At 35.5% G+C, this 72,089-nt stretch overlaps 6 protein-coding genes and 2 long non-coding RNA genes across 8 annotated transcripts in view; 6 read left to right on the forward strand and 2 right to left on the reverse strand.

The window, feature by feature from the left end:
* The window catches only part of LOC109146797, a 16,195-nt gene extending 6,534 nt beyond the window's left edge, over positions 1-9,661 (forward strand). The window contains exon 3 of the long non-coding RNA XR_002048511.1: positions 9,651-9,661. This is a non-coding gene — a long non-coding RNA (uncharacterized LOC109146797). The remainder of the gene's footprint in view (positions 1-9,650) is intronic.
* Positions 9,662-20,855: 11,194 nt separating this feature from the next.
* Positions 20,856-21,974, forward strand: LOC109146739. Its single transcript, XM_019294386.1, has 2 exons — positions 20,856-21,826; positions 21,947-21,974. The coding sequence occupies exons 1-2, from the start codon at positions 20,856-20,858 to the stop codon at positions 21,972-21,974; spliced, it is 999 nt and encodes a 332-aa protein (XP_019149931.1).
* Positions 21,975-30,727: 8,753 nt separating this feature from the next.
* On the forward strand, positions 30,728-34,204 carry LOC109146740 (protein FAR1-RELATED SEQUENCE 7-like). The gene is made up of 5 exons (XM_019294387.1): positions 30,728-30,806; positions 31,242-31,319; positions 31,523-32,594; positions 33,097-33,877; positions 34,010-34,204. The coding sequence occupies exons 1-5, from the start codon at positions 30,728-30,730 to the stop codon at positions 34,202-34,204; spliced, it is 2,205 nt and encodes a 734-aa protein (XP_019149932.1).
* An 870-nt stretch (positions 34,205-35,074) lies between these two features.
* LOC109146741 lies at positions 35,075-36,845 on the reverse strand. The gene is made up of 6 exons (XM_019294388.1): positions 36,716-36,845; positions 36,436-36,610; positions 36,207-36,335; positions 35,583-35,726; positions 35,285-35,494; positions 35,075-35,191 (listed from the first exon to the last, which is right to left on the reverse strand). Exons 3-6 carry the CDS (start codon positions 36,306-36,308, stop codon positions 35,075-35,077), a joined length of 573 nt encoding a protein of 190 aa, XP_019149933.1. The 5' UTR covers positions 36,309-36,335; positions 36,436-36,610; positions 36,716-36,845.
* Positions 36,846-37,235: 390 nt separating this feature from the next.
* Positions 37,236-41,040, reverse strand: LOC109146742. Its single transcript, XM_019294389.1, has 4 exons — positions 40,920-41,040; positions 38,711-39,579; positions 37,324-37,992; positions 37,236-37,265 (listed from the first exon to the last, which is right to left on the reverse strand). Exons 2-4 carry the CDS (start codon positions 39,575-39,577, stop codon positions 37,236-37,238), a joined length of 1,566 nt encoding a protein of 521 aa, XP_019149934.1. The 5' UTR covers positions 39,578-39,579; positions 40,920-41,040.
* Positions 41,041-42,446: 1,406 nt separating this feature from the next.
* LOC109146743 (TMV resistance protein N-like) lies at positions 42,447-48,380 on the forward strand. The gene is made up of 9 exons (XM_019294390.1): positions 42,447-43,055; positions 43,456-44,581; positions 44,716-44,991; positions 45,104-46,315; positions 46,438-46,838; positions 46,944-46,947; positions 47,531-47,642; positions 47,733-47,806; positions 48,354-48,380. Exons 1-9 carry the CDS (start codon positions 42,571-42,573, stop codon positions 48,378-48,380), a joined length of 3,717 nt encoding a protein of 1,238 aa, XP_019149935.1. The 5' UTR covers positions 42,447-42,570.
* Positions 48,381-48,520: 140 nt separating this feature from the next.
* LOC109146795 lies at positions 48,521-49,717 on the forward strand. The gene is made up of 3 exons (XR_002048510.1): positions 48,521-48,645; positions 48,729-48,779; positions 49,267-49,717. It is a non-coding gene; the product is annotated as an uncharacterized LOC109146795 (long non-coding RNA).
* A 7,228-nt stretch (positions 49,718-56,945) lies between these two features.
* LOC109146745 (TMV resistance protein N-like) lies at positions 56,946-61,169 on the forward strand. Its single transcript, XM_019294391.1, has 5 exons — positions 56,946-57,498; positions 57,946-59,062; positions 59,195-59,470; positions 59,576-61,090; positions 61,152-61,169. The coding sequence occupies exons 1-5, from the start codon at positions 57,011-57,013 to the stop codon at positions 61,167-61,169; spliced, it is 3,414 nt and encodes a 1,137-aa protein (XP_019149936.1). The 5' UTR covers positions 56,946-57,010.
* Positions 61,170-72,089: the final 10,920 nt, after the last annotated feature.

Below are 72,089 nucleotides of genomic sequence, written 5' to 3' on the forward strand. Positions count from 1 at the left end.
CTAGCTCAGAAGACGAAAACACTGATGAGGAGAAAGGACTGTTGTGCTTATTCAGTCAGGAGTCAGATGAACTGTGCCTCATGGCAGATGAAGACGAGGTAAACTCTCATTCATCCTCTTGTTATTCAGCTGAGTCAAGTTCTGTGGGAAGTCTTACCTCCAATGAATCTGTCACCGAAATGATGAGGAGGTTCAAAGTGATAAATAGCACTTACTCCAAACTCAAGGAGGAGAACTCTCGGCTCATGCTTAGCTACAATGAACTAAAGCAAGTTCGTGTTGAGAACAATATGCTGGTCATTGCTAAGGAGCAGCTTGAGAAAGATGTTCTCGCTCTAAAGGAGCAATGCACAGCAAAAGAAAAGAGAGAGCAAGAATTGCTTGAAGTCTTGAATAAATTCAATAATTCATCCAATATAATGGATAGAATGTTGAATGAATCTAGACTGCCCGGGGAAAAAACTGGAATTGGTTTTAACCCCAGCTCCTCTTCACAAGTCGAATTGAACAAATCCACGAATGCATATTCACACGAAAGCTTCGAGGCTGCATTTGTTCAAGGACCCACCCAGATGTCTGAGCCTATGATGGTAGTTAACAATGTCAAAACACCACAAACAACAAGCCAACCGAAAGGAACGGCTGTACAACGTGTTGTGGAATCTGGAAAGGAGAACTCCGGTAATGGCAATCCTAGACAAATATACGTCAAAAGGAATGGACCAAATGGCAATAGACAGAATCTACACCATAAAAGAGGTCAGCCTAACTGGAACACTCAATCCAAGAAAAAGACAAATGTTAACCAGAGGTAATATCGTCCGAAATTCACACGAAAGAATCCTGCTCAAGGAATCTCAAAGAACGGACAAATCAGACAACCCGAAAGATCCTTCAAAAGATCTGGTTATGGCAATGGATGGACTGGGCCATCAGAAGAAGATTGGTTTGATTACCCAGAACCTCTCCCTGGAGCTGTATTTGAAAAGGTTCATCTGCGTAAACAAACTAATCATCTCAAGCATTATGAGAATCCTCCTCAGGAAGATCAACGTAAGAAATATAATGCTAAAGTCTTTGCCAGCATCCATTATGATTATCGTACATCTAATGGATATAGAGGACCGAGGATGAGTCGTGGATACTCTAGGTTGATGTGGGTTCTAAAGTTAACTGCTAACCCCCAAGGACCCGAAACTAAATGGGTACCTAAAAACACATAATCTTTGATGCAAGAAAAATAGGTCATATGGTATATTGATAGTGGATGCTCAAGACATATGACTGGTGATAAAACAATGTTGAGCGACTTTAAGGAAGTAGATGGACCCAAAGTTATCTTTGGAGGAGAAAACAGCAGCAAAACTCGTGGAAAAGGGGACATCATCAAAAAGGGAATAACAATACAAGATGTCTCTTATGTTGAAGGACTGAAGTTCAATCTCCTAAGCACAAGTCAATTTTGTGACAAAGAATACAAAGTAGAATTCTTCAAAGACGAATGCAAAATCGTGAACACGAAGGATAACAAGACAGCTTTAACGGGTCAACGAAAGAAGAATATGTATGTATTATCTTTAAATTCTTCTAATGCTAACATTTGTCTTGTAGCTAAAAGTAATGCAGATCTCAATCAAGAATGGCACAACAAACTAAGTCATCTGAACTTGAAGACGATAAACAAGCTTGCCAAAAGAAATCTCGTAAGAGGGCTACCCGAAGTATTGTTAGGAATAAAGTGTAATGGTTTTGATATGCCAAATTTGTATTTGTAGATCCCCCAATTTTGTTTCATAGGTCTAGTAGAGTCTTAGACCATGATCGGGAAATTATTTAAATTGGAAAAGAGAAAAACAGAGGAAGATGCATGAAAATAGAAGAAGAAGATATAAAGCCTAAAATCAAGAATTTGTCTAGAGAAAATGACAAATTGAAGAAGAAGATGAATGATATGAAATCACGTCAATGCTACTCAAAGAAGATATCCCAGAAGAATTTTCGTGAAGAAAATTAATATTGGAAGAATGCATGAAATTGACTTGGAGATCAAGCATCTATGGAAAGAAAGGAGTACATCAAATGTGATTGGAGATTTAATCAAAAGTTGTATGGACGAAGTGGATGATGCTTGATATATTATGTGAAATAGTTTAGGTTTGAAACTCACCATCAACAATTTTACAAGGTAAAATTTGAGAAGTCAAATTAAATTAATCTGATGGAGTTGGGCGCTAGTTTAAGCTTTGAGCGCCAATTACAAGTGGAAATTGGGTGGCAATTGCACTTGGGAGCCGATTTCATAGCAATTGAAATTGGGAGCCAGTTTCAGAGAAAATTGAAATCAATTGAAATTGGGAGCCAGAAATTGGGGTTTCACATGGGAATCAATTCAAGATGGGAGCCAATGTAGAATTGAAATTGGGAGCCAATTGAGGTTGTAGTATGGGATGCAATTTCAAGTTGGGGACCGTTCAAAGAAGACGTGGAGATGCAATTTCAAGTTGGGGACCGATTCAAAGAAGACGTGGAGATTCAAAGAAGACGTGGAGATGCAATTTCAAGTTGGGGACCGATTCAAAGAAGACGTGGAGATCAAATTGAATTGAGATGAAATTCAATACCAGGAGAAGTCTGGGAGCCAATTTCGAAGTCAAAGTCAACAATTCAAATTGCGAAGTCAAAGTCAACAATTCAAATTGGGAAGCAATTGAAAGCACCAGGAGCAGTTTGGGAGCCAATTAATTGGGAAGCAATTGAAAGCACCAGGAGCAGTTTGAGAGCCAATTGCGCACCAGGAGCAGTTTGGGAGCCACACCAGGAGCAGTTTGGGAGCCAATTGCAAGTCAAAGTCAATTGGGAGCAGTTTGGGAGCCAATTGGGAAGCAATTGAAAGCACCAGGAGCAGTTTGGGAGCCAATTGCAAGTCAAAGTCAATTGGGAGCAGTTTGGGAGCCAATTGGGAAGCAAGCAGTTTGGGAGCCAATTGGGAAGCAATTGAAAGCACCAGGAGCAGTTTGGGAGCCAATTGCAAGTCAAAGTCAATTGGGAGCAGTTTGGGAGCCAATTGCAAGTCAAAGTCAATTGGGAGCAGTTTGGCTCCGAGATCAAATTGAATTGAGATGAAATTCAATACCAGGAGAAGTCTGGGAGCCAATTTCGAAGTCAAAGTCAACAATTCAAATTGGGAAGCAATTGAAAGCACCAGGAGCAGTTTGGGAGCCAATTGCAAGTCAAAGTCAATTGGGAGCAGTTTGAGAGCCAATTGCAAGTCAAAGTCAATTGGGAGCAGTTTGGGAGCCAATTGGGAGAAATTCAAATTCGGTGGAAGTTCACAACCAATTTGAAGTCTGAGAACACCCAGACGTGAGAATGAAGAAGATGAAGATTAACTTACAGTGAAAATATTCTCACAAGGAAAAATACTAGTTTAACTAGTATGGGATTAAATTGAAGAATATTTTTTAAATCCCAAAGATACAAGGACCACTTCAGAGCTGATCAGAGAAGCCATTCTACACCAAAACAGAGACCCAGATATTCCCACTCAATGTTAAACCAGAGGAATATCATATGAAGTTTGGGAGCTCATTTACATGGAGATGAAGATCCATCAAACGGCTAGCTTATCCTTTCTGACATCTTTGCAGAAGATAAGATAAGATCTCTGACAAAAAGATACAAGATTTCAAAAATGAGAGCGTCTCTTTCCAACGGACAGATTCTCATCACCAGCTATAAAATGATGAAGATATGAAGACTTGAAGAACACGAACTTGAAAAGAGATAGAGCAGTTGAGAAAATTCGAACCCATCAAAGGGGAACGAATAGAGCAATTAAGCTTGAAAGAGCATAGAGCAAAAATCTCATTTGGTACAGAGCATACCAAAAATCTTCAAGTGAGAAGTGAGAAAAGAAAAAGAACTCAGAGAGCTTCAAAAGAAAAATATTCTGAGAGTTCTTAAACAGAGCAAAGCAGAGCAAAAATATCAAGTGCTTTACTTGATATATTCAAAGAGAGAAAACACTCAGAGCTATCAAGAGAAATCATTCCAGAGTGTTTATCTTCATCAAAGAGACCTGCGCATCATTGAAGATCAACTACAGAGTCTCAGAAGTTGGAAGCAAGACAACACTTGTTTTGGAGCAAAACAAGAGAAGGGAGGAAAGTAGCACGGAACTGTGAAATCCTGGATTGTCACACGGTGCTGTGAGATCCGAAGCAGCAGTGTCGGAGGCACTGGGCGTGATTAGTGCGGGCTTTGTGATCAAAGCACTAGATCACGGGATACGTTTCTACCGGAGTGTGGAAGACGGGGGGGAAGTAACGCGGAGTCGTGAAATCCTGGGATAGTAGCGCGGCGACGTGAAACCCGAAGCAGCAGTGTGGTGTCACTGGGCGTGATTAGTGCGGGCTTTGTGATCAAAGCATTAGATCACAGAAATTCATTGTATCTTGGAACCAAGGAGTGGTAGATATAGTGAATTGCTCTTGGAGATAAGAGCAAGTGGAGTAGGAGGATTACACCACCTCGCGAACCACTATAATTGTCTTGTGTTCTTTACTGCTTTCTTTACTTACTGCTCTTTACATATTCGCTCTACACGAGATATACTGCTCACACAATCTCACAGACACTATGTTTATTTATTTCCACTGTGCACCATACTCTAACAATCTAGTTAAGAGTTTTGGTTTATCTCAGGCTTAGCAATTGTTGTGCTGTGCGAAAAAGTTTGAAAGTCTATTCACCCCCCCCCCCCCCTCTAGACTTTCACCTTACCTCTTTTGGGACCAACAAGTATCTTACACGAAAGATAAAATATGTGAGGCATGTCAAAAAGGGAAGCAATTCAAGTCATCTTTCAAGTCAAAAGATGTAGATGCAAACTCTCGATCTCTAAGCCTTCTACATATGGATCTCTTCGGACCAGTAGATCCAGTAAGTTTGAGTGGAAGAAAGTATACTCTTGTTATAGTAGATGACTACACAAGATATACATGGGTGCTTTTCTTGAAAAAGAAGAATGAAACAGAAACAGCTCTCCCAAATCTTTTGAGACAACTTCAAACAGAAAAGGAGCTCAAAATAATTCGAATAAGATTAGATCAGGGAACGGAATTTGTCAACAAAGTCATAAAGGAATTCTGTGCGCAAAATGGAATTTTTCATCAACTCTCGGCAGCACGAACTCCTCAGTAAAACGGAGTGGCCGAAAGGAGAAACAGAACCTTGAAAGAAGTTGCACGAACGATGATCTCGCACTCAGAACTACCTAAGAGATTTTGGGCCGAAGCCATAAACACGGCATGCTATACACAAAATAGATTGTTGATCAACAAATCTCACAACAAGACACCGTATGAGCTATGGAAAGGTAAAACTCCTAGTATCGGTTATTTTCATGTCATTGGTTGCAGGTGCTTCATACATAACAACGGAAAGAATCATCTAAGAGCTTTTGACAAAAGAGCTGATGAAGGGCTATTCATGGGATACTCATCAGTAAGCAAAGCATTCAGAGTTCTAAACAAACGAACAATGGTGATTGAGGAATCCATTCATGTCAAGTTTGATGAACAATCTGAGAAGAATCCATCTGTATGTAAAACATCAATCAAGTCAAGTCAAAACCCTCAGCAACCTGTTGACGAAGATATCTCAGACGAAGAAGACATACTTTCGTCCTACACGAAATATCAGCTGAAGGTTTCAGAACCCGAACCCGTGTCTCAAGAAAAGGTGGGAATTCAACAGAATGATCCTACAAGCACCACAACATCTGAACCAATGATATACATTGATCTACCATATATTCCTGAAATGGATGCTCAAAATCAACAAGATGCTTTTGAACCAGACCTTCGATGGTTAAGAGATCATCCACCAGATCAGGTTATTGGAAATGTCCAAGAAGGTGTAAGAACAAGAGCCTCTCTACACGAAAGTATGATGGCATGCTTCTTGTCTCAAATGGAACCAAAAACCATAGAAGAAGCCCTAAAAGACCCTGACTGGGTAATAGCCATGCAAGAAGAGCTTCATCAATTTGAACGAAATGAGGTATGGGAACTTGTTCCGAGACCATCTCATCAGAATGTCATTGGAACTAAATGGGTCTTTAGAAACAAAATGAGTGAAGATGGGCTCATTGTTAGGAACAAAGCTCGTCTTGTTGCTAAGGGATATTGCCAAGACGAAGGCATTGATTTTGATGAAACCTTTGCCCCTGTAGCTAGATTGGAAGCTATTCGCATACTTCTAGCTTTTGCAGCCTATAAGAACTTCAAAGTCTATCAAATGGATGTCAAGAGTGCTTTCTTAAATGGACTTCTTGAAGAAGAAGTATATGTTGAACAACCACCTGGCTTTGCAATCAATAATGAGCTTGAAAAGGTCTATCATCTCAAAAAGGCTCTCTATGGCTTAAAACAAGCTCCACGAGCCTGGTATGATACTCTTTCATACTTTCTTATCAACTGTGGCTTCACGAAAGGAGTGGTTGATAAAACACTCTTTCGTATAAAAGATAATGACCATATTCTTTTAGTTCAAATCTACGTTGATGACATTATATTCGGAAGCACGAATCCAATCTTGTGTGAAAAGTTCTCCAATCTTATGAAAGGCAAATTTGAGATGAGTATGATGGGTGAACTAAACTATTTTCTGGGTTTACAAGTCAAACAATGCCCAGATGGAATATTCATAAATCAAGCCAAATATACCAAGGACTTAATCCGAAAATTTGGCATTGATGGAAAAAGTTCGGTCAAAATTCCAATGAGCACATCCCTCATAATGGATGTTGATAATAAAGGAAAAGATGTTGATCAAACAAACTTTCGAGGCATTATTGGTTCTCTTTTATAACTAACAGCAAGCAGACCTGATATTTCGTTTGCTGTTGGTGTATGTGCACGATTTCAAGCTAAGCCGAAAGAAAGTCACCTAAGTGCAACTAAAAAGATATTAAGATATCTTAAGGGAACGCAAAGTGTCGGTTTCTGGTATCCGAAAGAAGGATCATTTGATCTAGTTGGATACTCAGATGCTGATTTCGCAGGGTGTCGAATTGATCGAAAAAGTACCTCAGGAACCTGCCAGTTCCTAGGAGGACGAATTGTGTCTTGGTTTAGCAAGAAGCAAAACTCTATTGCTACAAGTACGGCTGAAGCCGAATACATAGCAGCTGGAAGCTGCTGTGCTCAAATCTTATGGATAAGACATCAATTGAGAGATTATGGCATAAATGCACGAGAAGTGAGCATAAAATGCGATAACACGAGTGCAATCTCCATTACGCATAATCCTGTGCTACACTCTCGGACTAAGCATATTGACATTAAGTATCACTTCATTCGTGATCATGTCGAGAAGAAAGACATATCTCTTGAGTATGTTAATACTGATGATCAACTTGCAGATATACTCACGAAACCCTTGAGTGAAGCAAGATTCTCCTCTCTAAGGCATGAACTCGGAATAATTGAAATGACATAAAGCCAAGAGAATCAAATCTGCAAAGATTCTTGCTCTCGAAAATCAAAAGATTTGATCCATCCTCACACGCAAGGATCTTTATAAATGAGGTACACTACGAGGATAAAATTTCATATCTAACAAAAACTCTAGTGTGTGTTTTTGCATGTGCAGGTATGAGTACGGGAAGCGAAAGAACCATTACGGAGGCACAAGAGGGAAAGAGTGAAATTCTCAGTGAGCCACTAGTGACTGAGCAAGAGTTTAATCAGTTTCTTGAACGCGCTCAACTCATACAAAGCCTTCTCCGTGACACAACCGATAATGAGTCAAGAGAATCTTTCCACTCAGTTGGCAACCCTATAGGGTATGTCAAGGAAGACAGTGTGCTGGAACTAAGTGATAGCTTTGACTACTCACCCTCAAGCACTCCTACTAAGATAGCATCCCCTCTCAAGTCCACCGCAAGCAGCAAGAAAAAGAAAGCCTGAATAACTTTGTTAGGCCACGGTGACAAGTTGTGACGTTATCATGTTCATGATCTTTTAATTTATGACTTTATCTTTCGTTATCTTTTCAAAATGATGTCAGTATCTAAAAGATTTTGTTAAGATTCGCACGATATCTTTTGTCTATAAATTACTCTCCTATTTCATGAGCTTTACTCATTCACAAGTCCTTAGAAAAGGAAAAAGATTGCAGGAATGGACAAAGGGAAAGGAAAGATCGATGAAGTTGAGAAAAGGGCTAAACGTCTAAAACATCATATGCAAGAAGCTAGCAAGCTACCGAATGCCACCATCATTAGGCTGGAAGAAGATGGGGAAAGGGTCATCGTAACTTACTCCATGCCTAACACAACACCAAAGGAGAAGGAAACTCTTGACAAATTGGTCAATGAGTCCAGGGCTAAGAAGGCATACTGCATGGGACAAGCCACACGGCTTGCTAAAGAGAGAATTTTGATGATGAAAAGCTCTCACTGGCAACCTTCTTATGAAGTTTCTCAACCTAGTGATCAATCTTATGAAGATTTCACTATGGTTCACTCTCGGTCCTCAACTCAGTCACCCGAACCCACTCTCTCACTTGAGGAGCTGGATGAATATGCAAAGAAGGCAAATCTGACGGATGTGAACGAAGAGATGACTCGTCTGGAACTTCACGTGCCTTACCGTTTTCTCTAAATTGTTATGTACTGTACTCTCGTGACTTGGAACTCTCTGTCTCTCATCCTTATGATCCAATAAAAATGTTATCTTTACGTACTAAGAATGAATGCAATTCATGACTGTGTTTAACTTTGTCTGTTTCTTGTCAAAAGTCACAGGAAATCTCATCACTCAATTTTTAATCCGGTAAAAAAGGGGCCATAAATTATTATGAGTTACATGACTTTTAAGCTCATTGAAGTTGGAGTTTTATAAAGAAACAAGTTAACAGTCAAAGTCTTGCCTGGAATTAATTACTCCTTGAACATATTTATGAGCATTTATTGCTACGTTGAAAAATATGTGTAACAGACACATGAACAGTATGGATCTCTTGCTATAAAAAGAGAAGAATTCTTCACATTATCTCCATCATCTCTTTTCTTCACCATGGCTCCAAAGAAACCTTTTACTAGAGGTGACTCTCACAAACTGAGAGAAGGTGCTAGACGTCTCAGGGAGGAACAGGGTGACCTTTACCCTGGTAACAGTCCACAAGCACCAGTGGAAATTCTTTCTGATTCCGACTCATCTCTTCTGTATGATGATATGGCGGGTTTTATTGTTGAAAGTGAAGAGAAGCTTTCGAAAGATCCTACCAAGGTCCCAGATCGAGACTATATGGCTTTTCTGAAACAAGAGGACTTAATGGAGAAATATGATAAGGAGGAAGAACCTGAATCCTCATCTGGTTCAAACTACCCACGAACCGGAAAATGGTTTAAGCAGATGCTGGGAAATCTAAAGAAGGCAAAAGATGAGCCGTCTGGAGTCAAGAAAAACGAGAGGAAGAAAAATTGATCCTTTGTCTGTTGTATCTTATCTTATGTACTTTCTTCTCTCGGTTCTATGAATAATAAAGCTCTGTTGGCTCTAGTTTTCTTTTGAACGAGATATTACTTATCTTATTTCTCATCTGTCTAAAATCTCGAATCAAGGACAAAATTCTTGGAAAAGAATATATTCCCTAAGGCGTGCCTTGGTCAAGTCACTCGGACACATCTTTTGAGAGGCTCGATCTCTCTATTTAATGGATCCTTCTCACTCAACTATGGACTCACTTATCACTTTCTTCAAACTCATGGATAAAAGGAAGGAAAAGGCCCTCACATCCGAGAGCTTATCTGAGTCTGGAAAAATGTCTCACCGTGATCTCGGGAACTCAGTTGAGAAAGGTTCACCATCTGGGAAGGAACCTGAAATCTCAGAGTTCTACTCTCTTGTTGAACTCACTCCTCTTCTAAAGCACGAAGAAAGATATCGTGCATTGTACGCTTTTGCTAAGGCCAAAGTAATGGCTGAACTGAATGACATGGAGAGACGAGGTCTCTCTAGAGAAACCTTGGGAGTAGATCATGAGACACTCATCGCTGAAGTGTTTGCTCATGAAATCCGAAAGAGGGAATACTTTGAGTACGCACGAAAGAAGAAGGGTAGCAATGAGTAAAAGGCAAGCCTGCCTACTAATGCACGAGAGATCGTAATCGTTTGTGTTACGTACTGTACTGTGTAATAACTCTCTCGGGAAAAGCATCTCTGTTGTTGTAAAAAGGACCTGTTTGACTTTATTTGTCTCACAAGTCTTATGTTATGAAAATCTTATCTCTTTCGGGTTTGGAATCATGCCTAAAAATGCTTGATGATTTCAGTTTTTAATTCCAACCGTTTAGATGAATCTTAATGGGATCATGTGGCCGAGAAAAATGGTCCACTCCCCCACTCTGTCTGATACAGGATGTGACGTGCATTTAATCCACCCATAAGCACTCGAGTACTTTTCTCTCACCTCATTAAATGAGGGAATGATCGTTTTTGATCTGCACATGATCTTATCACTCCCCCACGTTGATCAGTTACCATTTTGGAGAAGAAGAACCGGGAGTGCTTTTGAAATTCAAACATTTCAACTCTAAATGGGTTACCCATACCCGGATACCCGGAGTTCTATAAAACCCTACTTAAACCTTCTTGCTCATTTTACCTTACCTTCTTCACACAATTCTCTCTCTCATCCCTCATAATCCTCTGTCTCTCTCAAATCCTCAACAATGGCGGAACATCCACAAGCATCACCAACTAATAAAGAACCAGAAACACCTTCCAACCTGGAAGTCCCAAGCTTTCCAACTGAAGACCTGAGGTTCATTGAATCCAGAGTACCCTTCATCGTCGGGGGTAGTATGTGGGACGCGCATGGATTCCTTGAGTATATCTTGGACAGAAGATTTGGTGAAAATATCATACATCTCCTCACAGAAACAGGATTATATGGCTTCATCACACATCTTTATACTATTTGGCACCTGGTTGACGTAACTCAGTTTTATATGAATGCTTCAATATCCTCTGATTATCTGACTATTACTTCCAGAGTCAATAATCATCATGTGGTCCTTACCTCGGAGGACGTTCGATCAACATACGGGTTTCCACAGAGAGATGAGTCCTACAAGTCTGATATTATCTATTATCATCTCGACCCAGAGGAGTTCTATGAATCCATCAAGAACAATCACGCACCATTCAAGGAAGAAATCACATGGCCGTTGAAGAAGAAGTGGTTCCGGCTAGATTATGAGTTTACTGTTGATATTTTCAATAAACTTGTTGATCACAAGACCTCGGGCACTGATGATGTGACGAAGGAGAAGTTGAAAATGCTGCATGCCTTCTTAAATGAATTTAAAGTCGACTGGTCAAAGATCATCTTCAACAATATTGTTCACACCATCACCTTTCATCGAAAGAGTCCAGGAGACATTGCAAAGAAGTTAGGATATGGTTTTGTGATAAGCCATCTTCTGGCAACGAAAGGAGTCATTCTGCGCCCAGGAATTCGGCCTGGACAGAAAGCATGTCACATGAAACAGAAACCATCAGGGTATGACAAGCAGAAGGCATTGGAGTTGGGGGTCCCTATTGAGCAGATCAAAGTCAAGAGGAAGTCGAGAACCCCTAAGGTTTTAGAGGATGATCAACCCAAGCCAAAACGACAAAAGCGAGAAAAACACTCCTCTCGGAGTAAGGCGAAAAAGGCAGAAGAAACTCCAGTTGTTCCAATTCCTCCAAAATCTCCTCAAGAGAAGAAAGATCCCACTCCATCACCAGAAACAATCATTGTAAAGGATTCATCCGAAGAAGACAATCTGGTACTCTCTCGAATCATCCAAAAGAGTCACTTTCGGTCTCCTGTCAAGCCTAAACCTTTCCCGAAGGAACCTTCTACACCGAAAGCAACAGACACGAGAGAAGCATCTCCACAGGGGGAAGTAGTCACGAAAGAAGCACTTTCTGAGGGGGAAGCTCAACCGAAAGTTGCCCTTCCTGAGAGAATTTCTGATGTTCAAGAACCCAAATCTGATCTTGGTTCTCCTCAAGACCACCATCCACAAGAACCTACTTTGGCAGATCAACTTCTTCGTGAGTTGTCACAAGAACCTGCTGATGTAGACATGGAGGCCAGTCGCTTAAGTCTTCCACAAGAACCTGGGTCACCAGAAAAGACGATAGAGGGGACTGATGCTTTGATCGATTTGCCTTGTCTGCCACAAGAACCTACCAATACAGAGTAGGTAATTTTGACACAAGAACCTGTGTTGGTAGACGAGACAGCCGTTGTGCAGGTAACATCTCCGGATATCCCAAAACCTTCAGCTCCAGCTCCTGGAGTAAAAGTTCCTCAACCTTCACCAGATCAATTGCTCAGAGAATCCATTGAAAGGGATTACAAACGAGTCCTGCAGTGGCAAAAGTGGCGCACTGCTCCCCTAAGGACGTTTCTTGAAACTTTTGAAGTCATGCAAGACGAAGAAGAATTTGCACTAAAATGGATTGGTACAGAAGATCTCCAAAGCCCTTCGAATTGAAGAAATCAATCGTGTCTTCTCATACAAGATGACAAATCGCACTCTCGGGAGAGATAAAGCCCCAATCTGCATCGAACTTAATAAGCCACCCTTGGATCCAGTCTATGAAGAAGAAATGAAGCAACTTCGATATGCTATGTTGCTATCCAAGATCAAGACCGCATTGGAGAAGGAACACCAAAATGATCCAAACTGCAATGTTAGTGGCACGAAGGATGAGCTTGGACGAGAGATTGAAGAAGACAAAAGTGATGAAGATGAAGATGTAGATGATAATGATGATGATGCTGATGACGAGAATGATGATAACGATGATGATAACAATGATGATGACGATGATGATCAGTTGGGTAATGAAGGTGCTCAAGAAGCCGACCCCGAAGACAGTCATACAATTTTGATCGGCCCAGACTATGACACCTATCCTCAAAGATCTCCCTTAAGAAAACTACCCTCTGACAGTAGTGACTCGGAAGAAGATTCAGCTAATCATCCCAAAGATCTGTCTCGTGCCATTGTTCCACATATCCAACCCATGGACGAGACTCCAATCAAGCAAGAGAAAGAAAATGTGCGTGAGGGCAAACAGGAAGCCTCACCAATTCTTCTTAGCTCAGCCAGTGGTGGAAAACGGGAAGCACCACCTCAAGATGATCACATGGACACGACGCCAACAAATATTGAGGAAGAATCTACTGCAGAGTCCCCACGGACTATCATGAACCTCATGAGAGAAACTGTCCATTCAGCCGAAACCATCCACATGCAATATCTTGCTCTACGAGAAAAGGACACGAAAGTTTTGGATGATTTGTGCAAGAAGGTCGATTTTTTGATAGCAGCACAATCTCAACCTCGGCCTCCACCTCCAGCACAGCCTCAACCGCAGCAACATAGCCAATCAGATCACAAGATCCTTGAGAGAATGGCAAAGAAGCTTCATGATCTTGAAGCTGCCCTGAACAAAGTTGCGCGGGAACAGCACGAAATCAAACATTCTCATTTTGGTCTCAAAGAGCGTGTTGATCTGGCCTGTACAAAGATTGACACATATCAAGACAATTCGTACCAACTGGGAGAATATGCACTTCAAATTCTCGGGTATGCTCAGGATATCTTGCTTGCAATCAACAAGGTTTCCTCTATTCCTCCTACCACCTGTGCTGATGATGCCAAAAAGGGGGAAAAGAGAAATGACGACAAGGATAAGGATGATGATCAGCCGAGAGATAACACGAAAGATCAAACTCCAGAAGGAAGACACTCTCCCTCTCGGACACCTAGAGACTCTGGCCGAAGGAACACGAACCCATCTCATCCACCTTCCAGGTCTCGTGGCTACCATTCCTCGAAGCAAAGATACCATGGTCGATACCAATCCAAACCAATTAAGCCTCGCCAATCCTTCGGTTCTGAAGCCAAGTATATCTTCACGGGTTTACCCAAGAGAGAGCAAACGAAACTAAGGCAGAGACTTATGAGAGACAACAAAGTAACTATGGATGGCATAGGGAACTTTGTGGACTTTGTTCCATATGAAGAAGGAAGTGGCAAACGTTTTAAGGGTTGCAATGTCCCTACCTGGCTTAAAACTAGAGACAATCATACAAGACAAGATCACATCAGCACCCAAAACGAAAGAATCAAAAGAGAAAACAGAGAGCTGTGGAAGAAACACGATGAAGAAAGAAAAAGAATAGAAGATGAAGCAATGGAAAGAGAAAGAATCAGGAATCTCATTAAAGATCTTTCAAGTATAACCAGAGACTCCCCACAGAATATCATTCATAATGCAGCTTTCAAAGTGCACAAGGAATCAGGAAAAAGTTATCAAGAAGGCATGAATTCGTTTGAGCTAATTTCGTGGTGGAAGTCTGGAATTGTTGAAGGAAGCAACATTCGTGAAGCCTATAACAACTACACAAGTCTGAATATCAAAGGAAAACATGAAGAGCTTGTCAGATCTAATCCAATTAAAGTCTTCAGAGCAAGAATCAATGAGAAAATAGACTTCAACAGGATGCTAAAGCAACAAAAGGAAAGGGATGACCAAGAACTCAAGGAAGCTGAACAACAGAAATCAAAACTCTTAGATATGTAAGTTAACTTTCGTTCTATCTTTCTCATAAAGTTTTTGTAATGATCACATCTTTATATATGAAACTCTCATTGTCACACATCTCGTGTCACTTGTCTGAGTTATTTGTCCTTGTCTTTCTTATTAACGCTTTAATCTAGAAAAAGACTTGTAAACTCTCAAGTATGGTTGTTTTTATAATAGAAAAATCCTTATGGAACTTTTTATCAGCCTTATAAGAAGAGTATAGGTTTTGGCATCATCAAAAAGGGGGAAATTGTTAGGAACATTGTATTAGGATTTTGATGATACCAATGTAATATAGAAAAGTAGACCCCTAACTATAAACTTTTTCAATCGCTGCTTTCGTCCTAGACGAGAGTTGCCATAACTCCTCTGTAATTCGTGTTAAGCTAGACAAACACACGAAAATGAGTTATGACTAGATGTTAGGATCTACAAGGCGAAAAAAGACACGAGACATGAAGAACAGCAACGAAAGTCAAGCAGGAGTTGTCAACTAGCACGAAAGAACAGTTTTGTTAAAAGACAATCTTTATCAAACATTACTTCTCTTCGACAACGAGAAGAATGTCCTACCTGTCTGATTTGACAACATCCTAGGACAATAAGGACTTCATCTTATGGGGCACACTTTTCAAGGAGCATTAAATGAAGATGTACCATCTCCTGAAGCTAAAGGACAAAACCTAATGCTTTCCATACCTTCAACGGCTACATGGTACAACCTCATTAATGGAGCATTTAATGCATGAAGCTCCCCGGTCCTTGTCCAATGGTTAAAAGGTTCGAAAATTTCATCTCCCTCCAACGGATGAATTTTCATCACCTATATAAACCCACCTTCATCAACTAAGAAGGTGCTGGTTCATTATCACTCGACTCATTTACTTGCAAAAGCTCTTGAACGCTCTCAATTTACTAAAAGCTTTTGTGAACCAGTATTGAGGTGCTAAGTTACTTGAAGAAGGTTATTGATCTCTTTCTTACACCTCAAAAGAAGTCTTGCCATTTGTTTGAAGCAATCTTATCTCAAAGTCAAGACTTCATCGTTGGAGAATTCAAGAAATCATCTTCTACCAACCTCAACTCAGGAGAAGAAGTTGATAGAGGCGGAGTAAACTCGAGGAGTTGAAAAACCTACGAAGGCTGTCCGGCTTAGTGATCAAGGAAGTCTTTGTGTAATTGTACTAAGAGTGATAGTGCAATCCTTCCATCAGTTGTGGAAGAAGAGTGGAGTAGGCAACGTTTGGCCGAACCACTATAAAATCTCGTGTCCCTTCTATCTCTTTACTTACGCATTTCTTTTCTGCATTCGCATCATTCCTTTTATCACCAATACCGAAAGTTTCCATAATTACGCAAACTCGTGCAAAGTATTTAAAACGAATCAATCTTTTCCGCTGCGCCAAAACACCGAAAGGTGACGTTTAGGGCATTTCACGAAAAGAGTCTATTCACCCCCCCCCCCCCCCCTCTAGACTCTCTTTACATTCTATCGGGACCAACACTCCCATGAAAGTTGGTCAAGACGAAGCTCGGTTAAATACCAACTCCTTAGACAGAGTAGCGTCGCAAGAGGACTAGTAGCAACAAGACTTTTAAGCCAAGGCCATAGAACTAGTATTCTCCCCAAGAAACTTCCCTAAGTCATGTGTTTTCATGTTTGAAGTAAAATCGTTTTGGAGATCTATAAAATTGTAGATTCACTTATGGATAAGGCTTTAAATCAATGAACTAAATTAACATACTAACGTGCTCAAATTCAGGTACTACCGCAACTAAAGTTTATGCATAGGTCCAACTTAATAAGGAACTAATATAATTCCATCCTAAAATATGCATTTCTAAAGGCATAATAAAATTGCATAATGTAAAAAATCAAAATATTATGCGGTAGACAAGTATGCATAAAATTAAACATTAAACTCATATATTCTAAATAAATTGCATAACTGAAAACAATTTTAATATGAGCAATAACCTCAAGTATACAATTAATATTCAAAACTAGTATGACTTCTAACCAAAAGAAATCCAAAATTTAAATAATAATATAATAGATATATACTTTGAAAGGTTAAAAAAACTATAAGCCCACGTGAAAAAGTTTTAATTGCATAAAATCAAATTTGTGAGAAACAGGCTGAATTCACAAATATCAAGCCATAGTATATGTTTTATTCATAAATAAAAATCTCACAAATCTCAACTGCATAATTAAACTTAATATTATGCACTTAATGTGATTAAAAGCATAAAACAATTTAAAGAGTATGAAAAACACTAAATGTGCATTCACTTATCATACTCAACTAAATGTGGGCACTAACATCTAAAATCATAATTCAAATACTAAATAAATTATGGGATAGATGTTCAATAATGCCTAGAAAACATGTTTTTCCAAAATTCTGAATCGATTAAAAATCACTCTCCAAAACTTTATGCCAATAAACCAAAAAAGAAATAAATAGCCACAATAATATTATTATGCTAATTTGGAGACTAAATATGGAAAACAATAGTTAAAACTGTTAACCTTTAAAACATTTTGGATATCACTTTAAAATGTAATAAAACTTAAGTCCGAAAATAAATGTCACATAAATCAATTTGGAAACAATTCATGTCTTAATGCCATAAAAAATAATGTTATCATTAATTAAAATATTAATAGTAATAAGGAACATTATAATCACTATGAACATTTTAATAATGACAAACATGGTAATACATATCTTAATGTTTCCATATTCTTAAGGATAAAATGTGACTTGGTTAACAGCTATAACAGTAGTTACCAATAATAATAAACTGTAATTAATGATTTGCATACCTTAATGATGCAAACTGCATCTATCGATAACACTAACAGCGATAGAGAAGAAAGCCTCCAAAATCTCCCATCTTCACGGAGAGTTTAGTTGAATCGCTCAATGGTACGTAACAGTTTATTGGTAACACTTAATTACCATTATTAATAATAATGAAAAATGAAGTGACATGGGTAATCTTACCAATGTACCAAATATAGTAGATTAACATGAATGAATAATTATTATGAAAGGTAATACATGATATTAGCCCATAAACTTAATAACAGTAATTAATAATGCAAATTAATGATAATTGCAATTAAATGTAAAACTGTAATTAAGGGATGCCAAATACTAATCTCAATTTACCACATAATAATTAACCATGACTATAATGAGTCCATAAAGAAACTGAAATTAAGGTATAACCAAATTACCATTTGAAAGGCAATATATCAACTATGTACATTGCTTGCCATGAAAAATACTTAAGATTATCGTTAAGACCTTGAAAACTATTAATAGATTAAAACATAATCAACTTAAATAATAGTTATAATTCTTAATGACCAAAACAATAATTATAATTCTTAATGACTTCAAATGGTAATTGTAATCCTTAAACCCTTAATGACTCAAAATCACGCAATGATAATAATTATAGCACAAAATTGCTTAAGTCAGGCCCATGAACCTTAATGACACAAGTTAATTATAACATGAATAATAAATGGTCCAGTATTGAAATAGATCCAAACTTGATGTTATTACCAACGATAAATACCGTTAATAAAATATGGTAGTTAGTAATAATTAAAACTTAATAAACATGTTATAATCAAATAAAATGCTACAATTACTATTAAAATATCAATCAAATAATAGCACGATGCCAGGGTCCATACTAACCAAGATATGTCCTAAATAGCTTGTTCAAAATAGGTTTTAAAGTCCCATGTGAAAAATAGGACTAAAGTATGCTCAAAATTAATTGAGAAACCAACAAGCTGTCTTAATAGACTATATTGTCCAAAATTAGCCTAAGGATCCAAATTGAATGATATTTAATATATAGGCTATGAGTTAATAATATGTTATATCCAACCTTAATATATGCTTTTCTAAATGTATACTTATAATAAAATAATTTAAAATATATACAAAGCATGTTTGGATTTTGCAAATTAATATATTATTAACTCATAAATACTAAATAAATTGTAATAATTCAAGCAATTTAATATGCACGTCAATATTAAATTAAGATTCAAGTAGCAAATTTAATACTTAATATTTGCTCAAAATTAAATAATAATTTAATTGTGAATATAATGCAAAAATTGAGAGAAAACTAAAAGACATTAATATAACTCTCAAAATTAAATTAAAATTCAAATAGCAAATCAAAACTTCATATTTGCTCAAAAAAATGAATAATAATTATTTAATTGTGACAAGAATTACTATAATAACAATAACAATAATTCAATCACAAATAATGTCACAATTAATCTGAACTCAAATTTGAAAATTTTAATGCCAAAATTAAAGAATAACTAAAGGGCATTATTATTTCAAAATTAAACAATTACTAATATTTACCATTTGCCAAAATAATTAAGGTCAAATTAATATGATAATATTAATTCTAATATATTACCATGCCAAAATTAATATGTATAAAACTAAATAAGGCAAATAAAATAAAATTGCTCCTTAAATAGAGGCGTACAGTAATAATCCTTCGTCTTCCTCCCTGAATCGTCGGAAAACCAGCGAAGATGGCAACTCTCTGCGCAGCTCTGTTCCGTCGATCATGCTCAGAAGACGCCGCCCGAAGCTTGAGGAGCAGCGTCCGGAACCAGCGCCATTGAAGGAGAGAAAATAGAGATGGCCAGAAAACTAGCTCCATCGCCGATAGCTACGCCGTCGCCCTCGCCCTTAGTTGCGTGGCTAGGAGTAACGGCTACCTGAAGGAAGCAGTGGCGACCATACAACATCGCTGCAACTCCAGTTTCGCCGCCGTCGTCCGCCACTCCTCGTCTCCCACCTGCGGCAAGGTCGACGGGGTGACCATGTGGCTCCTCAACGGCGTCACCACGGCGTTCTTCGCGTCGCTGGAGCGGTTCTCCTACATCCGCATCGCCACTGATCACGAGGACGACGCCAATGACCAACGCCTGACATCGCCCAGCTCGCCGTCGATGGACTGCGACCGGAGGGGAAAGCCACCTGAAAAGTGAGGCCCTCGTAATTCGGTGGGATGTTGTCCAGACTGTTCTGCTCATCTTGCATGCAAAACAATTGAAGCGGTGCCTCTCTCCAAAATCGGCAACAAGAATAAAACACATGTCAAATTTTGAAAACATAACACATACAAAAATCTATGTATATGTGGATTAATATCCATTATCGAAATAACTTTTGCAACAATACAAATAACCAGACAGAGATTGATAGGGCTTTGATACCAAATGTTAAATAATAATATTAAGGCTAACATAAACTATAGTAAACCAGTAACCTGCCTCGTTACAACGGAAGCTTACGAGTAACTATAGGATCGCCCGAATATCCCCAGCCATGGTCGTTGGTATTGCCACGAGATGGTAAACCTGCAAGAGTAAAGGTTAGTATTTTGTCTACCACTTCTCTCCCGAATCCGCAGAGGATTATTGCTACACAGAGTAGCAACAATGCTGATGCTCAGCAACGATTCTGCAGAGAGAAGCAAAGAAGCCAAAATCCAGTTCAGGCGACCTCCACAACTGTTCCGCAGCGGAAGGAAGGAGTTCGTGTGTCGATTCCGATCGTTCAATCTCCAGTTCAGGCGACCTCCACAACCGTTCCACAGCGGAAGGAAGGAGCTCGTCCGTCGATTCCGATCGCTCAATCTCCAATTTTGGCGATATCCATAGCTGTTCCGCAGTGGAACCTGTTCACGCAGAGGAACTACCATCCAGAAGATCTGGAAAAGTCCGATCTGAAGAAGATGGAGCAATCCTCCGACTCAGCCGCAGCGGCGTCGAGTGCTCGTGTAAAGAGCAAAGAGAACGAGATTGAGAAAAAGGACGTTCAAATGGAGTCGTCTCAGTGCTCGTGTGTGGAGTCCAGTTCTGGAGTTTTCGGAAGTGCAATCGAGATGAAGTTGTCTATAAACGATGAGGTTTTCGATGACTACTCGTCGGCATACTCTGAACTTCAGTCGGATATTCTCCAGGAGAGTTCCGATTTGGATTTCTCCGATTATAGTCCGTCGATGTGTGAAAAATTCTGCAGGTCAACCTATGCTCCGGAAGACTCATCATACCCTGAAGAACACAACATTTCTGATGAAATTTCATTGGAGTAGGAAGAAGGGGATGGAGAGAGCTGCCGGATGCTAAGAAGCAGAGAGAGAAGGCAAGTGTATCTACTTGACTATGTGGAGGAGTACTGCTTGGACACAGGCTTCGGTGAGCTCGTTGTTCAGCAATGCCTACAGATCCCAGTCTCTCTTGGAGTATCTCTGCTTGAGGCTACTGGCCTGTACAAAGGGTGGAGAAAGATCTCATCCAAAGGTGATTCAGCCTCCAACCTGCGAGCAAGGCGTTTCTCAATTCTCAGTCATCGATTACTCACTGTCCTCAGTTCGGCGAACGGAGAAATGGATCAAAGTGCACTGCCGGCGTTTCTTCCACGACCAATACTATTACTGCTTCTCACGATTCTTTCTGCAACAGCTGTTACTGCTTTATACGGTCCATCCTCTCCCGTCCTTCAGCTAAATCCTTCCAACTTCAAGTCTAAGGTCCTTGATTCTAATGGCATTGTTTTAGTGGAGTTGGTAGGGCAACTAATTGTAGAATGTTACCTTCTCAAGTGTTTCCCAGTTCCTTATGCTCTCTTCTTAAATGTCGTGGCAACAGTTGCTGCTTTTATTGGGCAACACATAGTGAGGAGGTTGATTGTGGTGTTAGGAAGAGCCTCATTGATCATCTTCATCCTGGCATTCATGGCATTCACAATTGACATACCAATAATTGATTATGACTTGGCAGTGCTTATCCAGCCAATGCTAATGCTTGGAATTAGTGTTGGATTTAAGATGATCATGGCTGCTGGAATTATTGATCCAACCAAGGTGGTGAGATGTTGTTTAAAGCGTACTGCACGCGATGTAAGGAGGCTTACTGGAAGAAAGTTTGAAGACAAAGAAGTGCAAAGGGACATGAAACTTGTTCCTTACAAAATTGTTAACAAGGATGAACAACCATATATACAAGTCAAGATCAAAGATGGTGAAACCAAAGTTTCTTTTTCTAGCATACTTCAAGCTACTAAGGATGCAGGCATCATTACTGGATTGAATATGGCTAGGATTATCAATGAACCAACTGCAGCTGCCTTTGCCTATGGATTGGACAAGAAAGGCAGATTGCCAATGGTCTGACCAAAGCTCTTCCAACATCTCTGTGATTCTCCACTTCTCTCTTTTGTATCTAAGCTGGGCATGTAGGATCTACACGCTCCAGCTTACGCGGGGGGTGTTGGAGGATGAAGGGCATTAGTGTAATCTACCTTTTAGTGTATACCAGTTCATGCATTGATCCTCTGTATATAAACCAATGTCTAAAGCCATGAGCTGTAATTTTGAATAATATCTTCTGCTTCAATCTGTTTCTGATCTCTCACCATTGATGTAGTCCCTTTCCGACATGCTATCTTCAAAGGTTTACCCTTCAGGCTTTTTTATCTTTCTAATTTGAAAATTATCAAATTGGATAATTGGCAAAATCACTACCTCAACTTCCTCATAGTTTGGAGGAACTCCCCACAAAATATTATCTGTCATTAGAAAAAATAGTAGATATACCAAAAATAGTAGATATACCAAGCTTATTAGTTCAAAGAGAGGAGACAGTTGTGGCCTTGGTGAAAGATTGCCTTGACCTCATCAGATGTTTCCATAGGTTTCAGGTTTCCCACATCGTAAAAGAGGGTAATCAGTGTGCATATTGGCTCGTGAATTTTGGTCAAAGTATTGATTGGGGACTAGATTCAGGCATTCAGCTCCGGTGGGCTTAATTAGTCTTATCGAAGCGGACGCATAATTTAAGAGTGAGATAATGTCCTCCTTTGAGGACTTCAAATGTACCAAAAAAAAAATATTTTAAAATTAAAGTTGTATATTTCCAATTGCATAAGTTTGGTTGACCTTATTATTATTACTAGTATTTGCACCCGTGCGTTGCACGGAATTGATTTGTTATAATATTTTAAGAATATTTAGATCAATATACAATTATATAAATTATAACATCGAATATTATAGAGTGTAATTGATGAAATTGTTTAGATCGATTATATTTTCTTATGTTATCTTTGCTTGAATTCAAGCAAATAATTGTCCAATTATCCGTGCGATGCACGGATAAATTTTTTTTATTATATATTTAGATAATAAAATTGAATATAAAATTATAAAAAAAAATCTAATATTGAACATGTACATTTATTTAATTATAAGATTATTGCAAACGTATCATTAAATTAATTGAATAATATATTACTCATTTGTCTGCAATTATCTTTAAAAGATCCATATGTAATATGATTTATGTAATTATATTATTACTAAAATTAATATGGGAAAAAATGAAAAATAATTTAATTTTAATCATTATAAAAGTAAATCAAATGATCAATGTTTAACTTAATTAGTATAATAATTATTAGGCAATTATTATTAGTCAATTATACTAATATATGTACAATTATATTTTTATACCTTAAATATATTCATTTTCACCATATCGCATTTAGTTTTTTTCTCCTCGTCCCCCATACTTAAATGAATTAATTGTAATTATTATAAAAAATCCAACAACTCATATTTAATTGTAATTATACTAATATCTGTTTAATTATTAACTTAATTAACATGATAATTATTAATCAATTATACTAATATCTGTATAATTAATTTCTTAATTATCATAATAATTATTAGGTAATTATAGTAATATTGAGCATAATTTATTAAAACTAAGAATGCATTATCATTATTTTGAGTAAAATACATTCTTTAATACAATTTTAATTATTTTATGATATTTTGAGCATAAATCATTACTATATTATGAATATAAATCATTACAATTATAAATAATTATCATTATTCTAAGTTTAAATTAATACAAATATTAATCTTTACTGTAATTTAGATATAAGATTGAAAATATATACAACTAAATTCGAATAAAATAAAATAATCTCAATTTTAAAATTTTTAACTGAAATACAAAAAAATAAATAAATAAATTTAAAGATATCTATATTATAAAGATATTAAATTAAATAGAACACTTCAATTCTATCTAATTAAAATAAATTCCACATGCCAAACACTTTGTGTGCTCATATGGCATGTAGTGACCTTTCCCATGTGGGAGGTCATGAGATCTTAGTGGATGCGTTGGTAACTCTTTGTACTTCATTAGTTTGAAAAAGTATATTTGAACAGATACTACAATATAATAGAGTCAGTAGCATTCAAAAAAATAATAATAATAAATTCCACATAACTTCAAATAATAATAATAATAAATTCCACATATCAATTGGTGAACTTGAAATTTTCATTTTCTTTTATTAGAATATATATTTTCATGTTATATGAAATTTGTTGTCATTCAAAATTTTAAATTATTTTAATAGAATATATGTTTTTCTTTTTTATGAATACTATTGTCATTTTTATTCTCAATCAAATATATTTTTAATACATATTAATTAGTTTATAATATAATTATTAATATAATTTTCGATATATATTCAGAATTTATATATTTCATGCCATTTTTAATCAAGTATTCATTATCATTTCCTTTTCCAACTACCTAATTTTCATGCCATTTTTATTTTTAGTCAATGATTCTTTATATATATATATATATATATATATATATATATATATATATATATATATATATATATATATATATTAATTTACCTATACTATTATTTGGACGGTGGGACCATTTCTTTTTTCATTTGAGTCTATATGGCATCATTTTTAATTTTTAATCAAGTATTAATAATCACATCTTTTACAATTGACCTAATTTCGATGCCATTTAATTCTTAGTAAAATATTTTTTTAACACATATAAATTAGTTTATACTATAATTATTCATATCATTTTTGATATATATTCAGAATTTATATATTTCGTGCCACTTTTAATCAAGTATTAATTATCATGTCATTTTTCAATTGGCCTAATTTGCATGTCATTTTTGATTCTCAGTCAATGATTCTTTTCTAATACATATTAATTAGTTAATTATTAATAACATATTTTTTATATATATTTTCAGTAATATATTTCCTACCATTTTCAATCAAGTATTAATTATCATTTTTTTTCCAATTAGTCTAATTTCTATTTCATTTTTATTCTCAATCAATGATTCTTTTCTAATACATATTAATTAGTTAATTATTAATAACATTTTTTAAATATTTCTAGTAATATATTTCGTGCCATTTTTAATCAAGTATTAATTATCATTTCATGTTTTCAAATATATATATATATATATATATATATATATATATATATATATATATATATCATTTACTTTTCCAACCATGCCATTTTTATTCCCATTCAATGATTCTTTTTTTATACATATTAATTAGTTAATTATTAATAACATATTTTTTTTATTTTTGATAAATTATTAATAACAGATACATTTTTCAATTTATATATACAATAGTTAATCCGTTTCCTTTTCTACATAGTTAATATGGGGATCATTTGTTTTTTCTCAAAATATTATACCATAATTTATGTATTCCGTGCATTTTTAATCTCAGTTAATTATTTTTCTAATTAACAAATACCTTTTCCAATTTACTATACTATTATTTGGGCTATCTGGCCATTTTCCTTTCTCATTTGAGTCAATTTGAAATTATTTTTAATTTTTAATTAAGTATTAATAATCATTACATTTTCCAATTGTGCTAACTTCCATGTCATTTATATTCTTAGTCAAATATTGTTTTAATACATATCAATTAGGTTATACTATAAATATTAATATAATTGTCGATATATATTTAGAATTTATATATTCCATGCCATTTTCAATCAAATATTAATTATTATTTCCTTTTCTAATTGGACTAATTTTCATTCCATTTTTATTTTCAATCAATGATTCTTTTTCATTACATATTAATTAGTTATTTATTAATAACATATTTCTTTATTTCCAGTAATATATTCTGATCCATTTTAATCAAGTATTAATTATCATTTCCTTTTTCAATTGGACTAATTTTCATATCATTTTTATTACCCGTTAATAATTTTTTTAAATACATATTAATTAGATAATTATTAATATAATATATATTTTTTTCTAATAAATTATTAATAACATATACCCTTTTCCAATTTACATATACTATTGTTAATCCGTTTCCTTTTCGACATTGTTAATTTGGAGATCTTTAAAAAAAAAAATCATTAAAAGGATTAAAGGATTGCGTGTCATTTTTAATCAAGTATTAATTATCATTTCTTTTTTCAATTGTCTTAATTTACATGTCATTTTTTATTCTCAGTCAATAAATTTTTTAGTACATATGAATTATTTAATTAATAATAATAATTTTATAATATTTCCAGTAAATTTTTAATAACAGATAGTTTTTTGAATTTACATATATACTATAGTTAATCCATTTCCTTTTCGAAATGGTTAATATGAGGATCCTTTTTTTCTTAAAATATTATACCATAATTTATACATTTCGTGCTATCATCAATCTCAGTAAATTATTTTTCCAATTAACAAATTTTTTTTCCAATTTACTTATACTATTGTTTGGACGGTCTGGCCATTTTCTTTTTCATTTGAATCAATTTGGAATCATTTTAATATTTTAATCAAGTATTAATAATCATTTTATTTTTCAATTGGTCTAATTTCCATGTCATTTTTATTCTCAGTTTAATATTTTTTGTAATACATATTAATTAATTTATACTATAATTATTGATATAATTGTCAATATATATTTAGAATTTATATATTCCATGCCATTTTTAATAAAATATTAATTATCGTTTCCTTTTTCAATTGGTCTAATTTGCATGTCATTTTTATTCTTAGTGAATGATTTTTTAATACATATTAATTAGTTAATTATTAATAACATATATATATTTTTTATTTCCAGTAATATATTCTGTGTCATTTTTAATCAAGTATTAATTATCATTTTCTTTTCAAATTGATCTACTTTTCATGACATTTTTATTCTCAATCAATGATTCTTTTTAATACATATTAATTAGTTAATTATGGATAACAATTTTTTTTAAAATATTTCTATGTTGATGTGATTATATGATACTAACAACTATTAGTGTAAATAAGTTTCATGTGTAAATACACTATGTAACCTTTATTTATTTTAAAGTTTTGTTATGTAATAACTATATAGGAAACATTGCGATATTACAATTAAAAAAACATAGTATTATTTTATTGATTTCTAAAAACATACTATCAATTCAATAAGATTTGATATTTAAAATGAGTAATTAGCTAAAATAATAAACTTTTAATATACCGTATTAAAATAAAAAAATATTACAAACATCTTAGTAAACTACATTAGTAGTTAAACTACAAAAGAAAATCTATATTCTCATTTACCAATAATTTTTATTACACCAAGACTAATTAATCTACATATTAATTGCGCAAGTTAGGTGTTGCAACATCCTTTACTAACATCCATGTTAATTTGTCCAATGTCTAAACTCATCTATATAATCTTCATCACAATAAAATTAAAAAGAATATGATAATTGTTAACTCATCCAATGTTTAAACTCATAAATACAATCTTCATCACAATAAAATTAAAAAGAATATTATGATAAAGAATTGGATATGATACATCGACACTTCAATTTTCATGCATGAAATATTTTCACAAAATAAAAATAAAGTAATTAATAAATATAATATACAAACAACTTGCTAAAGTGCTTACTTGAAATAGTTGTGAAATATTGTATTTTTTGAATAATAAAACTACAAATAAAATATACTTTATTAAATTTATATACTACTTTTTCAATATATGTAATTGCATTTATATACTACATAGGAGGATTTTATTTTTATTAATAATATAAATTATTATTATTATTATTATTATTTTATTTTAATTATTAAGTTAATTCCAGATCTTTATTATTATTAATTAGTGATTTTTGATAGGATTTTCCTTTTTTACTGGTATCCTTATTAATTATTATGGCCTTTTTTTTTTTTTTTTTTGCACAATCTTACCTTTTCTTTTCCATTTTCAATGAATTAAGGATCCTTTTTTATTTTCTTATTTTAATGATTATTATTAGTATTAATTAATCAGTGAATTCCATTTCCTTTTCTATTTTCAGTCAATGACGAATTCTTTTTTATTTTCTTCTTTTACTGCTGACGTTTTTACTGATTATTATTAGTATTAATTAATCAGTGAATTTCATTTTCTTTTCCATTTTCTGTGGATTAAGGATTTTTTTTATTTTCCTATTTTACTGCTAACTTTTTTACTGATTATTTAGTATTATTAATTAGTAACTTTTTTCCTTTTCTATTCCTTGGGTGGGGATGCAAAGAAGGAGGATTTTGTTTTAATAAGAGTATAGATAGACTATAGAAATTTTATAAATATATATCTTAATAATAAAAATTCAATTACATTATATGATTTTTACATAAAATAGAAAAACATGTTACCGTATATCGACTTTATAGTAAATAATAAGATATGCTAAAATAAAAATTACTTAATTAAAAAAATGATTTTATTTCATGCCTCAACACAATCACATATTATTTTCATCTATAATCAAATTCATATTCACCTTCATTTTTTTTTATGTTTTTTTTTTTTAATACTATCATCTTCATTTTCCTAATCATCCATTTTAATTTGTAGGAAATCAGGATACCACATCAAACTCGAAACTACATAGGAAGATTTTATTTTTATTAATAATATACATTATTATTATTATTATTATTATTATTATTTTTATTAAGTTAATTCCATATCCTTATTTAATTAGTAATTTTTTATAGGATTTTCCTTTTTACTGGTATTCTTATTATGACATTTTCTTTTTTTTTTTTTTTTGGGAAAATCTTGCCTTTCCTTTTTCATTTTCAATGAATTAAGGATCCTTTTTTTATTTTTTTATTTTATTGATTATTATTAGTATTAATTAATCAGTAAATTTCGTTTCCTTTTCTATTTTCAATGAATTACGATTTTTTTTTTATTTTTTATTTTACTGCTAACTTTTTTACTGATTATGAGGATAAACTTCTAAGAAATTGATGACTCACATACTATTTTGACACATTAAATATAGAAGCAAATTGAAGCTATAAATTAAGATGAAAGAAGCGACCAACTCAATATAATTATCATTCCCAATATACAAAATCGTCATAAGCTCCTTCCAAGCAGCTATTGGGCAACAAAAAAATTTGCAAAAAGTTTCATCATCATTCTATGTTAAGTCTTAATGTACAAAGCCAATCTTTGATCTTTTGAATGAATCAAGAAAGCTAAAAAAAAATAAGATCTGCATATGTAAAATGGCATTACAGATAGTAACAGTAATCCCAACTGTAACAAATATATACACCTTCTTAAAACAAACAAAAGGTGAAAAACAAATCAATCAGGATCATAAGATCAAGGGATAGATCATATCCTTGCGTGGAATATATAACATTCATGCATGCATGCATATATATATATATATATATATATATATATATATATATATATATATATATATATATATATAAAATATTGCAGCTTTTGCATGCAGAGCATATTCCTGGTCCCTTAGCTTTTATGGTTCGATTTGTCCGGTCGTACTGTTTTTGCATGCCGATTCCTCCATGGCGGAACAGAACACATTCTTAGAAACGTTGCATTGAAACAATCCTCGTCTTCCTCGTACGTGCAGTGGAAGAAACAAATGATCCATTAGGCAACAATACAATTCGCCAGATCCTCCTCCCTCGACGCAAAATATAGATTTAATAATGTAAGTAGGTGTCACATGGAGTAGATATATAGATTTAGTTAGTGAAATGAGCTTTCGGGTAATCTTACTGCGGAGAAGGTGGCGGAGTTGGTGCTGCTGGCGGCGATGGGAAGATGCAGGGAGGGAGAACCTACAAATGATGCGGTGAAGGAAATGATGCAGAGGTGGTCAAATGTTTGCACCCAAAGATTATGATTTCAAAAAATTAGAAATTGTATTTATAGGTGAAAAATACTAATCCAAAAGGAAAGTGTAATAATATTAGCAATTAATAAAATATTTTTTGTAGGTGAAAAATATTAATCCAAAAGGAAAGTGTAATAATATTAGCAATTGATCGTGTATATAATTTCTAACCTAATATATATTATTCACATACACGGAATATCCTTTAATTTTGTATTTTTTTTTATAGCATCCCTTAATCTTGTAAATAATTTCTAACCTAATATATATTATTCACACAGAATATCCCTTAAACTTGTATATAATTTCTTTAATTAATTAAATTTGAATATTACACAAATGCCCCTAAGTTTTGGGGGGAAAATTTGTTAGAAGAATTTTACTTTTATATATATAATATAATAATAATAATATATAGAATATAGATATAGATATAGATATAGATTATTATTATTATTAAAAGTTACTTTGACAAAAAAAAAAATACCCACCACCCGTCCTTTGTAAGATTGCACAAAATATTGTAAGATTCGCAACCTAAATAGAGGGAATAAAAAAAGGTATAGTTGGAATTTAAAAAGAAAAGAAAAGAATGAAATTCTGCGTCCTTAGGCCTTAGCAACCTTACGTGGATCCTAGAATAATTGGGTAGATGATGAGTTCGCAAATTATGCCGTGCAACCGAATGCACCTAGCAAGGTGCATACGGTTGCAAAACGGCGCCGTTTTACTAAAAAAAACGACACGGCGCGCACAAAATAAAAAAAAAAAATTGGATAGCCGTTAGCGGCGTTATTCATATCATATTTGGTAGTTTTGCGATTTTTTGGTAGTTTGGCGTTTTGATTGCAGTATACGTAAAATCGCAATCGCAATAGCGATCGCAGTCGTTTTCCTAATTTATTGTATGGATCTCATGATGGATGATGCAGTAGACCAGAGAGACGAGGCATTAGATCAGAGAGATGAAGCAGGCGATGAATTGCATACGGTTCCAGGTTATTTTGCAGTTTGATTTTTATGGATTTGTGGTCGTTTGCGATTTTTGCAGTGTGATATATTGTGTAGGTGTTTATATTTAGTGTGATGTTTATTGTGTATGTGATGTTTATGTGATTCTAGTCTGAGATCATTCGTAACTCTTGGTGTTTATGTGTTTATGGTTTTCTGAATGAACGAAATATATATCCATAATCTTTGAACTATAAAACCAGAAGTTGTGAGCTATATATCCAGAATTATAGTAGTATATATCAAGGATTTTGTGAATGGATACTCTGTTCTGGATTGTATATCCATAATTATTGAACTTTTATGTCCAGAAACTGTGAGCTTTATATCTAGAATTCTATCACTATACATCCAGAATTATAATACTATACATCCACAAATTTCTAAACTGATACTCTGTTCTGGCTTTTAACACTATGCAGTCAGTGAAGATGTTGTTGTTGATTCACCAAGTTCAGATCCAATAGAGTTAGACATTGATGGTTCTTCTTCTAATCCAGGTCTATATGTAGTTTTATATGATCATAATTCACAGTGTTCAGCATTGTTATATGTTCATTCTTTTTCCATGGAAAATGTTATTCCTTTTGTAGAGCATGGCTGGATTTATTCGGCATTCCCCGCACCCCCTCTACATAGGAATTATATTTTCAATGGAACGTGTATTATTTAGTATACTTGAGGTTATATATTGCATTTGCAGTTGATGAAGATTTGGTTGGTGTTGTTGTAAGTAACGGGGTTGAAGCGTATGAGTTGTATAACAATTATGCATATAGAGTTGGTTTTAGTGTGAGGAAGGGTAATCAACGGTGCAAGGTATATAGCAAAACAGTCCAAATGAAGATGTTTATGTGTTCTAAAGCTGGTTTTAAGGTTAAGGCAAATGCTGGTGTTAGGGCATATTCAAAAATTGACACAAGGTCAGGGTGTGGTGCATGTGTTCAGTTTGACGTCGGTGAGGATGGGTTGTGGACGGTTACAAAACATGTAAAAGTGCACAATCACGAATTATGTGCTGTAGACAAGAGTCATCTTCTGCGTTCACATAGAAATGTGGGTGATAATCAACTGTTATATTTAAAAGATTTGAAGAAGAGTGGTGTTGCAATGGCAGATGGTATTAGGTTCTTGAAACATCAAGCAGGGGGGTCTCCATTAGTTGGCTTCACTAATCGAGATGCTTATAATTCAATTGCTTCTGATACATCAAAGCGTTTGGATGGAACCGATTCGAACTCATTAATTGAAATATTTAGGAAGAGGCAGTCAACTGAGTCTGATTTTTTCTTTGATTTTGAAGTTGATTGTGATTCAAGACTATGCAGTTTTTTTTGGAGGGATGGTCGGATGAGACAAGACTATGAGTTGTTTGGGGATTTATTAGTGCACGATACAACTTATCGCACTAATAAATATGATATGATTTGTGGCCCTTTTGTAGGGATGAACCACCATTGCATGAATGTAATGTTTGGATGTGGTTTTCTGATGAATGAGAGGATAGAATCATTTGTGTGGCTGTTTAGAGCATTTTTAAGGTCTATGAATGGGAAATGTCCACAGACTATCATGACAGATCAATGTGCATCCATGGCTGCTGCTATTTGTCAGGTGTTTCCAACATCACGTCACCGTCTTTGCATATGGCATATTGGCGAGAATTCGAAGAAGCATATCAAGGCGTTAAGGAATAACAAGGATTTCTTAGATATGTTTAACTGTGTGTTGAAATACACAGAGACTGAAGCTGAGTTTGAATTTTATTGGACAAGGTATGTCCACTACTTTTTGTTTTTCCTTTTTCGATTCTAGTAATTGAATTATGGATGTTTAGTATTAGAATTATGGTCATATAGTATTAGAATTATGAATATATAGTATTAGAATTATGTGAACATGTTGTAGTATAGAATGGAACTTCTTGATTGTTCCTGAGTTACATGCATTTAATTTATGGATTTATAGTTTTGGAATTGTGAATATACAGTGTTAGAATTATGGACATATAGTATTAGTTGTCTGAACATGTATTAGTGAAGCAGTGAGCTTCCTGTTTGTCTCTAAATTATATGCATGCAATTTATGGATTTATAGTATTGGAATTGTGGATATATAATATTACAATTATGGATATATAGTATTAGTTGTCTGAACATGTAGTAGTGAAGCAGTGAGCTTTCTGTTTGTATTATATGCATTCAATTTGTGGTTTTATTATATTGGAACTGTGGATATATAGCATTAGAGTTCTGAACATATGTCTTATCATTTCAGGTTGGTGACTGACTACAAGTGCCACAAGAATAGTTGGATACAAAAGCTGTATGACTGTAGGGAGAAGTGGTGTCCAGCATTCAATAAGGACTATTTTTCAGGGGGCATTTTATCATCGCAAAGGAGTGAAACTACTAACCATTCGATTTCAAGAAGGCTGTTCAAGACTGCAGGTCTATGTGATTTTTATTCATCGTTTGTTAGTGTAACTTCTGAATGGAGGAGCAAAGAGAATGGTGAAGACTTTCGTTGTACTCAAGGGGTACCCAACATGATGATGGAGCACGTGAAACTTCTGTTACACGCTAGAGAGGTATATACGATTGAGATATATTTTTTGTTTGAGGAACAATTCATGAAAGGCAATGCCTGTCATCAAGAAATGGTGTTGAATGAAGGTTGTCAGTTCAAGTATCACGTATGGCGTCCAGATATAGATATTATAAGGCATGAAGTCAGTTTTAAGTTGTCAACCTTAGACATTTCGTGTAGTTGCAAGTTGATTTCGGAGTTAGGAATTTTATGCTGCCATTGTTTACGCATTCTTCATATACACTGTGTTTCAAGTATTCCTAACAAATATATCATGAAAAGGTGGACTAAAAAGGTTGCTGATGGTAGGGATGTGAATACTGGTTCAATGTTTTGTAGAGCTGGTGTCCCTCCTTCAATTTGGGTTGTGGAGATTTGCAGAAAGTTTCAAAGACTGATTTCATCTAGTCAAGAGAACAGTGTAACTAGGCAGTTCTGTGATGAAGCAGTTGAGGAAGCAAAGAAAAAGGTTGAAGCTGAGATTGGCTATGTGCATATTGAAGAGTGCGGTGTTTCATCTTCAAGTGGTGTCATTCAAAATCCTTCAAACCGGAGATCAAAAGGTGAGCGTAACGTAAGGAGGAGTAGTGTTATTGAAAAGAAGTACAGTGCTGCAAGGGGGAGGAGGAGTGCTGCAAATAAAGTTGCTTCGAGTACAAAGGGTGCTGTTCAGTCGTTGGTTTTGGAAAGTCTATCTGAGATTGCCGGGGATGGGTACCTTGTACATCCAAGTTCTGGGAGTTCGGAGTTTTGTCAGTATAGTAATGATGTAGATGATAATGCAGTTGTAGATTGAGAGTGGGGTTAATACCAGTTGGTAGCTAGCTGTTTTGAGGATATCAATTTACAAGTTGTTTGATCTGTGTATTCAAAATTTTAGTACTTGTTCATTTGCAGGTTTGAAGCTATATATCCATAATATTAAAGCTACATATCCATAATACTAAAGCTATATATCCATAATATTAGAGCTATACATACATATTCTGAGAACTATATGACCACAAAATATTGGAATTGTGTGTCAAATTAGTAAAAGTGTTCATAATGTTATATCATTATATCCACAATATTAAAGCTATATATCAATATGTAAACTGGTGAACTTGATGTTTACACTTATGTAAAATGTAAGTTCACAGTTGAACGAATATTCATAACTTTATATCAATATGTCCACAATCTTAAACCTATATGTCCATAATTCTGAGAACTATATGACCACAAAATATTGGAATTGTGTGTCAAATTAGTAAAAGTGTTCATAATGTTATATCATTATATCCACAATATTAAAGCTATATATCAATATGTAAACTGGTGAACTTGATGTTTACACTTATATAAAATGTAAGTTCACAGTTGAACGAATATTCATAACTTTATATCAATATGTCCACAATCTTAAACCTATATGTCCATAATTCTTGAAATATGAATATATGAATATTTGAACGGTATGTTTATACTTATGTAAGATGTTCATAATTTTATATCCATACATCCACAATCTTAAACCTACATGTCCATAATATGAGAACTATATATTCAGTGAATTTCATAGATCGAAATTTCAAAAATTGTGATAGAGTTGTTACAAAACGACCATAAGAACAGAAAATATTAAAATATTCATCCACAAAAACATTCATTGATCTTTCCAGTTTTACTTCTTCTTGTCTTCAATCTTTGCAGCTTTCATGACCTCGCCTTTGACGCTGTTCAGCTTTGACGTGATGATACAAGCAGCATACTTTGCCCTCAACTCAAAAATGAAGCTAGCCTGTAAAATAAGAAAAATAAATAACTAGTTCATTGTAATTTTTTCATCACTTGTTGATGTAGTTGGAATGTAATATATTTATGTTACTCTTACATTCGTGCGCATATGTTTCTTGAACCCAGGATCCCAGTTCTCGAAAGCTCCACCCATGTAAGTCTCCATATGCCGCATTACATATATGCCACAGTCGGTGACATTCTCTGCATTTTTCCAGTGCATGGCAAGGAACTCTACTGGCATGCTGTTCAGTTTGTGAGTCAAGGTGGATTGTCCTGCTGCCAGGTACGCCTTGAATGCTTCAATCTGGTAAAAAATTAGCTCAATGTTCATAATGTTTTAAATTCAATATATAGGTGACAATAAGGAGATTTTTTAATATAATATAAGCTACCAGTTTGTATGGACAGTCCCCATATTTATCAAGCTCTGAAACACCAGCAGGCAATTCCTTGTTGTCTATCACCTGAACCTTGGATTCCTTGACATTTATGCACACAACAAAGTAGTGTGCATGGCGATGCACTGGGAAAAATATCTAATTCCAAAACAAAAGGTTATTATTTGAAACAACTACATACCCAGGTACTGTTAACTGCATGGGTATACATTCATATTTGACAGAGTACTATATATCCATAATTATAAAACTATATATCCACAATCTTAAAACTATATATCCACAAAATTCAGAAATTTATAAAGATCCTAATAAGCCGAGTATATTCCAAGCTTCAAGCATATAAATCCACAAATTAATAACTATACATCCAAAAACTACATTACCATATATCCAGAATTCTTAACAGTCTGTTCACAGAGTAATACATTCATATATTAACAGAGTACTACATATCCATAATCACATAACTATATATCCACAATTTTAAGACTATATATCCACAAATTCAGAACTTTATAAAGGATCTTATTAAACTTTGTATATTCCAAGCTTCATGCATATATATCAATAATAAAATCTTAAATTATTAAATTAAGTGTGTGTAATAGATCTTACAAGGTCTGCATCACTGATTTCCAGGTTTCCAAAACTTGATATTTCATAATTCAATCTATCATTGAAATTTTCCATCCTTTTCTCAGCTGGGAGACTTTTCATCCAATCATCAGATGGATCAAGCTGCAGCTGTTTTTGAATACACAGAAATGCAAAAAATGAGTATTCAAAAGGCTTAGAGTACTAGATTTTTAAAAATGCGCATCTGCATGTCAAAAATAACTCTTACATGTGGCAGTGTGGTGAAGAATACGCGTTTTGGTATCCCAACAGCACGTTCTGTGTTCTTCAAAGTTAGCCGCAAAGACCAAATATTCAAGAAGTCTATATCCAACTCGCCATTGCTCAAAGTTGAGAAGTGACGCCTTGTTAGGTAGTAGTCACCATAGCTGAACAGCAACTCACTACAGCACCAAAATAACAATAATAATAATAACACCAATAGTTATAATAATATGAACTATCTAAGTAATTTAAAGGTTATTATAAATATATGTGTTCAAACATACTCTTCTGGGTGTTCGGTAGACACACTCAAGAATGCATAGTTTGAAATGATTTTTTCCCGTGGAGTTGCAGTTCGTATAAAACCTGCATTCTATGTCCAGTATGGTGACCTCAAACAAAGAGGCTTGTTCCTGAATCGTCGCTGGGGTCTCATCCTAACAGTCACGTCCTCAACATCAGACTCACTTTCTTGCATGGCACTGTTGTTTATATATCCACAGTATTAGAACTTTATATCCATAATATTAAACATATATGTACATAATCATAGAACTATATATTCACAGATTTAAAATGTTCATAATTTTATATCTATATATCCACAATTTTAAAGCTATATGTCCACAGTTGTAAAAATGTTCATAAGTTTATATTCATAATTTTAGCACTATAAATTCATAACGTTAAAGCCAAATGCAAATAACAAACTGTAAATTTACCAATCAAAGTCATCAACATCAGCATCAGTAGCAGCGGCATGACGAACATATCTCTGAAATGGGACCCTAACAAGTGGAGGAGTTACTTGTGCTCCCAAGGTCGTTGACAGTCCTGCATCCTCTCCAATTTGTTGAACCAAAGCATCCAATGGTAGGTCCTCTTCAACTACTTGCTCTGTGTGTTGCTCACATGGCTGTGGTTGCGATTCATTGCAGTGTATTCCCAAATCAAATGATGGAGCTTCAAATTCCATGGTTCTTGTTGTCTTCTGAAATGCTTCCACCAATGAATCCACTGCAGCGGTGAAGGTTTCACTCCCAAAGAATATGTCATCCAACTGAGATTCAGTTGGAATGGAAGTTGATTCAATTGCGCTTGCAGCACCTAGCATGTTTGATATCCCTGAGAACGCTTTCTTCATGACTTCAATAGGTGCGCCATGCTTTCCAATTTCAGACATAGCTTCACCAAACTCCAGGACATCTGATGCTAGCTTTTGGAGCACACGGGTCACCCGATCAACACTTGAGAGTGGCTCACTTGTAGTTGGTGTCGGTGTTGCAGTAGCAGGAGTAGAAGAAGTAGTAGCAGCAGCAGTAAATGCAGGTTGTGGTAGTGAGGTTGTAGCAGCAGCAGTGCTTGCAGGTTGTTGCAGTGAGGTGGTAGCATCAGTCCTTGGCTTCTTAACTCTAGGGATAACCCTTCCTTTTCCAAACCCACCAGCCCTTTTTTCAGCCTTGACTCTCTTTCTTACAAGCGTGGTTGTCCAAGCAAGTATGCTACGGTATGTTCTGTTGATCTTCATTCCTTTGAATTCTACTCGATCAAAGTAGAACAGCTACAAATTACAGAAGATTATGTTAAAGATGAATTTAGAACAATTTATCCATGTATTCTTAATTGCATGGTCACAGTGTAATGCATAACTATATGTCCATAATCACATAACTATATATCCATAACTTTAAAACTATATATCCACAAAATTCAGAAATAAAAAATGATATTAATAAAATGAGTATATTCCAAGTTTCATGCATATATGTCCATAAACCCATAAATATACATCTAAAAACACATTAATATATATCCAGAATTATTACTAGTATGTCCACAGAGTAATACATACATATATTCACAGAGTACTACACATCCATAATCACATAACTATATATCCACAATTTTAAAATTATATATCCACAAATTAAACTGCATAAAGGACCTCATTAAACTGAGTGTATTCCAAGTGTCATGCATATATATCCATAAACCCATAACTATACATCCAAAAACACATTAATATATATCCAGAATTATTAACAGTATGTCCACAGAGTAATACATTCATATATTCACAGAGTACTATATATCCATAATCACATAACTATATATCCACAATTTTAAAACTATATATCCACAAATTAAACTACATAAAGGATCTTATTAAACTGAGTATATTCCAAGTTTCATGCATATATATCCATAATAAATTGTTAGTTATACACCTACAACTACATAAAATTCATGCAACTAGATTAAAGACAATAAGAACTGACCAATATCAATGTCATTGGCCCCCAAAAGCTTCTCTTTCTATCTTCATTGTAACTATCTATCGAGTCAATGAGAGATTGGTATGTGTAGGCGCACCAATTGTACTCTTTAATCATATCAACATCAATCAATGAGTTTAAGATCCTGTACTTGGAGTAGCGTGTTGTGTTTCCTCGAAGCATGGAGGAAACGGCAAAGACTACGAAATCCCTCTTGAACTCATCACCATGATCAGCTCTCCTAACAATCTCATCTGGCATCTGTGTAGTTATTGGCGAGCCTGCTGTAATACCCCACCTCCTTCTCCATGAAGTCAGCAGCAGTTTGTATTCACGGGTTGAGGTGTCTTCCATCTTTGTCCCCTCATTGACCTTCAGAGGCCCTCGCGGGATTCCCAACGTGTATTCGACATCTTCCTCTTCAATATGGAGACTATCATCCTCTAATACAAAATCACACCTGCAAACATTAAAGTTGTCCAGCAGGTATTGCACCAACTTTGATTCATTGGTGCAGAGTTGGAGATGAAGAAGTCCACCAAATCCAGTTTCTACGACAGCTTGTTTCTGTCGTGGTGAGAGCCTCTGGACAAGATCAAACATCAGCTTTGGCCCCATCCTCGTATTGAAGTAATCTCTCCTGTGTTCTCTAGTTCGTCGGCGCCGTCTCGTTGAAGTCTCTGCAACAGTTGTTTCCTTAGCAGGGCGTGAGCGCTGAGCTGCTTGTGAATTTAGGGCTGCTGCTGGTTGTTCACTAGTTGGATTAGAGCTCTGAGCTGCTTGTGAATCTAGAATTGCTGCTGTCCGGTACTCTCTTCTTCTTCTTTTTGTTTCTCTAAGATCCTCAGCCAGTGTAGGTTCACGAGCCATTTCTGTAAATAAGAATTATTAAACTATACATCCATAATATCACAACTATTTGTCCACAAACATTTCAGAAACACACTAATTGAAGACAGGAATGATATTTTCATACATGCATAAGTATTAAACTATAAAACCACAATTATAAAGATATATATCCACAATATCACAACTATTTGTCCACAAACATTTCAGAAAACACACTAATTGAAGACAGGAATGATATTTTCATACATGCATAAGTATTAAACTATAAAACCACAATTATAAAGCTATATATCCACAATATCACAACTATTTGTCCACAAACATTTCAGAAAACACACTAATTGAAGACAGGAATGATATTTTCATACATGCATAAGTATTAAACTATAAAACCACAATTATAAAGATATATATCCACAATATCACAACTATTTGTCCACAAACATTTCAGAAAACACACTAATTGAAGACATGAATGATATTTTCATACATGCATAAGTATTAAACTATAAAACCACAATTATAAAGCTATATATCCACAATATCACAACTATTTGTCCACAAACATTTCAGAAAACACACTAATTGAAGACAGGACTGATATTTTCATACATGCATAAGTATTAAACTATAAAACCACAATTATAAAGCTATATATCCACAATATCACAACTATTTGTCCACAAACATTTCAGAAAACACACTAATTGAAGACAGGAATGATATTTTCATACATACATAAGTATTAAACTATAAAACCACAATTATAAAGCTATATATCCACAATATCACAACTATTTGTCCACAAACATTTCAGAAAACACACTAATTGAAGACAGGAATGATATTTTCATACATGCATAAGTATTAAACTATAAAACCACAATTATAAAGTTATATATCCACAATATCACAATTATTTGTCCACAAACATTTCAGAAACACACTAATTGAAGACAGGAATGATATTTTCGAACATGCATAAGTATTAAACTATAAAACCACAAGTATAAAGCTATATATCCACAATATCACAACTATTTGTCCACAAACATTTCAGAAACACAATAATTGAAGAGAGGAATGATATTTTCAGACATGCATAAGTATTAAACTATAAAACCACAAGTATAAAGCTATATATCCACAATATCACAACTATTTGTCCAAAAACATTTTAGAAAACACCAAAAAACAATCAAAGAAACAGAAAAAAAACAGAGTATTGATCTGTTTGAGAAAAATGCAAAATCGTGTTGCAAAACCCTAGTAAAAAATAACAAGAATATACAGCGAATATGAATGTTAACAGTCAAAAAACACAACGTTAACAGTAAAAAATCACAAAAATACATTATACCTGATGGAGAATGCGATGATAACGGGCGACAATGCTAGAATGAAAATGGCGAAAATGGCGACAATGGTGAACAAAACACGCTCCGGCGACAATGAGATGAAGACGGCGAAAATCGCGACTCCGAGTAGACAGAGAGAGAGATGAAGACTGCTACAGTGCGAAGGAAGTGTGTAGCTTGTTGGAGACGAAATGTTGAAAATGGCGGAAAAAGGAGTGTAGTGGCGTTTTATGGCAATAATAATAATATTTTTTTTTTTAAATATAGGGATGAGTGAAACGGTGCCACTAACGGCACCGTTACTTCCCTGGCACTTTACGGTGCCGTTTTCAACCGTGTGTACCAAGAACGGTACACACGGTTGCACGGCATAACAATTGTGATGAGTTAAGAAAGACCAAGTCAAGGGACCAACATAAAAAAAATAAAATAAAAATTACTCTTTGTTTTTCACCATTGAATTTTTTAGTCCCACTGCTGCAACTTCATAATACTAAAATACAATTTAAATATCTAATTTCCACATTCAAGTACATAAAATCAATGAGTTAATTCCAGCAATGGTTCCCTAAGTATGATGATTTTCCAGATTTAGTCTTAGATTTTTAATTTGGACAATTTAACCCCTCGTTTATTTAATTTTTTTCCAATTGAGGTCCTTCCGTCAATTGTGGGTTAAGTGAGCGTTAATTTCAGGGGCAAATGGGTAATTTTACTTACCTGAGATGCAAATAGATGAAGCGGTAATGGAAGATCTCCGCAAGAAATCTGGTAACAATCCGATGCAGATGGTGGATCTCCTGGCTGAGTATTTGGCTCAGGATGTCACGGAAGCTTTTGGAGTGAATGGAGAATCAAAAATCGAAGAAATCAAGAATATGAGCTCGTTGGAAACACTATTCTGCCAGAAATTGAAAGGCAAGTTGATGCAAGGAAAAGGGATTGCACCAACTTCCCTAGGATCGACTGTAAATAGAGATTTGAAGGCCATAAAAGGATCAATTTCTGGCATGAATGATGTTCGAGGGATTGACAGCATTGTAGCTGATCACACTGGAGAGAAGAGAACAGAGTGCTCACAGCCTGTTTGTAGACCTCCACCGCAGGTAAGTAAAATTACCCATTTACCCCTGAAATTGACGCTCACTTAACCGACAATTGATGGAAGGACCTCAATTGGAAAAAATTTAATAGACGGGGGGTTAAATTGTCCAAATTAAAAGTCTAGGACTAAATCTAGAAAATCATCATACTTGGAGACCATTGCTGGAATTAACTCTAAAATCAATCATCATCATTCCCTATATAAATCTCCAATAAAATTACAAGCATTTATTGGCGTTGATGGTATATAAAGTTTCTGGAAAAAAAATAATATTATGAAAAATACCAAGTCAATACTCAATAGTCATTAAAGGGCCAAATATTTAGTTTCTGAAAAAAAAAAAGAAAAAAAGAATTGAAATTGAAGTCAATGGCTCCATGGGACAACTAACATGTATTTGATTATTGCATTTTCAAAGCTCTAGGCAAGCTGCCTTCTTCATCCTTTGCTAGTCTGCTACACGGCCTTTTGTATCTCTTTAAATATTTAGTTAATAGCTCTAAGGAATTCTGCTAGAAAATCTAGCTTTAGTATACTCAATTTCAAGTATGGCATCATCATCATCTTCTTCTTCATCATATGCTCGCACATATGATGTTTTCTTGAGTTTTAGAGGTGAGACACGAGGGTCCTTTTCTGATCATCTCTATGCAGATTTGAGGCGAGCTGGGATTAACACTTTTCGAGATGATGAATCGATTCGGAGAGGCGAGGATATTTCTGTTGAGCTGTCTAAGGCCATAGAGGAGTCGAGGATATCCATCATCGTATTCTCCAAAGACTATGCCGGATCTAGATGGTGCCTAGATGAGCTTGTGAAGATCATGGAATGTAAACAGAAGTTGAACCAGATTGTTTTTCCTATATTTTACGATGTTGATCCTTCAGTGGTTCGGAAACAGACTGACATGTTTGGTGATGCATTGACCCGACATAGAGAACGATTTGAAGATCAAAAAGTTAATGAGTGGAAAGTTGCACTCACTGCAGCTGCTAATTTGTCTGGATGGGATTTACAAACCATGAAAATTCGGTAATCGTAACTCTTTTAAATTTTCTTTTATTTTTGGATTTTTGTCACAATCTAAGACACTTACTCATATAGTAAATTCATATTTATGGTAATTTTTTTAAATAAAAAATTTAAAAATAATTGGAGAAGAATCTGCATCTGCTTTTTAAATAATTTTTGCTTGTAGGTTCTGAACATAAATCCGTATTTGAAAATTGAATTTTCTGTGGAATTTTAATTAGTACCTTTGGACCAGTAATGAGCTGTTTTCTTGTATTGATAGTGTTCTATATTTTAAAGATGCAAATTTCTTTCATACTTCTTGCCTATAAGTATGGATGAATTATACTCTGATCTTAATTTTGTGCTTTTTTCCTTTATTTTTTTTCCAATATATGCCATAAATTTAAAATGTGACCAGGTATGAGTCAAAGTTCATTGAGGCAATCACTAAAGATGTGCTAGGGGTGTTAAATTTTATGCCCATGAATGTTGCAAAGCACCCTGTTGGAATTAATTCTCGTGTTCAAGATATACTTCATTTATTGCAAATTCAAACAAATGATAGTGTTCGAATGATTGGAATTTATGGCATGGGTGGTGTGGGAAAATCAACGATTGCTAAAGCCATATATAATCACTTGATCATGAGTTGTCACGGGGTTGAAGGTAGTTGCTTTGTTGCAAATATTAGACAAGAAGTTTCTAATAAGCAACACAATGGACTAGTTGGTTTACAAGAAATGCTTCTTCGCAAAACACTCAAGAGAAAGAATTTTGGAATTGATAACGTTGATGAAGGAATAATCTTGATCAAAACAAGATTGCAATCAAAAAAGGTTCTTATTGTTCTTGATGACATAGACCACATAACTCAACTAGAATCTTTAGCAGGACAACGGAATTGGTTTGGTTCAGGTAGTACAATTATACTAACAACTAGAGATGTTCATATGTTGAGTGACCTTGGAACACAAGAGAAGTATATGGTTAACACATTAAGCGTTGATGATTCGTTGCAACTCTTAAGTTTGCATGCTTTTGGAGTTCATGTACCATTAGAGGAGTATAATGAACTACCCAAAAGGATAGCAAGTTATACCGGCGGACTTCCATTAGCACTTACAATTATAGGTTCTCATTTGCGTGGAAGATCCGTGCAAGAGTGGTTCGAAGATGCTGAGAAATTAAGAAGCAATCCTCATGAAGATGTTCAAAAAATGCTTAAAATAAGTTATGATGCACTTGATGATGATACTAAGAACATCTTCCTTGATATTGCTTGTTTTTTTATTGGGCATAACAAAAATGATACTTCTATGATATTGGAAGCTTGTTGTTTTTATGCTAAAAGTGGAATAAGAATTTTGATTGAAAGATGCTTGTTGACAACAAATGGAGGTGGGAAGTTTGAGACGCTTGAGATGCATGATTTAGTACGAGATATGGGAAGAGAAATTGTTCAAAAGGAATCTCCAGGAGAGCCGGACAAACAAAGTAGATTGATTGACCCAAAGGATGTCTTTGATGTGCTTCACGGGAACAAGGTAAAAAAATTCCATTGTATTTGAGTTGTTCTAGTTAATTCATTTACTTTCTATACTTAAATAACTTTATTAAAATCAAAGATTTCAAAATATCTAAAATCTAAAATATTGTTATATAAATGATTTTTTTATAGGGCACAAAAGCAATTGAAGGGATGATTGTAAATTCTAACATGTTAAAGAATGTGCCTTTGAATACTCAAGTATTCAAAAGGATGGTTAAGTTACGAATACTCATATTGAATGGTATGTGTCTCAGCGGATCTTTTAAATATTTATCCAATGAGATTAGGTTTCTTAGATTACACAATTGTCATTTGAGTTGCATACCATCTAATTTTCGCTGTGAAAAACTTGTTGAGTTAGACATGGAAGGTAGTAATATCAAAGAATTCCAATGCAATATGCAGGTCAGTATGTCTAATGTTTCTTTCAACATTGCATATTTCTTAAATAAGAACTTTGACTAGAAAAATAAAAATTGATTAAACCTTTTTCTACTTTTTTTTTTTTTTTCAACAGCATTTTAGATGCTTGAGGATCTTGAAGTTTGATTATTGTCATCAACTTAAGAAAACACCAAACTTCACTGGGGCACATACTCTTCAAAAAGTATCCTTTGTGTATTGTTTAAATTTGATCAAGGTACACCCATCAATTGGAAGTTTGGAGAGACTTGTTGAGTTAGATTTCTATCGTTGCAAGAAACTCAAGGTTCTTCCAAGTAGCATTTGCAAGTTAAAATCACTTAAACGTTTATGTTTAAATAAATGCGAAAAACTGGGGGAGCTTCCAATTGACTTGGGAAAATTAGAGCAACTAAGAGATTTACTTGCTTATGGAACTGCCATCTCAGATATACCATTTTCTTTGGGATGTTTGAGAAATATAAAGAAACTGGATTTGGGGGACTACAAGAGTTCTGTACTGTCAAGAAGAAGTCGTGATGGTGTTGGTTTTTTTCCACCTTCAGTTGCAAAGTTGTGTTCCTTGGAATTTATTGATGAGAATTTGACCTCATTGGAAGAGTTAGATTTATCAGGTAGAAGTTATCTTCAAAGTTTACCCTTCTGCCTTTGTCACCTTTCAAACTTGAAATATCTCTACTTGAACAATATGCAAAATCTTAGAGTACTTACAGAACTTCCTCCAAGCTTGGTGGGACTCTATGCAGACAATTGTGTCTCATTGGAAAAGATAACAGCTGTATCAAACTTGAAGAGACTTAGATGGTTGTTACTTGAAAACTGTAAAAGTTTGGTTGAGCTTCCAAACGTTGAGAGTCTTTCATCCTTAGAATATCTTGACATAAGGAATTGCAATGCTTTGACTATTCCTGACAACTATTTGCATGAAGAAGATCTTCCAATTGGCCTTAGGAGTTTGTCCTCATCGAAAGAAAGAGATTTAATGGGAAGATATTATCTTCAAAGTTTACCATTAAGCCTTTGCCATCAATATTCCAATTTGGAGTGTCTCTGCTTGGACAATCTGCAGAATCTTAGATCACTTCCACAACTTCCTCCTAGTTTGGAACTACTCTCTGCAAAGAATTGTGTCTCATTAGAAAAGATAGCAGATCTATCCAACTTGAAAAGACTTTATGAGCTAGATATTCATAACTGCAAAAGGTTGGTTGAGCTTTCAGGCTTGGAGAGTATTTCATCCTTAAAATATCTTGGGATAGGAAATTGCAGTGGTTTGAGGATTCCTTCAATTGAAAAGTGGTTAAAGGTTAGTATATATGTGTGTGTGTGTATGTTCCCTTCATCTCGATCTGATATTATATTAGAATAGATGGTAATAGTTAAGGTATTATTAATCGTTATATTTTATGTATGTATTTCATAATGTAGGCATGTTCTAAAGGTGATAGTATCGAGATTTCAGTTCAACTATTGAGCGTTGGATCGGTATCCTGCCATTTTCCTTTAACGAATGCAAGCCTTAATATCATGCACAGTGCGATTGATGCCAGTGATATAATTGGTTTGAGTGTGAGAAGTAAAAGCAGTGGCGCTTGGATTCTTCTAAAGGAGAGAGGAAATTGCAACTATGAGATTCAAACAAAGATGGGAGAAATATTTGAGGTGTATGCAGAATTTCAGTCTTTGCAGAAGATATTTTGTGTAGCTGAAATACATAGAAACAGTGAAGAGGAAGTTCGTTTCTTTCCATCCACAAGGGGATGGATTCCTTCTGTCATGTCAGACCCTGGAAGATGGACAGAGGAAGAGGAAAAGGGAGGTGCAGATAGGTAGAGGCGGCAGAACTATCCGGCAGAGGTGGTTATAACCAGAACAAACATCCCCGTTTCACTCCTTTGATATGATCTGTTAGTTTGTTGATGTGAAGTATGCAGGTTGGTTTGTCTAATGCTTCTTTTAACCTTACATATTTCCTAAGAACTTGGACTAGAAAAATAGAAATTGATTAAAATTCTCTATTTTATTTAATACTGTAGCAGAATATATGATTGAGAATTTTAAAGTGCGAAATAGTTAAGAAAAAATCATACTACACTAGAGAATGGAATCTTCAAACATTATCATTTAGATATGACAAAAAGGACACTGCTATGATCTTTGAAGCTTGTGGTTTTTTTGCTGAAAGTGGAATCAGAAGTTCAACAGAAAGATGTTTGTTAACAATACATGGTGGTGGAGAATTTGACAGGCTTGAGATCAAATGCACGATTTAGTACGGGGTATGGGAAGAGAATTGTTCGAAAGGAATCTCGAAAACATCCTGGCCACCAATGAAGTAGATTGGTGGAACCAAATGATGTCTTTGATGTTCTTGAAGGCAACAAGGTAAAACTTTTCTTTTCTATTTAAGTTATTAATCTAGTTACTAGTTAATTCATTTGCTAGTAATATTTAGTTTTATTAAAGTATTAAAGATTTTAGAACATCTAAAATATTGCGATATAAAATTCTTTATTTCTAGGGCATGGAAGCAATTGAATGGGTGCTTGTAAATTCAGACATCATAAAGAATGTGGTTTTGAATACCAAAGTATTCACAAGGATGGTAAATGTAAGAATACTCATATTTGATGGTGTGCTTCTTAAAGGATCTTTTAAATATTTGTCTAATACGCTTAGGCTATTTAGATTGCATAATTGCCATTTGAGCTGCATATCATCAGATTTTCGCTTTGAGAAACTTGCTGAGTTAGACTTGAAAGGTAGCAATATCGAAGAATTTCAACCCAACATGCAGGTTAGTATGTCTAATGCTTAGCTTCTTTTAACTTTCCATATTTCCTAAGAACTTTGACTAGAAAAATAGAAAGTGATTAAAATCCTCTATTTTATTTAAATGGAGTAGCGTTTTAGATGATTGAGAATTTTAAAGCGTGAAATACTTAAGAAAAAATCATACTTCACTAGAGAATGCATGGAACATAAGCGTGATTAATTAAAAATACTTTGTTTTATTAAAATATGAACGATTTTAGAATATCTAATTTTTAGAGCACATAAGCAAATGAAGGGATGATCGTAAATTCTAGCGTCTTAATTAAAGTATTCAATAGGGTGATAATAATTAAATTTAGGAATATGCTTATTGGATTGTCTGGTTTTTAGAGAATCTTTTAAATATTTGTCCAATAAACTTAGATTGTATGGGCTCCAAGATAGCATTATCAAATTAAGAATTTCATCCAATATGCAAGTTTGTATGTCTAATGCTTCTTTTAACATTACACATTTCTAAGGCTCTGCGTATTCTGAATGATTCAACTGACTTCTGTTCATACATACAGAGACTTAATAGAACAGTGCTTAGCTAACAGAAGACTAACTAACTATTACAGAACTAATCTAACAGATATAACTAACTTTTTAACTAACAGTAGCTACTCTAATAAAGCACTTCAAGACCTTCCTCCTAATTTGCATCTACTCTCCGCAGAAAATTGTGTGCCATTGGAAGAAATAGAGAGTTGAACTTTGAGAATTGCAAAAGTTTGGTTGAACTTCCAGGTGGGGAGTCTTGAATTCTTACAACGTCTTGCAATAGCAAACTGCAGTCCTTTGATTGAAAATTGGTACCAGGTTAGTTATATATATGTAATGTTCCCTCCCCTGATCCATCTCGATCTATCACTTTAATTGGTATATTGTAATCCATAATGTAGGCACGTTGTGAAGGTAATAATGTGAAGATTTGGGTTCAAGTCATTAGATATGTAAGTTGCAGTGTTCCAACACTTTTGAGACATGATCATCAACTCCTTGATAGTGTTAGCATATCTCATTGAGGGTAAAATCTCATATGAGACTATCTCACAGATCGAAACGGTCAAACGGGTCAAGTTTTTCATAAGCATTACATTTTCCCTCATAAGTATAACAATTTTTCTAATAAGCAACTCTTCAACTCCTAATATTAGATTTTGATTTAAAAGTATTACATTATATTTTTTATCAAGAATGTCGTCTGATCTCATTTTCTTCATAGTAACAATCAATCAATTTATCCATGACGAGAATTACGTTTCTTTTCATGATTAACTGATCAACCACTAAATATTACATTTTGATTTCAAAGAAGTATTAAATTTTTTTAATTTCTCAAAAGTATTATGCATTACATTTTTTAGCATAAGCTATATTGAACCGACCCGTCTCACTAGAGACTCGCGCTCTTTGATTTGGTGTTTTGTTATATTGTAGGTAAGTTCTGTAAGTTGCAGATCGAATTCCAACACATTGGAGGCAGTATGGGTTTGAAATGTTGTTCCCTCTCTTGAATGATGATCACATTAATGGAGTTGGTGTTAGCGTGAGAAGCAAAAGCAGTGGGGCTTGGATTGTAAAGGAACCTCCTCAATATATTGGGATCAAAGAATATGAGGAAATTGAATTTGAGATCCCAACAAGGATTGAAGAAGTAATGGAGTTGTATGCACATTTCCATGATGTGCAGAAGATACTTTGTGTAGTTGAAATACATAGAAACAGATATGGAGAAGTGAGGTTCTTCCCATCCAATAGGGGATGGATTGCTGCTGCATCTTTACCCACTCATCAACTTCAATTACGCCTGTTAGAGTAGCACTACTTTTGTTTTGAAAAGACTGAAGGAGTTGTATATTCCCAATTGCAAAAGTTTGGTTGAGCTTCCGAGATTGGAGAGTCTTGAATCTTTATTTTGTGTTGAGATAACAAATTGCAGGGGTTTTGATCATAATGAGTTTGATGGAGTTGGTGTTAATGTGAGATGCTAAACCATTGGTTCTTGGATTCTATGGCAAAAAGCTGAATGTATATATTACTGGCAACAGTGATTGGAGAAGGGAGGTGTATGCAGAAGAAGATGTTGTTGGTAAACTAGTTGTATTTTTTTTGGTTACAGAGGAGAACTTGTTGTCACTATTTGATACTATCTGTAAGATTTATCGTGACGACAAAGATCAGAGACCTGCAATTTTAAATGGACTGTTTTGTTGAAAGGTCGGCTAGAATTCTTCTCTATTGCATTTGTTTAATTTATTTGGCATTGAAATTTTTGAGTATCAATCTCTCCAAAATTTACTTTTTAATGTGTGTGCAGGCTTTTTCCTATATGAAAGCACTCGAAGTTGTTTATCTAATATAGTTATATAATTTTTTGTTAATTCACTTAATAAGTCAACAAATTTGAACAAATTATTTAGTATTATAAGGGTTTAACGAAACCCCACCATCCTTTCAAGGGTGAATAAATCCCGCTTTGTGACTTCAATCGGTAAAGAATCATAGGTAAACTAGCCTAAGTTATCCATAATTAATTGACTCAAACTAAGGGGACAGAGATTTAAACTCGTGATCTTGTAGTTAAGTTTAAATCTCTTGCTATTTTAGCTGGGGTTACTCTAATGGCCTAATTTGTATAGCTGGTCTCTTGTCACTTCGATTGGATTATTGTGCCAGAAGGTTGGCAACAATTTTCTTCATTATTTCATTTGTTTATTTAAGATAGTTATCTAAATTCTTTTAATGGATTGAATAAGTCAACAAATTTGATAAAATTATTCATTTTTTGAAGTGTTAGGATCGAAACGGGTTCACAACACCAAATTTATAATAGCAACTTGAACTGAAAATATTGAGAATATTTCTAGTGTAAGATTTAAAATAAATCATACACAGGGCAAGGCAATTTGAAGAAGAATTTCCTGTATTGGCAAAATGATATTACAATAGGAATTATAAATATAACTCTCTATTACGCTCTACAGAATTTGCTATGCTACTGGAGATTTTCGGATGGGATGGGATGATCTGATGAATGAAGGATGTTGCCTTATTTATAGCAACCCATGTGTCTAGATTTTTCCAAGCTAGAACCTATGTGCCTAGAGATTCCAAGTATTTAATGCTATTCTTTCCTTACAAGTTTTCTCCAAAACTTATGCCTAGAATTAGCCGGATAGTTATGCTGTGCATCCGTATGCACCATGCATGGTGCATACGGATGCAAAATCGACGTCGTTTTATTAAAAACGCGCATCTTCCCTTAAAAAAAAATTCAGGTTCGATTCCCAGCAATAGCATTATTTTGTTCATTCATTCTGGAATTTTAGTTCATAGATTATGGAATTTTAGTTCATTGATTCTGGAATTATAGTTCATCGATTCTGGAATTGTAGTTCATCGATTCTGAAATTTTAGTTCATAGATTCTGGAATTTTAGTTCATTCATTCTGGAATTTTTAGTTCATAGGTTAGATTCTGGAATTATAGTTCATAGATTCTGGAATTATAGTTCATCGATTCTGGAATTATAGTTCATCGATTCTGGAATTTTAGTTCATATGTTGTTGCTGGGAATCGAACCTGAATTTTTTTTTAAGGGGAGACACGCGTTTTTAATAAAACGACGTCGTTTTTGCATCTGTATATGGTGCATACGGATGCACAACATAATTTGCCAGAATTAGCCCCATGTTTTTCCCCTTAGGCAAACCTCCTCCCAAGTTCCCCTTAGGAAACCTCCTCCCAAGTTCCTTTTGGAAATCTCCTCCTAACCTCATCTCAGGCAAAACCTCTGCCCATTTCACATTCTGACTTTAATATTTACAAATCTCCCACTTAAAGTCATAATGTAGATCTTCATCCGTTTTGCCAATTCCATGCTGCTTGCATTCCTGTTAGGCCAATTGAGGATCTACACCATACGAATTTATCATTGGTAACAGGCTTTGTTAACATATCTGCCAGGTTATAATTTTAGTATGGATTTTTTGTATATCCACACTTCCTTCTTCCACATTCTCACAAACAAAGTGATACTGAACTCGTATGTGCTTCGTCTTGGAATGAAATGTTGGATTCTTTGTCAAGTACAAAGCGCTCTGACTGTCACAAAATAGAGTCATTGTCTCTAATTTGTGCACGAGCTCCTCTAATAGCATTTGCAACCATATTGCCTCTTTACTAGCCTGAGTAGCTGCTATATATTATGCTTCCGTCGTTGAAGTTGCCACAACCAACTGCAACTTCGAGACCCAGCTTACTGCTCCGCTAGCAAGAGTAAACACATAATCCGTGGTGGATTTACTACAATCAAGATTACCTGGATAATCAGAATCAACATAGCCTTTAATAATGAAGTCTGATCCTCCATAACACAATGCAATATCTGAGGTACCCTTCATATATCTAAGGATCCTCTTCACAGCACTCCAATGCTCTCTACCAGGATTCTCCATGTATCGACTGATCGCTCCCACTGCCCGTGCAATGTCTGGTCTAGTGCAGATCATAGCAAACATTAAACTGCCTACTGCTGATGCATACGGTACTCGAGACATCTCCATCCTCTCTGCTTTGTTGCTAGGACTCATACTTGAGGATAACTTGAAATTAATAGAAAGAGGGGTAGAAATTGGCTTACAATCTTTCATGTTGAAGCGCCGCAAGATTTTCTTCAGATAATTCTGCTGAGAAAGTCAAATCTTCCTATTATTTCTGTCTCGGTGAATTTGCATCCCTAGAATCTCGTTTGCTGGTCCCAAGTCCTTCATTTCAAATTTCCTAGCCAGTTGAGCCTTCATCTCCGTGATACGATCATTGTTGGGGCCTACTACCAACATGTCGTCAACATACAACAGCAAGATGATAAACTGATTATCATCAAATCTCTTGCAATATGCGCAAGGATCGGAATTAAACTTGTTGTATCTAAGGCTCAAAATGAATGAATCAAATCTCTTATACCAACATCTCGGCGCCTGTTTGAGACCGTATAGATATTTAGTCAACCTGCAAACCAAGTTCCCTTTTCCTTTTTCTTCAAAACCTCCTGGTTGGAGCATGTAAATCTCTTCTTCAAGTTCTCCATGTAGAGATGCAGCTTTCACATCCAACTACTCAAGATACAAGTCATACACATCACACTCAGGGGAAACTGGAATTTCTTCTTCCTTCCTTCCTTCCCTCAACTTGTACTGTTGTTGTCACTGGTTTCTCCTTCCCAATGCTTTCACTTTCTTGTACCTTGTCTTCTACAAATAGAACATTCATGCTGATGATAACCTTGTGGGCAGTGGGATCCCACAGCCGATACCCCTTCACTTCATCAGCATACCCCAAGAAAACACATTTTCTTGATTTTGAATCAAGTTTTGATGTTTCTTGAGCGTTATATATCGCATATGCCGGACTCCCAAATGTATGTAAGTGAGAATAACTAGATGGCTTACTCGTCCACATTTCCATTGGCGTTTTCAGATCAATTGCGGTTGATGGTGACCGATTGATCACATAACAGGCGGTTTTGACTGCTTCAGCCCAAAATAAATTCGCCAAATTTGCAGTCCTCAACATTGCCCTTGTTCTTTCCAATAAGGTTCTGTTCATCCGCTCTGCCACTCCATTTTGTTGTGGAATATACGCCACCGTGAACTGTCGTTTGATACCTTCTTGCAAACAAAATTTATCAAATTCATCACTAGTGTATTCTCCTCCATTGTACGACCTCAAACACTTGATCTGTTTCTCTGATTCAAGTTCCACACGCGCTTTGAAGAATTTGAAAACTTCAAATACATCTGCCTTCCGCTTGATTGGATACACCCAACACCTCCTAGAGTAGTCATCGATGAAGGATACAAAATATTTTGCACCTCCTAGGGATATAACTAGTGTTTGTCAAACATCGGAGTGGATTAATTCCAAGATAGCTTTGCTCCTTGCTTTAGAGCTCTCGAACTTCAATCTATGCTACTTACTTGTAACACAATGCTCACAAAAAGGTAATGAAACCTTTGTTAGCCCTGGAAGAAGATGTTGATCAGCAAGAATCTTTAGACCTCGTTCTGACATGTTGCCAAGTTTATGATGCCACATCATCGTTGATTCCTCTATAAGATTGTCTGCTGCAACGGTTGCTTCTCCTTGTAGTTGTGTTTCTCCTTTAAGCACGTAAATATTGCTGCTACGTTTTCAGCTTTCATCACAACAAGCACGCCCTTGATTACTTTGATGATCACATTCTGAATGTGAATTTTACATTCACGGCTATCTAATTATCCTAAAGCCAATAGATTTTTCTTCAGGCCTTTCACGTGTCGTACCTCTTGGATAGTGCGAACCGTACCATCAAACAATTTTAGTTTAATAATACCAATACCAGCAATCTCTAAGGCATGGTCATCTCTCATGAACACAGATCCTCCAGAGACAGGTTCATATTCATGAAACCATTCTTTCCGTGAGGTCATATGCCATGTTGCTCCTGAGTCGATTAGCCACACATCAGCTAGACTTTTCCTGCCTTCAACAATTGTTGTTGCTTCACCGAATAAAACTTCGCCTCCATCCGATGTACTCACAACACATCCCTGAGCATTTGATGTCTCGGGATTTTTGCCTTTGGTCTCATCCTTCTTGAGCTGCCAACACTCACTCTTGTAGTGCCCCTTTTTGCCACAGTGAAAATACTTGACATTCTTCTTACCCCATGACTTTCCTCTTGCCACTGTCAACGCCTGAGATTGTTGCAAGATTCCAACTTTGTCTTCTTTGTTTTTGCGCCGACTTTCTTCTTCAAGAATCGCAACTACAATATCATCGAAGACAAGTACCTCCTTGTTGTTGACTAAATTGATAATGAGTTGATCATATGAATCTGGTAGACTTTGGAGTAAGATTTCATCACATTCATTCACTTCTATTTTATAACTCAACGCCGAGAGTTGTGAAAATAGAGTGTTGAGAGTATTGATGTGGTCAGTTATTGAGGATGTCTCCATCATCCTGAGAGTGTATAATTTCCTCTTCAAGAAGATCTTGGTGTGCGGTGATTTGGCCTCATACAAATTTACAAGAGTATCACATACCTCTTTTGCCGTACCTTTTTTCCGCCACACTTGATAAAACTTCATCAACAAGTGCTAAGTGCAGATTGGTCATAGCGTTGCTATCCATTTCTGTCCACTTCGCATCGTCAGTGAAATCGACTGGTATTTCTTCAATTGCTGCTACGCAGTTATCTTTCTTGAGAACTGCTTTCATTCTCATTTTCCACAAAGAGAAATTGTTCCCTTTGAACTTTTCAATCTCATACTTTGCCGCCATTGTAAGTGGTGTTTTGATTCAAATCCTGAACAATATATCTAAATAGTATCGTATAATAGAATAATACTGGCATTGAGATTTTACCAGTATTTATTCTAACATAAACGATACAAAAGAGATATATCTATGAACCAACCTGAGGCTCTGATACCACTTGTTAGGATCGAAACGAGTTCACAACACCAAATTTACAATAGCAACTTGAACTGGAAATATTGAGAATATTTATAGTATAAGATTTAAAATAAATCATACACAGAGCAAGGCAATTTGAAGAAGAATTTTCTGTATTAGCAAAATGATATTATAATAGGAATTACAAATATAACTCTCTATTACTCTCTACAGAATTTGCTATGCTATTGGAAATTTTCGGATGGGATGGGATGGGATGATATGATGAATGAAGGATGTTGTCATATTTATTGCAACCCATGTGTCTAAATTTTTCCAAGCTAGAACCCATGTGCCTAGAGATTCCAAGCATTTAATGCTATTCTTTCCCTGCAAGTTTTCTCCAAAACTTATGCCTAGAATTAGCCTCATGCTTTTCCCCTTGGGCAAACATCATCCCAAGTTCCTCTGGGAAATCTCCTCCTAACCTCATCCTAGGCAAAACTTCATCTCATTCCACATTCTGACTTTAATATTTACATTAACGTATGATAAAATTATTCATAGTTATAAGTGTTTAATTTTAATTTTTTTATAAATAATTTTTATAAATTGTGCATATTATAGTATTTTTCCAGTATAATTAAATTTTAATTTATTAGTAAAGATAAATTATATGCTATATTAAAATGACGAAGCCAATTAACGAAGACCGTGGTTGCAACATTAAAAGGACGTTTTTGTTTTTGGAAACTTTTAATTTTTTAGAAAAATAAAAAAAAAAAACATAAAAATGAAGATGGTATTCAAGTGAGTTTTGTTGTTTAAATTTGAAGTATAGAATATTTTAAGAATAATTAAATAAATAAAACAATATATTTATGTGCATATGTTATACATTAAGTAAAAATCATGAACACTTAATAAGATTGATGGTAGAAATGTAAGCTGTCACGTAAAAGGTTATGTAATGAAAAATATGCAGTCGTTATATCGTGCACCAGGGCTCACAATGCATTGTGCGCCCTAACCAAAACGACGTCATTTTTATTGTTCAGATTTTATGTATTGTATTAAGAGTTTATGTGTATTTTGTTATGAGTTTATGTGCATTGTGTATTATGTTAGATTATGTGTATTTTGTTATGAGTTTATGTGTATTATGTTATGAGTTTATATGTATTATGTATTAGGTTAGATTACATATATTCTGTTATGAGTTTATGTGTATTATGTATTATGTTAGATTATGTGTATTCTATTATGAGTTTATGTATATTATGTATTATGTTAGATTATATATATTCTGTTATAAGTTTATGTGTATCATGTATTAAGTTAGATTATGTGTATACTGTTATGAGTTTATGTACATTCGAAATAGAGATATTTTTTTTATTTTTTTTTTTGAATTTAACGGTAGAAAAGGGAAACAATTTTTTTTTTTTTTTTTTAAAAAACATAGTCAAAACGACGTCTGTTTTGACTAGAGCGTACAATGCACTACGCGCCCTAGTGCACGATATAATTTGCCTGCTAATGGGGTCTAGTATAGGAAAAAGATGCAATGTCATAAATGGGATGGTCCCGCTACGTAGAATTATTAGTGGGAAATTATTAAGAAGACCATCCAAGTCAATATCGTCTGTGTAGACACGCGTTTTCCAAGCTCTTTAAATCTTTAGGAACTAGCTAGCCAGCCAGCAAATCAAGATAGAAGATAGTGTTCTCAATTTCAAATATGGCTTCTTCTTCTTCTTCTTTTTCATCTACTACTGCTTGCGTGTATGATGTCTTCTTGAGTTTTAGAGGAGAGACACGAAAATCTTTTACCGATCATCTCTATGAAGATTTGCGTCAGGCTGGAATTAACACCTTTCGGGACGATGAAGAAATCCGAAAAGGTGAGAACATCTCTGCTGAGCTATTGAAGGCCATTGAGGGCTCCAAGATATCCATCATCGTATTTTCCAAAACTTATGCCCAATCCAGATGGTGTCTTGATGAACTGGTGAAGATTCTAGACTGTAAGAAAAATTTGCAACAGATGATTCTGCCTATATTCTACAACGTTGATCCTTCAGAGGTTCGTAAACAAACAGGCGAATTTGGTAAGGCATTGACTCAACATCGACAACAATTTGACGATCAAAGAGTTGATGAGTGGAAAATTGCACTCACTACTGTTGCTAATTTGTCTGGATGGGATTTGCAAACCATGACAAATGGGTAATCCTCTTTTCAATTTTGTTTTATATTTTTGTGTGAGTATGATATATTAGTCACAATTTGGCTCACTAACTCATTGTGAATAATATTAATAATTTTAGTTTTGCTAATTAATAATTGCGTTCTAGCATCTATACATGCATCTTTATGGATGGATTAATATTTTTGGTAAAACAAGCTATGAAGAATCTGCACTTTGCATTTCAATTTATTTGTCATAAATATTAATTCCTTTTAGAAATTAAAATTTTGGATTGATTATATCGGTTGATAAAAATATTATAAGAGTTTTGTAATTTACCTCAAACAATGGAATCACGAGAGACTAAATATACATATTTCTTGTTCTGTAACATGTGCTCGATCTATTTAATTTTTTAGTTTTATGTTTTTCACCTATATTTTCTTTAATGATTTAGATTTACATTCAATGGAAAAATGTGATAGGTATGAATCAAAGTTCATCAAAAAAATTACAGAAGAGGTATTGCGGGGAGTGAATCGTCGTACATACATGAATGTCGCAAAGTATCCAGTTGGAATTGAATCTCGTGTTAGAGATATACTTCATTTATTGCAAACTCAAAGAAATGGTGACACCAAGATGTTTGGAATTTTTGGTATGGGTGGTGTTGGAAAAACAACCCTTGCTAAAGCCATTTACAATTTGAGTTTTCAAAAGTTTGAAGGTTGTTGCTTTATTGCAAACATTAGATCACAAGTTTCCGAAGGAGATCATGGTTTAGTTCGTTTACAAGAGAAACTTCTTTGCAAAACACTCAACAGAAAGAAACTTGAAATAGATAATGTTGATGAAGGAATAATTTTGATTAAAGAAAGACTGCGGTCAAAAACTGTTCTTATTGTTCTTGATGACATAGACGATACTAGTCAACTAGAATCATTAGCAGGACAACGTAATTGGTTTGGTTTAGGGAGCACAATTATAATAACAACTAGAGATGTTCAGTTGTTGAGTAACCTGGAAGCACACGAGAAGTACATGGTAGAAACGTTAAGCCCTGATGAATCCTTGCAACTCTTGAGTTGGCATGCTTTTGGTGTTTCTATACCATTAGAGGAGTATATTGAACTATCTGAAAAGATAGCAAGTTATACTGATGGACTTCCACTAGCACTTACAATTATAGGTTCTTATTTGCGTGGCAAATCAATGCAAGAATGGAGTGATGATGCTGAGAAATTAAGTGGGATACCTCATGATGATGTTCAAAAAATTCTTAAAATAAGTTATGATTCACTTGATGATGATACTCAGAATATCTTTCTTGATATTGCTTGTTTTTTTATTAGGCATAACAAAAATGACACTTCTATGATATTGGAAGCTTGTGGTTTTTATGCTAAAAGTGGAATAAGAATTTTGATTGAAAGATGCTCGTTGACAACAAATGGAGGAGGAAAATTTGAAACCCTTCATATGCATGACTTATTACGAGATATGGGAAGAGAAATTGTTCGAAAGGAATCTCCACGAGAGCCGGGCAAACAAAGTAGATTGATTGATCCAAAAGATGTCTTTGATGTTCTTCACGGGAACAAGGTAAAACATGTCCTTTGTATTTGAGTTATTCTAGCTAGTTAATTCATTTGTTTTCTATACTTAAATTTATTAAAATCAAAGATTTCAAAATATCTAAAATCTAAAATATTGTTATATAAATGTTTTTTATAGGGCACCGAAGCAATTGAAGGGATGATTGTAAATTCTGACATGTTAAAGAATGTGCCTTTGAATACTCAAGTATTCAAAAGGATGGTAAAGTTACGAATACTCATATTGAATGATATGTGTCTCAGCGGATCTTTTAAATATTTATCCAATGAGCTTAGGTTGTTTAGATTACACAATTGCCATTTGAGTTGCATACCATCTAATTTTCGCTGTGAGAAACTTGTTGAGTTAGACATGGAGGGTAGCAATATCAAAGAATTCCCATGCAATATGCAGGTTAGTATGTCTAATGCTTCTTTCAACATTGCATATTTCTTAATTAAGAACTTTGACTAGAAAAATAGAAATTGATTAAACCTTTTTCTACTTTTTTTTCAACAGCATTTTAGATGTTTGAGGATCTTAAAATTTGATCATTGTGAACAACTTAAGAGAACACCAAACTTCATTGGGGCACATAATACTCTTCAAAAAGTATCCTTTTTGAGGTGTTCAAATTTGGTCAAGGTACACCCATCAATTGGAAGTTTGGAGAGTCTTGTTGAGTTGTATTTCAACAATTGCAAGAAACTCAAGGTGCTTCCAAGTAGCATTTGCAACTTAAAATCACTTGAAGTTTTATGTTTACAAGAATGTGAAAAACTGGAGGAGCTTCCAATTGACTTGGGAAAATTAGAGCAACTAAGAGATTTATTTGTTGTTGGAACTGCCATCTCACATATACCATTTTCTTTGGGATGTTTGAGAAATCTAAAGAATCTGAGTCTGGGGAAAATCAAGAGTTGTGTACCATCAAAATCAAAATCTCAACTTCTTGACATTTTATCATCACCTCTTCTTTTGTCAAGAAGAAGTTGTGATGGTGTTGGTTTTTTTCCACCTTCAGTTGCAAATTTGTGCTCCTTGGAAGATCTATATCTGAGTTACATCGATCTACATGAAGTAGATCTTAGGATCATTTTTGAGAATTTCACCTCATTGGTAACTTTAAATTTATCTGGGAGTTGTTATCATCAGAGCTTACCCTTTGGCATTTGTCATCTTTCAAACTTGAAATTTCTAGACTTGGACAATTTGCAAAATCTTAGAGTACTTGTAGAAGTTCCTCCTAGTTTGGAGAAACTCTCTGCAGAAAATTGTGTTTCATTGGAAAATATAGCAGCTGTATCAAACTTGAAGAGACTTGAAGTGTTGAGTATTGGGAATTGCATAAGTTTGGTTGAGCTTCCAAATATGAAGAGTCTTTCATCCTTAAAAAGACTTGACATAAGCAATTGCATAAGTTTGGTTGAGCTTCCAAATATGGAGAGTCTTTCATCCTTAAAAAGACTTGACATAAGCAATTGCAAAAGTTTGGTTGAGCTTCCGAACATGGAGAGCCTTTCATCCTTACAAAGACTTGACATAAGCAATTGCATAAGTTTGGTTGAGCTTCCGAACATGGAGAGTCTTTCATCCTTAAAAGAGCTTAACATAAGCAATTGCAATGCCTTGACTATACCTGACAACTATTTGCATGAAGATCTTCCAATTGCTCTTAGGAGTTTGTCCTCCTCGTTGAAAGAAATAGATTTAATGGGAAGATATTATCTTCAAAGTTCACCATTAAGCCTTTCCCATCATTCCAATTTGATGCATCTCTGCTTGGACGATCTGCAGAATCTTAGATCACTTCCACAACTTCCTTCTAATTTGGTGGTACTCTCTGCAAAGAATTGCGTCTCATTAGAAAAAATAGAAAATTTATCAAACTTGAAAAGACTCTATCGGCTAGATATTCAGAACTGTAAAAGTTTGGTTGAGCTTTCAGGCTTGGAGAGTCTTGAATCCTTAGGTAGTCTTGGGATAGCAAATTGCATTGGTTTGAGGATTCCTTCAATTGAAAAGTGGTTCAAGGTTAGTTATATATGTTCCCCTCATCTCGATCTGATAATTTGGTGTTTTTATATTATAGTAGGTAGGTAGTAATAACTAATTGTTTTATTGTATGTATGTATTCCATAATATGTAGGCATGTTCTAAAGGTGACTGTGTCGAAATTGGGATTCCTGTGTTCAAGGGGTCTGTATGGTGCAGTTTGGGGAATGTAATGTTTGAAATCATCATGGAAGGTGTGATTGATCCCTATAATGAAATTGATGATTGCAATGGAATTCGTTTTAGTGCAAAAATCAAAAGCAGTGGTGTTCGGATTATAAAGCAATGGAAATATATTAACATCAACCGCGAATTACTTTTTCTTAATTATGTGGTTCCCACAGTGATGGGAGAAGTATTGGAGGTGTATGCAGAATTCAAGTCTCATTTGCAGATGATATTTTTTCTATTTGAAATACATAGAAACAGAGAAGGGGAAGTGCGTTTCTTTCCATCCACAAGGGGATGCATTCCTTTCTATGGAAGATGGACAGTGGAAGAGGAAAAGGAAGGTGCAGATAGGTAGATTGAGGCGGCAGAAATATCCAGCAGAGGCGGTTATAATCTTCAGCTTTTAATTTGCTGCAAAAGGATTGTTATTATTGTAACTTGTAAGTATATCCGCCCTTCACACCTCTTTAACATCTATATCTTTTGTTGTCTATTGAATGCCATTTTAATATTTATAATTTATTAATGAATTGACTGTAGTATTTGAATTATCACATTTTTTTTTTATATTTTATTTATTTTGATTAAAGCGTAATTAACTCATTCAAAAGATGACTTAACTTTCATATTTGATCCTATATTTTTATTCTTAAAATTTAGTGATTTGGTTCAAAGTGCTTTTATTTACTTTTGTGTGTGTGTGTGTGGGAACAGGTACAATTTAATTTGATGAAAGCAATTAGGAATGATTTTTACACCATTTGGATGGAGATGAAGTGAATTGGAGGACAGAAACAAAAGGGAGATCAAGAATTGAATCATGTACAAGATCATATATATATTAGATTATTGTTATTGTTTTAGTATTAATTGTCATTGTAATCCATATATAATAATGTAGGCACGTTCTGAAGCCAAAGGTGATAGTGTCACGTTTGTTCTTGAAGGAGGTAGAGCCGATAATTTAGCATGCCATTTTCCAACACTTTTGAGATCCATAAGAACCACTAACCCTGCAATTCATGACAGTTCCCTTCAAGGAGTTCGTATCTCTGTCAGTAGCAGAACCACTGATACTTGGGTTGAAGAAGCAGTTAAATATACTACGTTTGGGTTTATAGACTATAAAAAGATTAAGTTTGTGGTCCCAAGAAAAATTGGAGAAAGATTAGAGGTGTATGCAGAATTCATGCCTTCAGAGTTGGTGTATTGAGAAGGTGACATTGTCAAGATTTCGCTTCAAGTATGTAAAACATTTGCCTGTTGCATTATTCCAACGTTTTCGAGGCGTGGATTCGTTTATATATATGTTTTTGATGGACTTTTGTTTTGGTGATTGCAATATAATGGAGTTCGTATCGCTAAGCTACCAGAAGCAGATTCACTAATACAAAATTGAACATAGAAGATTGACCATAGGCCACCATTGTTGAAAAAATGGTTGCCTAATCTTAGCCCAAAAATTCGCCACCATTGTTAGCTGTAATGGTTGCCCATTATATTTTTTATTTTTTTAAAAAAATTGATTTATAATAGGCAACCGTTTCTAAAAGAAATGATTGCCTTAAAATAGAACTTGTTTTATAATAGGCAACCATTTCTAATAGAAATGGTTGCCTAATATTAACCCTAGATTTACCACACGCCTAGATCAGATCGAAATCGTCTCACCGCTTCAACACCCACCGTCTAAAATCTTCATCCCTCTGCTCCGATCCACCGTCTGCTTCGATCGTCTCACCGCACACCACCACCCCCGTCGCACACCACCACCATTTATTCTGTCGTCGCACACCGCCACAGCCGACACCCCACCACAGCTTCGTCGTTTCGGACCAGCGTGCCGTCGATCTGCAGCTGCCATTGCCGTCTCCACCGCCTACCCTTCCGATCTTCTTCGTCGTACAATGGTCGCGTAATGTCTTTTACAATGGTCGCGGATGTGCAGTTCTGTACTAGTGAAAACCAGTGACGCCTCAGCTTGGGTTGGAGATATATAAATGCAGTGTGGAGAAGAAGAACAAGGTCAGTATGGAAGATCAGAGTTGATTTTGAGGTGGCAGTAATGGTGGGGGAAGTAGTACAGTGGAGGTGTTTGCATATTTCCATTCTTTGCATACATTTTTTTTGTATTTGAAATGCACAGGAACAGTGGACAAGTGCGCTTCTTTCTATCCACAAGGCCTTCCCTGCAGTATGATCAACCTCAACTACAACTGGGGTGACAAAGAAAACTCACAGATACTATTTGATGGTGTGCTAAATTCTGTAAGATGAGTTAAAAAAAAAGGATATTTGTAATAATCAAAAAGGATATTGATATTATGACAATATGACTCACTTTTAAAAATAAGATAGTATTTTAAGGATGCAAATGACCTAACTATTTAAAACTTTTGGTGCAAATAAGGTCATATTTAATTAATTCAAAGCACTAAAATTTATACCAAAAGAAATAGTTTCAATATATTCTTATACCAAATTTATACCAAAAGGGTATTTATAATAATAATCAAACTCATGGTGTCTTTTTATTTATATATCTATATCTATATCTGTTGGTCCCGATAGAATGAGATGAGAGTCTAGAGGGGGGGGGGGGGGGGAATAGACTCTTTTCGTTAGAAGCCCTAAACGTCACCTTTCGGTGTCTTGGCGCAGCGGATAAGATAGATTCATTTTAAAATACTTTGCACGAGTTTACGTAATTAGACAAACTTTCGGTAATGATAATGAAGAAATGATATGAGAGCAAAATAAAAAGCGTAAGTAAGGAGATAAGGAGGACACGAGATTTTATAGTGGTTCGGCCAATGTTGCCTACTCCACTCTTCTTCCACAACTGTTGGAAGGATTGCACTATCACTCTTAGTACAATTACACAAAGACTTCCTTGATCACTAAGCCGGACAGCCTTCGTAGGTTTTTCAACTCCTCGAGTTTACTCCGCCTCTATCAACTTTTTCTCCTGAGTTGAGGTTGGTAGAAAATGATTTCTTGAATTCTCCAACAAAGAGATCTTGACTCTGAGATATGATAGCTTCAAACTGATGTCAAGACTTCCTTGAGGTGTAAGACAAGTGATTCTCCAAGTAACTTAACACCTCAAAAACTGGTTCACAAAAGCTTTTTGTAAATCGTAGACGTTTCAAGAGCTTTTGTAAGTGAGTAAGTCGAGTGATAATGAACCAGCACCTTCTTAGTTGATGAAGGTGAGTTTAAATAGGTGATGAAAATCCAACCGTTGGAGGGAGATGAAATTTTCGAACCTTTTAACCATTGGACAAGGACCGGAGAGCTTCATGCATTAAATGCTTCATTAATGAGGTTGTACCATGTAGCCGTTGAAGGTATGGAAAGCATTAGGGTTTTGTCCTTCAGCTCCAAGAGATAGTACATCTTCATTTAATGCTTCTTGAAAAGTGAGTCCCATAAAATGAAGTCCTTATTGTCCTAGGATGTTGTCAAATCAGACAGGTGAAACATTCTTCTCGTTGTTGAAGAGAAGTAATGTTTAATGAAGATCGTCTTTTACAAACACTGTCCTTTCGTGTTTGTTGACAACTCCTGCTTGACTCTCGTTGTTGTTCTTCATGTCTCGTGTCTTCTTTCGCCTTGGAGATCCTAACATCTAGTCATAACTCATTTTCATGTGTTTGTCTAGCTTAACACGAATTACAAAGGAGTTATGGCAACTCTCGTCTAGGACGAAAGTAGCGAAACAAAAACAGCTAATGGTTAGGGGTCTATTTTCTACATTACATTGGTATCATCAAAATCCTAATACAATGTTCCTAACAATTTCCCCCTTTTTGATGATGCCAAAACCTATACTCTTCTTATAAGGCTGATAAAAGTTCCATAAGGATTTTTCTTATATAAAAACAGCCATACTCGAGAGTTTACAAGTCTTTTTCTAGATAAAAGCATTTAATAAGCGATATAAGAACAAGTAACTCAAACAGGTGACACGAGATGTGTAATAATGAGAGCTTCATATATAAAGATGTGATCATTACAAAAACTTCATAAAAGGAATATAGCAAAAGTTAACTTACATTTCTAAAAGCTTTGATTTCTGTTGTTCAGCTTCCTTGAGCTCTTGGTCATCCTTTTCTTTTTGTCGCTTTAGCATCCTGTTGAAGTCAATTTTCTCATTGATTTTTGCTCTGAAGACTTTGATAGGATTAGTCCTGACAAGCTCTTCATGTTCTCCTTTGATGTTCAGACCAGTGTAATTGTTGTAGGCTTCCCGAATGTTGCTTCCTTCAACAATACCATACTTCCACCACGAGATCAGTTCAAACGAATTCATGCCTTTTTGGTAGCTGTTTCCTGCTTCCTTGTGCACTTTGAAAGCTGCATTATGCATGACATTTTGTGGGGAATCTTTGGTTACACTCGAAAGATCTTCAATGAGATTGTTGATCCTCTTTCTTTCCATTGCTTCATCTTCTCTTCTCTTTCTTTCTTCATCATGCTTCCTCCACAGTTCTTTGTTTGCTCTTTTGATTCTTTCATTTTGAGTGCTCATGTGGTTTTGTCTTGTATGGTTGTCCTTTGTTTTCAACCAAGTGGGATTATTGCAACCCTCGAATCGTTTGCCACTGCCTTCTTCATATGGGACAAAGTCCACAAAGTTTCCTATGCCATCCATAGTTACTTTGTTGTCTCTCATAAGCTTTTGCCTTAATTTCATCTGTTCTCTCTTTGGCAGTCCTGTGAAGATGTATTTGGCTTCAGAACCAAATGATTGTCGAGGCTTGATTTGTTTGGAAGATTGGTATCAACCATATCTTGAATTCGAGGAGTAATGACCACGAGACTTGGAAGATGGATTCGGGTTCCTTTGGTCATAGTCTCTTGGTGTCCGAGAGGGAGAGTGTCGTGTTTCACGAGCTTGATCTTTCGTGCTATCTCTCGGCTGATCATCATCCTTATCTTTGTCATCATTTCTCTTTTCCCCCTTTTTGGCATCATCAGCACAGGTGGTAGGAGGAATGGAAGAGACCTTGTTGATTGCAAGCAAGATATCCTGAGCATATCCGAGAATTTGAAGTGCATATTCGCCCAGTTGGTACGAATTGTCCTGATATGTGTCAATCTTTGTACAGGCCAAATCCATACGCTCTTTGAGACCAAAATGAGAGTGTTTGATTTCGTGCTGTTGTCGCGCAACTTTGTTCAAAGAAGCTTCGAGATCATAAAGTTTCTTTGTCATTCGCTCAAGGACCTTGTGATCTGATTGACTTTGTTGCTGCGGTTGAGGCTGTGCTGGAGGTGGAGATCGAGGTTTAGATTGAGCTGCTATCAGAAAATCGACCTTCTTGCATAGATCATCCATAACTTTCGTGTCCTTTTCTCGTAAAGCAAGATATTGCCTATGGATGGTCTCGGCTGAATGAACAGTTCCTCTCATGATGTTCATGATAGTTCGTGGGGACTTCGCAGGGGATTCTTCCTCAATATTTGTTGGTGATGTGTCCATGTGATCATCTTGAGGTGGTGCTTCCCGGTTTCCACCACTATCTGAGCTAAGAGGGATTGGTGAAGCTTCCAGTTTGCCTTCACGCATTCTTTCGTTGCCGTGCTTGATTGGAGTCTCGTCTATGGGTTGGATATGCGGAACAATAGCGCGAGATAGATCTTCGGGATGAGTAGTTGAAGCTTCTTTCGAGTCTTCACTGTCAGATGGTAGTCTTCTTAAGGGAGATCTCTGAGGGTAGGTGTCATAGTCAGGACCGATCAAAATTGTGTGACTGTCTTCGGGTTCGGTTTCTTGAGCACCTTCATTGCCCATCTGATCATCATTATCATCATCGTCATCATTATCATCATTCTCATTATCATCATCATTATCATCATTCTCATCATCAGTATCGTCAACATCATCATTATCTTCATCTTCACCTTCATCACTCTCGCCTTCTTCAATCTGTCGTCCAAACTCATCTTTCGTGCCACTGATATTACAATTTGGATCATTTTGGTGTTCCTTCTCTAAAGTGGTCTTGATCTTTGAAAGCAACATGGCATATCGAAGTTGCTTCAGTTCTTCTTCATAAACTGGATCCAAGGGTGGCTTGTTGAGCTCGATGCAGATTGGAGCTTTATCTCTCCCGAGAGTGCGATTTGTCATCTTGTAAGAGAAAACGCGATTGATCTCTTCAATTCGAAGAGCTTTTGAAAGATCATCAGTGCCAATCCATGCAAGTGCAAATTCCTCTTCATCCTACATTGCTTCAAAAGTTTCAAGAAAGATCCGCAGGGGAGCAGTGCGCCACTTTTGCCACTGTTGAACTCGTTTGTAATCTCGTTCAATGGATTCTCTAAGTAACTGATCTGGTGAAGGTTGATGAACCTTTACTTCTGGAACTGGGGCTGATGGTTTCGGGATGTCTGGAGGTTGTACCTGCACTACTGCTGTCTCGTCTACCAACACAGGTTCTTGTGTCAAAGTTACCTGCTCTGTATTGATAGGTTCTTGTGGCAGACAAGGTAAAGCGATCAAAGCATCAGTCGCCTCTTTCGTCTTTTCTGGTGACCCAGGTTCTTGTGGAAGACTTAAGCGACTGGCCTCCATGTCTACATTAGCAGGTTCTTGTGTCAGCTCTCGAAGGAGTTGATCTGCCAGAGTAGGTTCTTGTGGATGGTGGTCTTGAGGAAAACCGAGATCAGACTTGGTTTCTTGATCATCAGGAATTTTCTCAGGAAGAACATCTTTCGGTTGACCTTCCCCCTCAGAAAGTGCTTCTTTCGTGTCTCCTTCTTTCGATGTAGCTTCTTTCGGTGTAGAAGATTTCTTCGGGAAAGATTTAGCCTTGACTGGAGACCGAAAGTGACTGTCTTTGATAATTCTGGAGAGAATTAAATTATCTTCATCTTCGGATGAGTCTTTGACTACGATTGATTCTGGTAGAGGGGAGGGTGGAATAGGATCGTTCTTCTTTTGTGGAGATTTTGGTGAGATTGGAGCACCTGAAGATTCTTCTGCCTTTTTTGCCTTACTCCGAGAGGAGTGCTTTTCTCGTCTTTGTCGTTTCGTCTTTGGCTGCTCATCTTCTGAAACCCTAGGTGTTCTTGATTTTCGCTTGGCTTTGACTTGCTCGATAGGGATTCCCAACTCCAGCGCCTTCTGCTTGTCATATCCTGATGGTTTTTGTTTCATATGACATGCTTTCTGACCAGGCCGAATTCCTGGGCGCAGAACGACTCCTTTCGTTGCCAGAAGATGGCTTATCACAAAACCATATCCCAACTTCTTCGCAATGTCTCCTGGACTTTTTCGATGAAAAGTGATGGTGTGAACAATATTGTTGAAAATGATCTTTGACCAGTCGACTTTAAATCTATTCAAGAAGGCATGCAGCATTTTCAATTTCTCCTTCGTCACATCATCCGTGCCCGAGGTCTTGTGATCGACGAGTTTATTGAAGATATCAACAGTGAACTCATAGTCTAGCCGGAACCATTTCTTCTTCAACGGCCATGAGATTTCTGCCTTGGATGGTGCGTGATTGTTCTTGATGGATTCGTAGAAGTCCTCTGGGTCGAGATGATAATAGATAATATCTGTCTTGTAAGACTCATCTCTTTGTGGAAACCCGTATGTTGATCGAACGTCCTCTGCGGTAAGAACCACATGATGATTATTGACTCTGGAAGTGATAGTCAAATAATCAGAAGATATTGAGGTATTCATATAGAACTGGGTTACATCAACCGGGTGCCAAACAGTATAAAGGTGTGTGATGAAGCTGTATAATCCTGTTTCTGTAAGGAGACTTATGATGTGTTCACCAAAAGTTCTATCCAAGATATATTCAAGGAATCCATGCGCGTCCCACATACTTCCCCCTACGATGAAGGGTACTCTGGATTCAATGAAAGTTAGGTCCTCTGTTGGAAAGCTTGGGATTTCCATGGTGGAAGGAGTTTCTGGTTCAGGATTAGATGGTGATGCTTGTGGATGTTCTGCCATGGTTGTGGATTTGAGATAAACAAAGGGTTGAGAAAAATAATGAGATTAAGGAAGGTAGGGTAAAAGGATCAAGAGAGGTTTAAGAGGGGTTTTATAGAACTCCGGGTCTCCGGGTATGGATGATCCATTTAGGGATGAATGGTTTAAAATTCAAATCACTTCCGGTTCTTTTTCTCCAAAAGGTAACTGATCATCATGGGGGAGTGATAAGATTGTTTGCAGATCAAAAACGATCATTCCCTCATTTAATGAAGAGAGAGAAAATCACTCGAGTGCCTATTTGTGCATTAAATGCACGTCACATCCTGCATCAGACAAAGTGGGGGAGTGGACCACTTTTCTCGGCCATATGATCCCATTGGGATTCATCTTAACGGTTGGAGATAAAGGCTCAAACATTAAGCATGTTTGGTCATGATTCCAAACCTGAAAGAGGATGTAATTTTCAAAACATTGGACTTGTGAGACAAATGAAGTCAAACATGTCTCTCTTTTATGGCAACAAAAGTGTCACCCGAGAGAATTGTTACATAGAACAATATACAGTGAAAGCAGTTGCAATCTCTCGTGCATTGGAAGGCAGACTTCCCATAATGCAATCCTTCTTCTTTCGTTCGTACTCAAGATGTTCCCTTTTATGAGCAAAGAGTCTTAGCAATAAGAGTCTCATGATCTGTTCTCAAGATTTGTCTAGAAAGACTTCGTCTTTCCATGTCATTTATGTCAGCCATTTCCTTGGCCTTAGCAAAAGAGTACAGTACACGATGCTTTTCTTCGTGCTTTAGAAGAAAGTAGAACTTTTGAATTTTTTTTTCTCAAAAAGATAGACCGAACCTCTCAAAAGGTGTATTCAACTGTCTTATCCAAAACACTATTTAGAGAACATATTCTCTTTCAAGAATTTTTGTTCCTGAATCGAGATTATTAGGCAGACGATAGATTAGACAAATAACGTCTCGATTAAAGGAAACTAGAGCCAGTTTATTCATCAAAGACTCGAGAGAGGAAAGTACATAGGATAAAAAGTAACACACAATAAGATCAAATTTTCTTCCTCTCGTTCTTCTTGACTTCGGATGGTTCTCCTTTGGCCTTTTTCACATTTCCCAGCATTTGCTTGAACCATTTCCCGGTTCGTGGAAAGTTTGAGCCAGATGAGGATTCGGGTTCTTCCTCCTGATCATATTTCTCCATGAAGTCCTCTTGTGCAAGAAAGCCATATAATCTGGATCTGGAGTCTTGGTGGGATCTTTCAAAGTCTTTTCTTCACTTTCAACGATGAAACCCGCCATATCATCATACTTAAGAGACGAGTCGGAGTCAGAGGGAATTTCCACCGGTGCTTGTGGACTATTGCCAGGGTAGAGATCACCCTGTTCCTCCCTGAGACGTCTGGCATTTTCTTTCAGCTTATGAGAATCACCTCTGGTGAAAGGTTTCTTTGGAGCCATGGTAAAGAGAGGAGGGATGAGTGTAATGTGAAGAATTCTCCTCCTTTTATAGCAAGAAATCCACAAAGCTCATGTGTCTGCTACACATTAATTTCAACGCAACAATAAATGCTTATAACTGTAGTCAAGAAGTCATTAATTTCAAGTACGACTTTGACTGTTATCTTGTTTCTATATGAAACTCTAACTTCAATGCTCTTTTAAGGAAAAGTAACGCATAAAATTATGGCCCCTTTTTGACCAGAAAACGTATGAATGATGAGCTTTCCTGTGATTTGGACAAGTAACATATACAGTTACGCATAGACAAGAAAAGCAGTCATTATAAGCAAGAGAAGATAAGCACGAAAAGACAGCAAATTTTATTAGATCACGAGGATTCCAGGTCACGAGAGTACATCATACAAAAGCTTAGAGAAAACGATAAGGCACGTGAAGTTCCAGGCGAGTCATCTCTTCGGTCACATTAGTCAGATTTGTCATCTTTGCAAATTCATCCAACTCCTCAAGTGAGAGAGTGGGTTCGGGCGACTGAGTTACGGGCCGAGAGTGAACCATAGTGATATCTTCAGAGGATTGTTCACTAGGTTGAGGAACTTCATAAGATGTTTGCTCATTAGCCCTTTTCATCATCAGAATTTTCTCTTGAGCAAGCCGAGTGGCTTGTTCCATGCAGTAAGCCTTTGTAGCCCTAGACTCGTTGATCAATTTTTCATGAGTTTCCTTGTCCATTGGTGCTGTGTTGGGCATGGAGTAGGTGACAATGACCCTTTCCCCATCTTCTTCAAGCCTTATGACGGTGGCATTCGGAAGCTTGTCGGCTTCTCGCATATGATGTTTTAGGCGTTTGGCCCTTTTTTCAGCTTCGTTGCTCTTTTCTTTTCCCTTATCCATTCCTGCAAACTTTATCCTTCTCTAAAATTGTGAATGAGTAAAGCTCATGAAATAGAAGAATAATATATATAGGCAAAAGATAACGTGCGAATCTTAACAAAATATTTTGGATACTGACAAAATATTTGCATGACGGAGTTAAAAAAAAAAAAAGATCATGAACAAGATAACATCACAATTTGTCACCGTGGCCTAACAAGTTATTCAAGTTTTCTTTTTCTTGCTGCTTGCGGTGGACTTGAGAGGAGATGCTATCTTGGTGGGGGTGCCTGAGGGTGAGTAGTCAAAACTGTCGCTTAGTTGCAGCACACTGTTTTCTTTGATATATCCAATGGGATTGCCAACAGAGTGGAAAGATTCTCGTGACTCATTATCGGACGTGTTACGGAGAAGGTTTCGTATGTGTTGAGCGTGTTCAAGGAACTGATTGAGCTGTTGCTCAGTCACTAGTGGCTCACTGAGAACTTCACTTTTTCCTTCT

This window comes from Ipomoea nil, unplaced genomic scaffold, assembly GCF_001879475.1.
Source record: "Ipomoea nil cultivar Tokyo-kokei standard unplaced genomic scaffold, Asagao_1.1 scaffold1936, whole genome shotgun sequence".
NCBI lineage: Eukaryota > Viridiplantae > Streptophyta > Magnoliopsida > Solanales > Convolvulaceae > Ipomoea > Ipomoea nil.

Coding starts and splice junctions, on each gene's coding strand:
- LOC109146739 (XM_019294386.1), top strand. CDS start 20,856: ATGCTAAGAAGCAGAGAGAGAAGGCAAGTGTATCTACTTGACTATGTG. Junction 21,827..21,946: donor GGCATCATTACTGGATTGAA/TATGGCTAGGAT, acceptor TTCTCCACTTCT/CTCTTTTGTATCTAAGCTGG.
- LOC109146740 (XM_019294387.1), top strand. CDS start 30,728: ATGGATGATGCAGTAGACCAGAGAGACGAGGCATTAGATCAGAGAGAT. Junction 30,807..31,241: donor TGAATTGCATACGGTTCCAG/GTTATTTTGCAG, acceptor AACACTATGCAG/TCAGTGAAGATGTTGTTGTT. Junction 32,595..33,096: donor TTTGAATTTTATTGGACAAG/GTATGTCCACTA, acceptor TTATCATTTCAG/GTTGGTGACTGACTACAAGT.
- LOC109146741 (XM_019294388.1), bottom strand. CDS start 36,308: ATGAAAAGTCTCCCAGCTGAGAAAAGGATGGAAAATTTCAATGATAGA. Junction 35,727..36,206: donor AAATCAGTGATGCAGACCTT/GTAAGATCTATT, acceptor TTTTGGAATTAG/ATATTTTTCCCAGTGCATCG. Junction 35,495..35,582: donor GGGACTGTCCATACAAACTG/GTAGCTTATATT, acceptor ATTTTTTACCAG/ATTGAAGCATTCAAGGCGTA.
- LOC109146742 (XM_019294389.1), bottom strand. CDS start 39,577: ATGGCTCGTGAACCTACACTGGCTGAGGATCTTAGAGAAACAAAAAGA. Junction 37,993..38,710: donor GGCCAATGACATTGATATTG/GTCAGTTCTTAT, acceptor TGTAATTTGTAG/CTGTTCTACTTTGATCGAGT. Junction 37,266..37,323: donor GTGAGCAACACACAGAGCAA/GTAGTTGAAGAG, acceptor GAGAGGATGCAG/GACTGTCAACGACCTTGGGA.
- LOC109146743 (XM_019294390.1), top strand. CDS start 42,571: ATGGCATCATCATCATCTTCTTCTTCATCATATGCTCGCACATATGAT. Junction 43,056..43,455: donor TTACAAACCATGAAAATTCG/GTAATCGTAACT, acceptor AAATGTGACCAG/GTATGAGTCAAAGTTCATTG. Junction 47,643..47,732: donor AAGAATACTCATATTTGATG/GTGTGCTTCTTA, acceptor GCATATCATCAG/ATTTTCGCTTTGAGAAACTT.
- LOC109146745 (XM_019294391.1), top strand. CDS start 57,011: ATGGCTTCTTCTTCTTCTTCTTTTTCATCTACTACTGCTTGCGTGTAT. Junction 57,499..57,945: donor TTGCAAACCATGACAAATGG/GTAATCCTCTTT, acceptor AAAATGTGATAG/GTATGAATCAAAGTTCATCA. Junction 59,471..59,575: donor AATTCCCATGCAATATGCAG/GTTAGTATGTCT, acceptor TTTTTTCAACAG/CATTTTAGATGTTTGAGGAT.